General features: G+C 42.7%; 1 protein-coding gene across 2 annotated transcripts; it reads left to right on the top strand.

The window, feature by feature from the left end:
* Nucleotides 1-24107: 24107 nt before the first annotated feature.
* DACT1 (dishevelled binding antagonist of beta catenin 1) lies at nucleotides 24108-34914 on the top strand. Of its 2 annotated transcripts, none has more exons than XM_033187884.1 (4): nucleotides 24108-24780; nucleotides 26972-27104; nucleotides 27832-27987; nucleotides 31958-34914. In XM_033187884.1, the coding sequence occupies exons 1-4, from the start codon at nucleotides 24436-24438 to the stop codon at nucleotides 33724-33726; spliced, it is 2403 nt and encodes an 800-aa protein (XP_033043775.1). In that variant the 5' UTR covers nucleotides 24108-24435; the 3' UTR covers nucleotides 33727-34914. The 2 variants fall into 2 exon arrangements, with proteins under 2 accessions (XP_033043775.1, XP_033043774.1); XM_033187883.1 differs by having other exon boundaries at nucleotides 31847-34914.
* The last annotated feature ends 26455 nt before the right edge of the window (nucleotides 34915-61369 follow it).

Genomic DNA, 61369 nt, shown 5'->3' with positions numbered 1-61369 from the left:
ACAGGAGAGCTTCCACTTCAGCTAGGGCACATCACAAATCTGACAAAAAAGGACTGATAAACCTCCAAATGTGGGGAGAAACCTAGGTCAGAAGTGTTACACTAGACTTAAATGCCAAGATCTCTCTGCATTCTTGGAATAACCTTCAGGCCGCTAACATACCTACATCCATGTAATTGGTAAGCCCAGTTATGGCAGGTAAGAAGGTTGCTTTCTATTATGAAGAGATGACAAGGTCTACAATACGCTGAAGCCCCACTAAGCATAGGTACCATAACTAAAAGGAAAGGCCAAGTTCCTAATGTAAACAAAACAAAAAAAGGAAATTGTATATCCCCCAGAGCAGAGCTGTGCAAGTTTCAAAAGTGATTTGAGGGTGTTTTGGAGTAAATCATTACTCCTACATGTCAGGTACAGCTTATTGCAAGGGGAGAATGGAGACTGGCTTCTTTGCTGGGCTTCGCTAACATGCAATTGTCCAATGAGACACTATTGATTGCCCTGCTACCAATAATAATTTGTACCACTCCTCAGTGTTTTCATGAGTGCCTGGATAAAAGGCTATCACGTGTACCAAGTATGCTGTGTGCTTCTCCATTATTCATGGGTGTCAACTGCATAGGCATATTTCAATAGTAATTGTTATTATGTAAACAATCTAATCTGAAATTACTAATACATGTAATTTCACCTGAACTAACAGTAATGAATCTTGAGTGTGTGGTTGCATTGACGAGCTTCTTTCCTAGGTGAAGGCAGCGCTCATGGGCATCCTCACTCTGTGCCCACGTGGAATCCACAGGTTTAATAGGTTCTCAGAGAGGCAAGGGAGGCTTTCTTTAAAAGAGCTCTTAAATCTTCAGGCCAGTACCCCTTTCCTTCCTGGAATTTTGAGTGACAATTATAAGAAAACATTTAATCAGTTGTAATGGAGAAGCAGCATAGTGTGATTTGAGAAAAGAATTTCAGATTTTCAAATTTTTTTTATGGCTTTTTGGGAAATGTTTATGATTATTTTCTGGGACCATGACTCTGTGAGCCTATTTTTACCAAATTAGCCATCTAGTTTCTTTTTCTTTTCTTCCTTTTTTTTCTTTTCTTTTTGGAGACAGTCTCACTCTTTCACCCAGACTGGAATGCAGTGGTGCAGTCTCAGCTCACTGAAACCTCTGCCTCTAGGGTTCAAATGATTCTCCTGCCTCAGACTCCCGAGTAGCTGAGACTACAGGGGCGCCCGTCTCCATTCCCAGCTAATTTTTTTTTTTCTTAATTTTTTTGTAGAAACGGGGTTTTACCATGTTGGTCAGTCTGGTCTCAAACTCATGACCTCAAGTGATCCGCCTTCCTTGACCTTCCAAAGTGCTGGAATTACAGGTGTGAGCCACTGCACCCGGCCTACCCATATAGTTTCACTTCCAGCCTATGATCAGGAATCTTTTATGGTCAGTCACCTAGCTGAGTTATATACTTGCATCTTCTGCTTCCAACCCTAGAATTTTATTATTTATTTATTTATTTATTTACTTATTTATTTATTTATTTTTTGAGACGGAGTCTTGCTCTGTTGCCTAGGCCGGAGTGAAATGGCACAAGTTCAGCTCACTGCAACCTCCACTTCTCAGGTTCAAGTGATTCTCCTGCCTCAGCCTCCAGAGTATTTGGGATTACAGGTGCCCACCACCACACCTGGCTAATTTTTATATTTTTAGTAGAGACGGGTTTCACCATGTTGGCCAGGCTGGTCTCGAACTCCTGACTTCAGGTGATCCGCCTGTCATAGCCTTCCAAAATCTGGGACTACAGGCGTGAGCCGCTGAGCCCGGCCCAATCCTAGAATTTTATAGTGAGGGGAAACTGAGGCCACAGATAAAGCAGAGACAAGCTCGTCCCAGAACGTGTCTCATCCTTCTCATGCAGAGCCTTTTCTCCCAGGTCACGTTTTTTATTGAAGCATCACTTTTACAGGCTGCAGGACACAGAGGATCAGGGACCAATTGATAGGAGCAGAAGCAAAGGAAGTAATATTATTTCGTGACCTCCAAAGCTACAAGGAATGAGAGTTGCAAAATGTGTTCATTCAGGCCATTCGGCAATGATTTATTGAGTACTTTCTATGTGCCAGAGACTGTTCTAGGTGCTTGGGATACAGAAATGAACAAAACCGAAAAAAAAAAAAAAAAAAATCCTTGCCCTTGTGGAGGACAGGTTCTAGTGATAGTAAAAGTTTCACAGCAACCCACGATCATTAGCCACATTTTTCAATACATAAACTAAGGAACAGGTACTAAAAATGAAGTAACTTGCATAAAGCTATGCAGCAAGTAAATGACCAAACCAGGGTCTAGCCCTGGCTGGCTATTTGGCCTTCAATTCCTCCTCTTATCTACTACACGTGATTGTCTGATTTTTTAATATATATTTTAATTTTATTATTTTATTTTTTATATTTATTTATTTAGAGACAGAGTCTTGCTCTGTTGCCCAGGCTTGAGTGCACTGATGTGATCTCAGCTCATTGCAACTTCCACCTTTTGGGTTCAAGCAATTCTCGTGCCTCAACCTCCTGAGTAGCTGAGACTGCGGTCATACGCCACCACATCTGGCAAATTTTTATATTTGTAGAGATGGGGTTTCACCATGTTGCCCATGCTGGTCTCAAACTCCTGACCTCAAGTGATCCATCTGCCTTGGCCTCCCAAAGTGTTGGGATTATAGGCATGAGCCACGGCGCCTGGCCTGATTGCCTGATTCATGAGTGATGTTAGAGTCATAGTTTTTGTTTTTGTTTTTGTTTTTCTTCCTTCTCTCTTTTTAAACAGAAGAACTCTCCTTTTTAAAAATAAACTTGCCGGGCGCGGTGGCTCAAGCCTGTAATCCCAGCACTTTGGGAGGCCGAGACGGGCGGATCACGAGGTCAGGAGATGGAAACCATCCTGGCTAACACGGTGAAACCCCGTCTCTACTAAAAAAATACAAAAAAAAACTAGCCGGGCGAGGTGGCGGGCGCCTGTAGTCCCAGCTACTCCGGAGGCTGAGCCAAGAGAATGGCGGGAACCCAGGAGGCGGAGCTTACAGTGAGCTGAGATCCGGCCACTGCACTCCAGCCCGGGTAACAGAGCCAGACTCCGTCTCAAAAAAAATAAATAAATAAATAAACTTTTTGTGGAACACCGAAAAATAAAAATAATAAAAGGAGACCTGCTCTGGATGAAGAGTATGAGGACAGGGCAGAAGAATGAGAATTCAGACTGTAGCTGCTGAAGGTGGCAGAAATTGAACCAATAGATGCTTGCTCCCAAACACCCTCTGGCTTCTCCTCCTCAGTCCCCACTGCACTGTGCCTTGCACTCTGTGCAAAGGTTCTAGAAAGAGCTGAGGTAGAAGCTTGGAAAACTAGAGAACAAAGTGGCTAGGTCAGCACTAGGGAGGAGGGCTGAGTCCTAGGAGAATGGCCCAGGACTCTTTCAAGTTATAGCCCCAAAGTGTGTGTTTTGGGACAATCTCCTACCCTTTGATAACTGATAACTGATGCAGTGGCAATCTTCTGTGGCTAATCGGGGAGGGTCTTATGGGCGGGGTGGGGAGGTTGATGGCATATGGAAAGCATGGAGATGCGGCCGGGTGTGGTGGCGTACGCCTGTAATCCCAGCACTTTGGGAGGCTGAGGCAGGCAGATCACCTGAGGTTAGGAGTTTGAGATCAGCCTGGCCATCATGGTGAAACCCTATCTCTATTAATAATACAAAAATTAGCTGGGTGTGGTGGCATGCACTTGTAGTCCCAGCTACTTAGGAGGCTGAGGAATGAGAATCTCTTGAACCCAGGAGGTAGAGGTTGCAGTGAGTGGAGATCACACCATTGCATTCCAGCCTGGGCGACAGAGACAGACTCTGTCTTAAAACAACAACAACAACAACACACAAAAACAGAAACAAACAAACAAAAAGGCAGGGCGAGGTGGCTCACGCCTGTAATCCCAGCACTTTGGGAGGCCGAGGCAGGTGGATCACGAGGTCAGGAGTTCAAGACCAGCCTGGCCAGTGTGGTAAAACCCCATCTCTACTAAAAATACAAAAATTAGCCAGGCGTGGTGGCGCACGCTTGTAATCCCAGCTACTTGGGATGCTGAGGCAGGAGAATAGCTTGAACCCAGGAGGCAGAGGTTGCAGTTAACTGAGATTGCACCACTGCACTCCAGTCTGGGACAGAGCAAGACTCCATCTCAAAAAAAAAAAAAGAAAGAAAACGTGGAGATGCTTTGCATCTCCCCATACTTCTTCCTCTTGCCTCCCGCCTCGACCAAACTATTTGGAGCCACAGACAATACCAGAAAGAAACCTCCCAGCTCTCAGGTTGATGGTATGTATCCATTTGAGCATGCATTGAAGTCAAGGTCCCACAGATTTCTAATGACTACTAAGGCAGCAGTGGGGAAATTGCTTTCTCGTGCAGCCATTATTTCATTGTCTCCTAAACGACCAGAGTAAATTATACACCTCCTTCTCTCCCCAAAAAACCTGTCCAAAGTGGCCAGATTTAACGACTAGGCATCCAGAGGAGTGCCCGGGGATTTTTGTTTCAGAGTCCTGCAGTGGAACGGTTTCTGAAGTCATTTCACTTCATCTTGCAACCACTCTAATTCCTAGCCCTCACCAGTTAGCTAAGTTTTTTAGAAATCACTTGCTCAAGGCCAGTCTAGGAGTTGATTTTACTCAGCTACTCCCCCAGGTCTCTTTTCACTGTCCTCTGCTTTGCATTGTTAATTTCCTCTCTGAAGGTGCATTTTAACTTTGTTAGCAGGTCTGACACTGGCTGCTTGCAAAAAGCAGCAGTTCCTGAGTGCCAACTGGGTGCCAGGCCCTATGCTAGGCATGAGACACAAAGGGAAATGGCCCTCTTTCTAACCTCAGAGTGCTCACTGTTGTCTAGCAGGGAGACAGTCCCGACAAACACATTGTTACGCCAAGGTGTGATAACATCCTGAACTTGGCAAAGGAAGGCTGTAGGGTACTAGTGGAGCAGAAGGATGCCTGAGTCTGGAGAAGCAGGGGAAGGCTTTCTGGGTGAGGCAGCATCAAGCTAGGACTTGGAAGGAAAGAAATTTCTTCTAGGGATATATAGACCGGGTTGGAAGAAACCCTTATCAAGCGTTTTGTGGGCATTGTGCGATATTTAATGCAATGGGCTGTGTTACCAAGAGAGAGGCCTTGGTTTCCTATTTCTACTTTTCTACCTTCAGGGCAATCAAGAGTCTGTAGCTTGGAATTTGATCTTTGCTTCCTTCAAATTCTCCCTCCTTATCCCCCACCACCAAACTCCTTGACAATAAGTGCTTTTTAAAACTTCGCTTGCCCCTTTTTGGCACCTCACCTCACCCACAGGGACAAATATAGTGCCTTGGGAGTGGAAGTGAATAATGAAAGGGTAAAATGGGAAATACAGGTTAGAAAGTAGCTGGGCCAGACTGTGGACAGTCTTCAATGTCAGGCTACGAAGTCTGGGCTTTAGTCAGTAGCAGAAGTGACCATCTTTTGTGGACTAGAATTGAAGAGACAGGTCAGAGCTAGAGATATGGTTTGGGTCATCATCAGCTTGCTGATGAAGAATTAGCTGAAAATAGCTAAATGGTAGACTTCTCAGAGAAGTGAGAACTAGAAAAGAAATGGGAGCTGTAGGTAGTCATGAGGATACCACAATTAGAGAATAGAACCAGAAAAGCTTATCTTTAGAAAACCTATCTAAAACTTCAACTTCCACATCTGTATGTGGATATTAATAGCACCACCTAGCTTAGCGGTTGTGAAGATTCACTGAAATAATGCAAGAAAAGTGCTTACTTAGCACAGCAACTGGTGCAGAGCACTTAATAAATATTACTCTTCGTTATTATTATTAGAAAGAGTGACCCTCTCTTTTTGCACTGAGATAAGGTCAACTCACGTAGAAATACTAATTGTTAATATATGCATCGATGATTTGTTGCCCGGTAACTATGATTTCTGAAGTGCCAAACTCATTTCAGTGTTTGCCTTTTAATTAAAATGGGTATTTCGGCATTTTAAAATTCATTTTTGAAGGAACCCCCTACTGAGCTGCAGCATCTCAGGCACAGCAGGGGTATACTACCATTTTTAAAAAGCTAGCTAACAATTAATGTCATAATTTTATATTTATCCTGCTAATTACGAATAAGACAAACCGCAGTTTGTCCAAGATTGTACAAACAAACAAAGAAGCCTCAGCACAGAGAGACAGGTTACTTGCAAATTTGCATATTAATTACTGTTTACTGCCTTTGCCCCTGCGGCTGATTAAGAGCGTAACTATCAAAGAGCACAACTTATACAGGGGCTCCGATCGTCTGGTAGAAGGAGACAACCTGTAATGCAGCCTGCTACTCTCCGAGCTGGCAATGAGAAGGACGCTGTGCTAATGATGACCTGACCAGAGGAAACAGTCAATGCCCACAGCTCAAAAGATCACTACGTAAATAGCCATGAAGATTTCTGCGACACATCTTAATAAATAAAGTACGCCGGGTGCGGTGGCTCAAGCCTGTAATCCCAGCACTTTGGGAGGCCGAGACGGGCAGATCACGAGGTCAGGAGATCGAGACCATCCTGGCTAACACGGTGAAACCCCGTCTCTACTAAAAAATACAAAAGTCTAGCCGGGTGAGGTGGCGGGCGCCTGTAGTCCCAGCTACTCGGGAGGCTGAGGCAGGAGAATGGCATAAACCCGGGAGGCGGAGCTTGCAGTGAGCTGAGATCCGGCCACTGCACTCCAGTCCGGGCGACAGAGCGAGACTCCGTCTCAAAAAAAAAAATAATAAATAAAATAAAAAAAAAATAAATAAATAAAGTACAACAGACATCAAAGACAGTCCTAGAGATTCTCACTCAAAGAAGACCACCTTTGCTTTAGGGTACTTTGGAGCAATATTATTCTTGATATGTGCAAGACAACAACAACATATATATATATATATATACTTTGAAAGGTTATGTATGTATTCAAATTAAACTGGTCACAGTGCCTTAGAACAGAAGCATTTCCTAAGGGTTATGAACCTGCTTTCTTTCCTGAGACCTGGCACCAATTCCCTGGGAGGACAGGGTATGCTAAAAGGAACTACCTATAACCCAGTCCTCAGTTTCCGCCTAGAGCAGTTGGACTGATTGCGATGCTTGAGAAGTCTAGGGTGTACTGGAGAATTTTAACTTGTCTGTAATTGGAGACAAAAAAAAAAAAAAATCACCTTAATTGATTTAAGGACAGTAACCCTAAAAGAAACTCTTTGTACTCACAATTTGGAGAAGCAAAAGCAGCCTCCTCCTGAGACAAAGTCCTGTCCAACAAAATCCTTGATGGAGGCAGGAAGAAAATCAATGGAAAAAATTTAATCCTGACATAAGCATAATACATTATGCATGATAATCTTCAGAATTTGAAAGCCACTTAAAGGCAATCATCTGAAAAAGCAGTGGCTGGCTTACAAGGTGACTTTTCAGCTTCCTGTGGTTGTATGAAAAATATTTAGGAAGTACAGGAGTGTAAAAACAGAGCAAGTCCTCTCCGTTTTTAATATCTGAAATAACAAAATGAATATTTTCACATATTGTCTCAATAACCACTCCTTGGGAAATTTCATGGTAATATAATACTGATGATAGATAACAGTGATAGAGTGCTTACCTTGTGCCAGGCATTTGATACACACAATCTCATTTAATCCTCTCAGTGAGGAAGCTGATATTTTTTATGCCCATGAAAAACAGTAGAGGAGCTCAGAGAGACTAAGAAGCCCGCCCAAGACCACAGTGGGGGACATGGCCTTTAGCCCCTTAAGGGTTCACTGAAAAATCACTGACATGAGGCAGATTGATTAATTGGAGAAAAGACATACAAATTTATTTAATGTGTTTACATGGGAGCCTTCAGGATGAAGATCCAGCCAGGTACTGTGGCTTATGCCTGCAATTCTAGCATTTTGGGAGGCTGAGGTGGGAGAATCATTTGAGGCCAAGGAGTTTGAGACCAGCCTGGGCAACATGGTAAGACCTTGCCTTCATTAAAAAGAAGAAAAATTAGCCTGGCATGGTGGTATGCACCTGTGGCCCCAGCTACATGGGGGACTGAAGTGGGAGGGTCATTTGAACTCAGGAGTTTGAGGCTATAGTGAGCTATGACCACCACAGCACTCCAGCCTAGGCAACAGAGCAAGACCCTGTCTTAAAAACACTCAAAAAAAAAAAAAAAAAAAAAAACACACAAACAAAACAAACAGAAAGACTGAAGACAAGATACAGAAGAAATTGTCCATTTTTATGCTTAGGCTCAACGAAGTATGGATAGCTGTGTAGAAATATCTAATATGATCGGACAAGCTGTGCATGATGGCACACATCTGTAAGTCTCAACAGTTTGGGAGGCTGAGGCAGGTGGATTGCTTGAGCTTAGGAGTCTGAGACCAGCCTGGGCAACATGGAGAAACCCCATCTCTACAAATACAAAAAAATTAGGTGGGGACGATGGTGCATGCCTGTAGTCCCACCTACTTGGGAGGTGGAGTGGGGAAGATCACCCGAGCCCAGGTGGTCGAGGCTGCAGTGAGCTGAAATTACACCACTGCACTCCAGCCTGGGCCACAGCGTGAGACCCTGTCTCAAAAAATAAACAAACAGATAAAGAAAAAAATTAAGTGTATGATCTTATGCTAATGAAATGCATAGGGAAACCCAGCGAGGCCTGTCTGTCGAGATTCTTCTCGGCCCCTCTGAGCACATATTCCTTCCTTCTGGGTGTGGGTAGGGCCCTCCCTGGAATGGAGGTCTTATGACCTACAATCAAACAAAGTAGGTCAGATAATTTCTTTACGGCCAGTTTTTACATAAAATCTTTTTAGGTTTTATGGCTAGTTTTGGGGAAAAGCTGTTTTGGTTTGTATGACCCACCTTGGGGAGGAGGGATTCTGGTTTCTATGGCTGGCCTAGGGGGAGAATGGGACTAAGAGACAGGAGAACGGGAGAAGGTGGTCAGAAAAAACCTTTTGCTTCTGAAGCTGCTGCTGAGGCCTTCATTTTGGAGCATTGTTTTCTGAACCCCAGTATTACAAAGGTAGAAAGTGGCAGAGCTGGAATTTGAACCCAGGCTCTCTGACTGTGTAGGCCACTTTGCTATGCTATTTCTCATTTTACTCATTAAGATACAGGTTTAGTTTCTTAATGCCACATAGTGTGTTATAAAGTTAGGATTCTATTCCAGCTTTCTGGGCTCCCAAACTGATTCTTTTTATGTCCTACCGAATGCTGCCTCTCTTAATTATAACTGAGCATTCAATTTAAAAATATGGTATCTTAGGGCAGAGGTCAGTGAACTGCCCTCTACCTATTTTTTTTTTTTTTTGAGACGGAGTCTGACTCTGTTGCCCAGGCTGGAGGGCAGTGGCGTGATCTCAGCTCACTGCAACCTCCGCCTTCCGTGGTCAAGTGATTCTCCTGCCTTAGCCTCCTGAGTAGCTGGGATTATAGGCGCACGCCACCACGCCTGGCTAATTTTTGTATTTTTAGTAGAGACAGGGTTTCACCATGTTGGTCAGGCTGGTCTCGAACTCCTGACCTCGTGATCCGCCCACCTCGGCCTCCCAAAGTGCTAGGATTACAGGTGTGAGCCACCGTGCCCAGCCCCTTCTACCTATTTTTATAAATAAACTTTTATTGGAACACACTCATGTTCTCTTGTTACTTGTCTGTAGCTACTTTTGTGCTACAACGACAGAGTTGAGTAGTTGTGACCAAGACTGTAGGATACACAAGCCTAAAATGTTTACTATTTGGCCATTTATAGAAAAAGTTTGTTGACTCTTGACTGAGAGGAAACATTTCCTTCATTTTTCCTAGCTAACCTGTGGTCCGGTTCTTCAAGAGCAACATCTTTGAGCAAGAGAATTGGTATAGTGATGACTAGCCTGGCTAGCAGCTTATTTTAAATCTGAGAGATTGTCTGGGACCAGGAAAAGTAGCAGGCGAGCACAAGCAGAGAGGGCTATGGGTAGCTTCTTCAGTGCTGTCTCTATCTCTTCCCGGACTCCCAAGAAATTACTGTTCCCTGCTGTATCCCCAGGACCTTGAACACTGCCTGAGATATCATGGGCACTCAGTAGGTAACTGTTGAATTAATAATCAAATATCTTTGATTTTTGATGATTCATCTATGATTTCTGCCTCCAGTCAGTCTTCCCTCAAATGGCATCTCTAACCCATTCACCAGATTATGCTTCCTAAATCACCCTTTTCATCCGTTGTTCCCTTGATCTAGACCTCTTCCAACAGTTTGTCCTTCATGTCTCCCAGGACGGAGTTCAAATAATGCTTTTGCCTGGTAGTTACGGTCTTGTCTCTGGCCCCTTTTCTTCACCCTAAACACAGGAACTCATTTGCCTAAGCAACACTTTCTATTTTTTCAAGACTTAACTCCTGACCATTTGACCACGCAGGGAGGTAGGGTTTGCTAGGTGGGCCGGATCACAGACGGCTTTGGAAGAGAACAGCTGTGATCAAAACAATGCTTATGGTATGCAAAAGAACCTGTAGGAGGGAGAGACTAGGAGTCAGGAGGCCAATTAAGAGTCTATTTGAGGTGATAATTGTGTAGACAAGGGCAATGAGAATAGAGAGGAAGGGACAAATTGGAGATATTTGAAAGGAAGCATCTTCAGGAATTTGATAAATTAGTGACCTGGGGGATTAAAAAAGAGGTAAAAGGAACAGAAAGAACAAGAATTTTAGTGTAAGGACTAACACATTGTGTTATCATTGATAAAAATAGGTGCTTTGGGAAGAGAAGCAGGATGGGGGGTGAGAGAAAGTGAAGGATATTTGGAAATAATATTGGGATTATCCTATGACACTGTGAGCTCCTGTGAGACCTAGGGGCCTATATAGAATAGGACGTGTGGCATTCGTGTCAATTTTGAGGTCAGGACTAGAGATCTTGCTCTAATGAGATTGGCTTTTTAATTCATTCATTCAATAAACACTTATTTGAGCAAGCGAAGTGTGCGAGGCACTGTTTTAGGCCCTTGAGGTATATTAGTGAACAAAACAAGATCCCTGCCTTTGGGGAGTTTGCATTCTAGCAGATGAGACAGGCAATTAACAACCAATATAATAAATGAGTAAATTATATAGTGTAATAAGGCACTATGGAAAAAAGACAAGTTGAGATAAGGTGGCTGGAGCTGGGTGAGGCCTTTGCAGACAACACCCAGAGTTTTTTTCTGTAATCAGTGGTTTGTTATTCATCTTCTGACCAAGGTGACAGAAGAAATTATGGAGCCCTGGCTACTGTGTGATATTTTAATAAAGATTCCTCTGTATGCCACATCTGGAGGCAATTTGAAAAAAAGGGAAACTTCTTGTGGTTCCCATTTCCTGAATGAGTAGCACAGTGCTCAGATGAAATTCAGATGAGAGAAATTCAGATGAGTCGAGGCTGATAATTTGCAGCAATTTAAATGTCACTGCCTTTCCTAGAAGGAAGAGCTTTGTTTATAAACAGCTGGGTCAATAGGAAATGTAGCCTCATTACTCACATTCTTCTAACAGGATTCCAGCCTGAATGCAGAGTAGAAGGGATACATAGAAGACTGAAACATCATCACCTAGCTTTGGACTTTTGTTCTTTCTGATAACCTGGGGGAAAGGTAAAATAATTAATTTTAGAGGCTGGGTGCAGTGACTCACGCCTGTAATTCCAGTACTTTGGGAGGCCGAGGCGGGTGGATCACCTGAGGTCAGGAGTTCAACACCAGCCTGATCAACATGGTGAAACCCTGTCTCTACTAAAAATATAAAATATTAGCAGGGCATGGTGGCGGGCGCCTGTAATCCTGGCTACCCAGGAGGCTGAGGCAGGAGAATCGCTTGAACCCAGGAGCGGAGATTGCAGTGAACCGAGATGGTGCCACCGTACTCCAGCCTGGGCAACAAGACCAAAACTCTGTCTCAAAAAAAAAGAGCCAATTTTATGTTCTTTTAGAAAATAAATTGGACAGGATGACGACTTTTGGTAAAGACTGAAACCTGGGGCAATTACCTGGTGATATACAGGAACAAAGACTGTATGTATCTGCATTCTTCCCTGCTTGAGTTATTAACAAATAAAGTCCTTACATGGGTCACATGCTAAACTGCTCTCAGTTTTCTGTGTTTCTTTAACAGGAGCTTGTGTGCTAAGGATCCTCTTTCATTTCTATTGCCTTCCATTGCCAAGACGCTTATTGGGGGTCTTCAAAGGAGGGGGGATACTCCAAAGGGAAGGAGGGAGGAACGGGTTGGGTGATGTGGTTTGGATGTCAGAAGACACAGCTGGTATAGATACAAGAGTGGTATGTGCTGTAATTCTAAATTGGGCTCAGCTCTATTAAAAACAGAAACTGAGGCTGGGCGCGGTGGCTCACTCCTTTAATCTCAGCATTTTGGGAGGCCGAGGCGGGCAGGTCACGAGGTCAGGAGATCGAGACCATTCTAGCCAACATGGTGAAACCCCATCTCTACTAAAATACAAAAAATTAGCCAGGCGTGGTGGCACATGCCTGTAATCCCAGCTACTGGGGAGCCTGAGGCAGGAGAATCGCTTGAACCTGGGAAGCAGAGGTTGTAGTGAGCCAAGATTGAGCCACTGCACTCTAGCCTGGGTGACAGAGTGAGACTCCTTCTGGAAAAAAAAAAAAAAGATCCAAAACCAAACTGAATTCCTTCACGTAGAAATGAGCTAAAAAGGGAAGGAAAAGGTGTGCATGGAAGCTCGGGCCTCCTTTTCTGCGCTGGTTTTTCTAAGCCAGTGAAATCCCCCAGGTGCACGGTACAGCGTGATGCATACAGGGACACCCCCCGTGGCGCAGCAGAACCAAGTTTTCCTCCCTCTGTTCTGACTGAAGCAGCTGCTGGCAGTTGGCAAGGTATGATCCAGCCTTCCTGGAAAAATCCCGGGAAGAGTCCAGTATCAGTTAGAATATATTTGGGTCTGCTGGGTACATGTTCAGCAGGACAGAAGGGCTTGGAGTTTGAACATTTTTTAATGTAAATATTTCTGTGCTCAGACAGGTGGGCTTGCACAGTTAGAAAAGCCCTCGCCCTAGTGGACATGGTATTTATTTCATATTATGCTAGTGATTTCTACCCCTTCCTCCAATTCAACAAGCATTTATTAAACTTCTCAGAGGTGCTTAGGACTCTGTGAGGTGCTTGGAATTATAACAAAGAGGTAAACTTGAATTAATGACAAATCAAAGTGAACCAGTCGTTCAAGAATGTTCTTAGGAATTAATTCCATTACTGGGAGCAATAAGAAAGTCACTCCCCATCCTCACACGCACACGCAACACACAGATATTTTCAGGTAGAAATGCCCTCTAGGTAAAAATAGGCAGGGCTTTTTGCACAGCGCCCGTAGGCCTCGCCTGTGCTACCCATGATGAAATGCTGATTAAGCTGCTTTGTGCTCCACAATGGACTGATGGGTCGTTCTGTTTCTCCTCAACTTCAAACGGGGCTGAGCGGTCTGAGTTTGTTTTAACTCCACTGAGCCCAAATGCCTTTTGTCTTTATCAGACTTTATTCTTATCTTTTCAGAAATGGAACTGTTTCTCTTTTTCCTGTTTCCTCACATTTTCCTATGAGGCACAAACTCACAAGAGACATGCCTGAAAGTGGAACAGACAGGAAAAGCACCCCGGCCGGGCGCGGTGGCTCAAGCCTGTAATCCCAGCACTTTGGGAGGCCGAGACGGGCGGATCACGAGGTCAGGAGATCGAGACCATCCTGGCTAACATGGTGAAACCCCATCTCTACTAAAAATACAAAAAAAAAAAAAAAAAAACTAGCCGGGCGACGTGGCGGGCGCCTGTAGTCCCAGCTACTCGGGAGGCTGAGGCAGGAGAATGGCGTGAACCCGGGAGGCGGAGCTTGCAGTGAGCCGAGATCCGGCCACTGCACTCCAGCCTGGGCGGCAGAGCGAGACTCCGTCTCAAAAAAAAAAAAAAAAAGAAAAGCACCCATTTTGGTTTGTTTCTAAATGTCTATTTCTAGAATTTTCCAAGGTCAGTCCTTCTGGTGTGTCACAGGGGATTCTATCTCAATCTACTTGATTACATTAAATAAGGTTTTGTTGAGTATCTGCTTTGTTTTGGGCTTCATTCTGAGAGAGTTAGAGATGATACAGAATGTATCCCTGCCCTTGAGGAGTTTAATTGAATAAAAGAGGCCACATTAATTAAGCTAAGAATTCACTTCTGAGTTTTTGAAGTCACATTCTTGGCTTCAGTGCTTCTATGCATAATGGCCATAATTTTAATTTATGTAACATAGTGTTAAATTACCTTTAGCCTAAAGCCGACTCCTTGCATTTTTAAATAAACAGAGATGGGTCTCACTATGTTGCCTAGGCTGCAGTGTAGTGGCTACTCACAGGTACAACCTCACTTCTGATCAGCAGCAGAGTTTTAACTTCCTTATATATTTTACGTTCAGCCTAAAGGTTTCTCCTTGGCCGGGCGCGGTGGCTGAAGCCTGTAATCCCAGCACTTTGGGAGGCCGAGATGGGCGGATCACGAGGTCAGGAGATCGAGACCATCCTGGCGAACACGGTGAAACCCTGTCTCTACTAAAAATACAAAAAACTAGCTGGGCGAGGTGGCGGGTGCCTGTAGTCCCAGCTACTCGGGAGGCTGAGGCAGGAGAATGGCGTGAACCCGGGAGGCGGAGCTTGCAGTGAGCTGAGATCCGGCCACTGCACTCCAGCCCCGGCGACAGAGCGAGACTCCATCTCAAAAAAAAAAAAAAAAAAAAAAAGGTTTCTCCTTACATAGTGAATCTTAACCTAACTGGATGTCCAAGCAGACTTGTAAATCACAGCAGATCAGTTTTAGTCAATCACAGGCAGCCAACAGTTTAAATCCTGTTCAGAAAGCCAAAAGCAAAGCTCTAACCAATCCCCCTGTTTCTGTACCTCACTTCTCTTTTCTGTATGGCACTTTCCTTTCCTTTTTCTGTCCATAAATGTTAGCTGACCATGTGGCAGCCCCAGGAGTTCCTCTAAACCTATTCTTGTTGAGGCAGTGTTGATGGAGTGGGGAGGGGTGCTGCCTGATTCAGGATCGTTCTTTGCTCAATAAAACTCTGTTATGCCAGGCTCAGTCGCTCATGCCTGTAATCCTAGCACTTTGGGAGGCCCAGGTGGGTGGATCACCTGAGGTCAGGAGTTTGAGACCAGCCTGGCCAACATGGTGAAACCCCGTCTCTACTTAAAATACAAAAATTGTCCGGGCGCGGTGGCTCAAGCCTGTAATCCCAGCACTTTGGGAGGCCGAGACGGGCGGATCACGAGGTCAGGAGATCGAGACCATCCTGGCTAACACGGTGAAACCCCGTCTCTACTAAAATATACAAAAAATTAGCCGGACGAGATGGCGGGCGCCTGTAGTCCCAGCTACTCGGGAGGCTGAGGCGAGAGAATGGCGTAAACCCGGGAGGCGGAGCTTGCAGTGAGCTGAGATCCGGCCACTGCACTCCAGCCTGGGCGACAGAGCGAGACTCCGTCTCAAAAAAAAAAAAAAAAAAAAAAAAAATACAAAAAATTAGCCGGGCATGATGGCACGTGTCTATAGTTGCAGCTACCCGGAGGCTGAATGAGACTCCATCTCCGTTCCCCCCCAACCAAAACACACACACACACACACACACACACACACACACAAAACAAAACAAACAAACGAAAAAACACACTCTGTTAAATTTAATTTGTCCAAAGTTTTTCTTTTAACAATAGTAAATTTAGTTGTTCATGAAAAATGGCTCTGAAACACCCAAATAAAGGAAACCCGATCTAGACATTAGCGATGCTTTAACTAATTGGCAAGCTAATTTGGCTTAATGAGTTCTTTTCCTCAAAGTACTTTGTTCCACATTCTACGATTTTTTTTATTTTTATTTTTTACTTTTTATTTTATTTTATTTTTTTTGAGACAGAGTTTCCCCCTGTCGCCCAGGCTGGAGTGCAATGGCGCAATCTCAGTGGCTCACTGAAACATCCACCTCCTGGGTTCAAGCGATTCTCCTGCCTCCGCCTCCCAAGTAGCTGGGATTACAGGCATGGGCCATAATGCCAGCTAATTTTTGTATTTTTAGTAGAGATGAGGTTTCACCATGTTGGCCAGGCTGGTCTCGAACTCCTAGCCTCAAGCAATCTGCCCACCTTGGCCTTCCAAAGTGCTGGGGTTACAGGCATGAGTCACCGCGCCCAGCCCAGACTCTGTGATTTTAGACATAAAGCATTCACCCAGTCCTGCCACTCACCTTGGACAGTAAAGCTGCATTAGCAGTGAGTCCAGCTCTCAAGAGGAGCTCATTGTCTACAGAACAATGAAAAGCAGAGGGACAGTAACTGGAGTCTTGTCCTGAGTGGCTGAGAGAATCACTTCAGCTTTATACTTTAGGGTATCTTTGTCTCTCCACACCATGATATATTGCAAGGATTGTGGGAAATCTTCTTGTGCTCTTTGGATGAAAGGTGTGTTATATTAAGTCCATAAAAAGGTTTTGGATAAATTCTAGAAAAAAAATGATAATGATGATAATAATGCCATCTAGCATTCATTGAGTGCTTATTATATGTCTGGCACTAAACTAATGATGAAACTACATTTCTAATCTGTAGCTATCTTGTATCTGGTAGTACCAAAATTGTCAAAATATTCATTTCTAAGTGGGGGCCTGTTTATAATCTGTAATTGTTAATTTGGGTGATGGGTTCATGGTGATTATACCAATTTCCCTACTTTGGTGTTTTGAAATTTTCCATAATAAGAGGCTATGCAAAAAAGGAAGAGGCTAAACTTCATAAACCATATTCCAGGATCTACTCTGTGCCAAACCCTTCACGTTAGCTGTCTGTGAATTAAGAGCAAGCCCATTTTACAAATGAGGCAGCTGAGGTTCAGGTTGAATTACTTGTTCAAAGAGTTGAACCCTGGCCAAAATTTATATTCTTCCCCATATACCCTGCTGATGTTCTACTGGGCCATATGGTTTCAAAGAACAGGACCCCTGTGTTTTATCTCGCCAGCAATGCAGTACCCACATTTCTGTCCTTGAGTGGATGGATCTACTTATAGGTCAAAATAAAGGTTTTTTTTTTTTTTTAAACAATGTAATGTCCATGCCTTATGAAAACTGTCAAGACAATTATGGTGGCTAATGATAATTTTTATCTCATAAGAATGTCCTTGCCGGGCGCAGTGGCTCACGCCTGTAATCCCAACGCTTTGGAAGGCCGAGACGGATCACGAGGTCAGGAGATCGAGACCATCCTGGCTAACACGGTGAAACCCTGTCTCCACTAAAAATACAAAAAATTAGCTGGGCGTGGTGGCGGACGCCTGTAGTCCCAGCTACTCAGGGGCTGAGGCAGGAGAATGGCGTGAACCCGGGAGGCGGAGCTTGCAGTGAGCGGAGATGGCGCCACTGCACTCCAGCCTGGGCGACAGAGCGAGACTCCGTCTTAAAAAAAAAGAAAAAAAAAGAATGTCCTTAATTGTATATAGTCTGTGTGAGTGTGTTTGTGCATATGTGTGTATAACATTTGGAACTTTGGGGTCCACCTCCCTCTTAGGTTGGTGGTGATTTAGGCACCATTTTACTGATGAGAAAAACAAGACTGAGAGAGGTCAAAGTTGGCAAAACCAGTGTATGGTGAACATAATGGAGTGGCAGAATGTGGTGCAGCAGGAGTTAATCCAAACTGGCGAAATTCCAAAATCTCTATCTTTCCACCACCTCAGTAAGTGCCATGTTAGAATCGGATTGTTTCTCCTAAGAAAAAGATTAAAGCCAACAGTGGGTCAACCAAATTCCTCTATAGAACCAAACTGAACAGAAGCGAATTGTCCCATCTGTTGTCAAAACCACCCTCCCGGACTTCAAAGCATCTCGGCTCAGGAGGGAGAAGTCCCTGGGCGGGGGCGGCCAGAGGGAGATGGAAATGGAGCCCATAGGCTTACTATCAGTCCCTTCAGGTCTCTGAGCCGCACGCAGCCACTGACTGTCATCCCAGCCGACTTCTCTTTGAATCTGAGGCTCTTCACGACCCCCATCCTTCCCTTTAGCCCAAACACACACTCTAGGCCCGACTTCTGTTTGAAGTGGATGTGCTGCTCTTCACACTGCGCCCTGCGGAGGTGCCACGGGATTAGAGGAGGCGGCTCCCCGTGGGGTAAGGCGACCCGAGCTGGGCCAGCAGTGTGCGCTTTCAGCCTCTCCCGGGGTGATAATGGCATTCCGGGCTTTTCCACAGGGATCCCTAAGCCCCGGAGGGGTCTTAATTAAAGAGGCTGTGCAGGTCTTGGAGGCAAACACGGGCCAGGAAATCAGTATGGGAGCTTGTTTAGAAGTTCTTGCCTGGCCTCAGAGAGGCTGGTTCACAGGAGCAAAGGAGATGGAAAAGTTGGACCAAATATCTATATCCTAAATCAGAATCCTCCACTTTCATGTTAATAATCTAGGGCTCTTCCACAAAATGTCACCTTGTTGATCATTTCTCTATGCATGTAGAAACGATCAGAAAACCATACTGGAAATTGCTCATAGTACAGTGGGTTGGAGTGATGCTTTCTCTTTCGCCTTTCTGGGATTATTCTGAGGAAAAGGTAGTGCTAGATCAGTGTGGTAGTAAGTTATCTTAAACCTTATTTACATGTACTAGTTACTCCCTTTCAGTGGAAGATATTTAGATGAAATATTGAACCGTTTTGCTATAAGCAAGTATCTTCCTAAAGAAATTTCAAATGTGGCTTTAAGGAGAAGAGGTATTTTTAAAAGTAAGATAATACAAAGTAAAATATAAGCTCTCCTTCCCCGGAAAAAACTTAAGGATTATAAAGGTCAGTAATATATTTTTGTGATTTCATTTGAGTATGACTTTTTGGATATAATCATAGAATATATCTGCTTTTAAAATATTATTTTGCAAATTGTGATAGTTCCACAATTTGTAAATGCACACATACACACTTATGTAAGTGGTTATATAATTAGTGCCAGTTTACTTTCTAGACCATAAGCTCCGTGAACATAGGGACTATATCTGACTTGTTCATCCACTGTATCCCCAGTGCCTAGTATATATATTAGGTACTCAATAAATATCTGTGAGTGAATATTCAAAGAGGTGCAGTGTAATTATGACGGTACATATGTGTTTTTATCCGAGGAAAATGCCTTTTTAAAAAAATTAATATTTCAGTTATTAAGTATTCAGGTTATAAATTTAGACGTTGTTTTAAGAAAGCACTAATGTCTATATACAAAAATGTGATTGAAAAGATTCTATGAATTATGAAATCATATATGCAATTGTTTGCCAGTTTGTGAAATTAAATTTTTTTTTTTTTTTGGAGACAGAGTCTTACTTTGTCACCCAGGCTGGAGTGCAGTGGCACGATTTCGGCTCACTGCAACCTCCACCTCCCGGGTTCAAGCAATTCTCCTGCTTCAGCCTCCTCTGTAGTTGGGATCACAGGCTCCCACCACCACGCCCGGGTAATTTTTGTATGTTTTAGTAGAGTCAGGGTTTTGCCATGTTGGCCAGCCTGGTCCTGAACTTCCGGACTCAAGTCATCTGCCCACCTCAGCCTCCTAAAGTGCTGGGATTACAGACATAAGCCACTGCACCTGGCCTGAAATTAAAATTTTTAAATAATTGGAGAAATAGTCCCAATAAAGCAGAGTAAGAGCAAAATCCACCTAATACAATTGGTTAAAGAAGCCACTTGTGTAATCCTAGCACTCTGGGAAGCCAAGGCAGGTGGACTGCCTGAGCTCGGGAGTTCAAGACCAGCCTGGCCAACATGGCAAAATCCCGTCTCTACAAAAAACATAAAAATTAGCCTGTAGTCCTAGCAACTTGAGAGGCTGAGGAAGGAGGATCACTTGAACCCGGGAAGTCATGGCTGCAGTGACCTGAGATCGTGCCACTGCACTCCAGCCTGCGTGACAGAGTAAAACCGTGTCTGGAAAAAAAAGACACTTGTCTCTGAAACACTTTCAAATTTTGCTTTGAAATGAAATCCTTTCATTGTATTAGTACCACAGTATGTAGCTCTAGGTATTTGCACACATGGAACTCTGCACCTTCCATCTGTAAAGATGACCGGTAGAAATGGCAGAGCTAAGGGACTAAAGTCTGAGGCTGGTGGAGCCTTAATCACCTTAATCAGTGATTACGACGGTGGGGAATGCAACTCACTTCCAGACATTCTAGAATCTTTGGAATTCACAGTGCTCTGCACAAGGAAGCCGGAGCTTCCTGAAGAAATTACCACCAAACTTCATGGAATCACCCTGGTCTTCTTCAACAAAAACCTCTTTAACAGCACTAAAACACAGCTAAAAGGTAACCTTTTCTTCTAGGATGGTTTCTTTGGTAGTGTTTGGTTGTGCACCAGAGAGGATGGAAGGAGCTGTTTCATAGCCTTTCAAACAAGACCAGCATTGTCAAACATTTGCTGCTGCTTCTGCTATTCCCCTATTCCCTTCTGCCCTCAAAAGATGTTTAAAATTTTCAGGGCCATGATGTTGCCCTGTTTTGCTACCAAGCTTCTTTTTTCTTGATCTTTTGTTTCAATGTCTGCTTTCTTTTCCCTGTGTGCTCACTGAAGCCTGATTGTAGGGTCAAGCTATAATTAGTTTATTTATGAAGTTTAATTCACTGTGGCTTTTTTGGCATTAGACCCAAATGGGCTTTGATGTCTGGCTGGGGCTTTGATCCCAGACCCTCGAATGGTGGTCATCACTCCAACTCAAAGGATTGCCCTTTACTTTTTTCTTCCTATTCGGAGACAGCTTTTCCCAATTACATCATTTGTGTTTGTTTGGCCATAAAAGCGGCAAGGCATCATTTTGTTGCTTTGCTTGATGGCTAAATGTGCAACGAATGCTCCTTACTTTGCTTGGCTGCAATAGAATATTCACTGCTGGACAAGGCATTTGTAGAATGATGCTCAGACTTTGGTGGGGGCGCTGTTAGGAGCTGTTCTGCCTCAGGGCAAAGCATCAGACTATGATGTGAGGGACATGTTCTGGCTCTGCCCAGGAAAGATCTTCAAGCATAAGTTACACCACTGTAATATATTCAGCCAAGACTCTTTTCCATGCTGGCAACTTTATCTTACTCTCCAGATCATCCAGGCAGCAGGTCCACCCCATCTTTAGTGCTACACTTTCTGAGTGTCAATTAACAGTTTTTCTGAGAAGATAGGTGTGTCCAGGGAAAGTAAAAGAACCAACTAGGGCTGAACAACATTAGAAAGGAGATAATGAAATAGCACTAGCGGAGGAAAAAGTACCAGCACCTGCTTTAAAAAGAAAGGGAAAGAAAAATCAAAACAGTAGGGGGAAGTGAGATTCTGTTGGCAACAGAAGGGAGCAGTGGGCGATTACTTTCAACTGCTTCCGGAATACCTGCAAGAAAAACAAAGAATCAAAGAGGAAAGAAAATCCAGGGAACTAGACTGGAGGGGAGAAAATTTGGCTGCTAGCTTAAAAAGAGAATAGGGGCAACCCAGCCTGTCTCACTTAATCTGATGACATTGGGAGTTTTCCTGGAAAAACAATTACAGCATTGAGCTCCTTACTTCTAACTTCATTTGACAGCCCGAGTTTGTTTTAATTGGCATGTGAATGAACAGCATTATTTATTAATGTGTAATGGATACTTTGGAAAGCATAACCTTTTTTCCTATTTGTGACCATTTTATTGGCGGAACCATCTGAATACATTAGTTTTAGTATTTAAACTTGCTGAGAACACTTTTTCATGGAGATATACAAGCTGTTATGGCAAATGGCTTGCTTTGGACTAATGAGCCAGCTCAAAGTGCCATTTGGTGAGGAGGGGGGTTGGAAGGGTGGGGAGGTTTGGAGACATAGCGACTTGTCTGCCTGCCTTAACAAGATTTATTAGTAGTGTGTAAAAATGTGTTTCAGCTTTTTTCTCTCCCTCAACTATATATAGTTGTCGATGCGTGACATAACACAGGCCACAATAATAGACTCCACCCAGCCAGAGGAATCTAATTCAGAACTAGAAAGCAAGAAGCATGTTTAGAAATGAGCCGAATGAAACAATGACAGAGGACATGGGTGAGTGGCATTTGGCAAGCAGGATAAGTCATCACTCTTTCATGCCTTACTAAAATTAGGGAGGAAAATTAGTTCCTATATTATAAAGTAGTGTTTGGCAGCAGTAGGCATAAAGAATAGATAATCTGAAGAGAATCGATTTTGCATGCTTGTGAACACCTGACCATAATTCCATTTTTAGAATATACAACCTTGTTAATTATGAATCAAGTTTGTAGTTCCTTTCATGTCTGTGGGAGGTAGCAATGGGGAGGAAAGTGAAAGGTGGCAACGGAGTTCTTTTGTTTTTGTTTTTTGGTAAAAGTCGACTTAATTCTATCTGTAGTAGAGATTAAATGGGTACTATTAAGTTTAAAAGTATGTTAATGAAAAAACAATTTACAACCAATCTACATTCTCCAGTCTCTCTCTAGCAATTGTCAGGTGAATGCTTGCAAGGTAATGTGCTGAATACAGTGATACTAAGAGGGTATTAAAACAGTCCCTACTTTCAGGAAGCTTTCGTAATGTAGATGGAGAGAAGAGATACACATAAACACCTATATAGATAGATAAGTGTGTGCACAGCCAGATAAATAACCATACAGGTAGCATGGGATCAGAATCAGATATTTATATAGTTAACTGGAACTCAAAGGTTGGAAGGGTGGTTAGACCACACAGAGAGGGGAAGAAAGAAGAGGAATGCCTAGCAAGCGTTAGCAGATGGGCAAAAGTGCAAGTGTCTGAAATAATGGTATAGGATGCACTCCTTCACACAACACTTTGCCTGAACTTCAGCAAATGTGACTTGCTGGATTGAATTTCCGAGGTTCTTGGATGCTTTTGAAGATATATGTGGTGCTTTTCCACAGATAAGCCAGCTAGTGGCATTTCCAGACCCCTATCCCACCGGAAATTTCAGTGGGATAGGGGTCTGGAGTAGTGTGTTCCAAGCAGAGATGACCAATACATGATACATCAAGAGGGAAGACTTACAAATCCCTCTGCAGAAAAGCTACAACTCATATCACCCTTACTATCTATGTGCTAGCCACGTTGTAAGTGCACAGCCCCCAAAATATATATCATATGCTGCATATTATTACAATTCTTCAACAGCAGGTTCCCATAGCAGCTACTTCCTTTTACAGTGGGGGGAGCGTACACACAGAAGGGAATAAGTTGCCCGCACAGCTATTTAGGGGTGAAACTGGGATACAAATCCAGACAGTCTGATTTCTGAGTCAGAGCTCTTATTGTAAACGCAGACTAAGTAATAATAAAAGCTCAAACAAAAAACCAAAGCGCGCACGCGCGCGCACTCAAATCGTAGGCTTGTAAAAGAATCGATGCAGCCTCTCGCTATACAGCGACATCCTCCTGCCTAATTTTAAATGCCGTCCATTGTTAAGACTGACGTTAAAAAATTAAAACGATAACAAAACTTAACAGCTTTAGAACAACATTGCATTATGCTCTGCCTTTAAAAAGCGGAGTTAAGGAACCAACCCCACAGTGTCTGTGAATACACTCGCAATACCTTGCGTGGGAAGTGAAAGAAACCTAACTTGGTGTGAGTGGAAATGAGGAGTGGCCATGTGGGGAAAGGGTTAAGACTGTGCTGCAACTTGGTCGAGTTTCAGAAAGTTCTCCGGAGAGCCCAACTGCCGCGTCCCGTCGCGGCCCCTGCCTGCGCGGCCGACTGTAACAGGATGCTGGGGCTCCAGGCGCTCGCCCCGAGCTTTGGACGACGGGAAAGAGCCAATGAGGAGCGAGGGCAAAATCGGGTGCAGTAAACCCGAAAAGGGGGCGAGGAGGCCCGCGAGGAGAGCGGGGGAGGAGGCGGGGAGGGGCGGGGAGGGACGAGCGAGGAGGAGGCGGCTCTGAGGGCCGGGCGGCGCGCCTGACAGAAGAGGGGAAGCCTGGGGGCGCGAGCGTCGCAGCCGAGGGGCCGGCGTGGGGAGGCGGGCGCCAGGCGGGGGTTTGTAGGGCCGCCGCGCGTGACGTAGCGCCGGGCAGGGCGTTATCAGCTGCCGGGCCGCGGCGAGGGACGCGCGGCGACAGCGGACGGCGCCGCCCGGGCCGGGACGGCAGCAGCCGGCTGCCGCGCGCAGGACCCGAGGGCTTCTGGCAGCCGCCCCCGCCAGCGCCGCGCCCCGCCCGGCATGAGCCCACCCGCGGCCGCAGCCCTAGCGCCCTACTTCTCCGCCTGGGCGGCCCGGCTGCGGTGACGGCGCTCGTTGCCGGATTGGGGGCCATGAAGCCGAGTCCGGCCGGGACGGCGAAGGAGCTGGAGCCTCCGGCGCCGGCTCGAGGCGAGCAGCGCACGGCGGAGCCCGAGGGGCGCTGGCGGGAGAAGGGCGAGGCGGACACCGAGCGGCAGCGCACCCGGGAGCGGCAGGAGGCCACGCTGGCCGGGCTGGCGGAGTTGGAGTACCTTCGCCAGCGCCAGGAGCTGCTGGTCAGGGGCGCCCTGCGCGGCGCCGGAGGTGCAGGGGCCGCTGCGCCCCGCGCCGGGGAGCTACTGGGGGAGGCGGCGCAGCGCAGCCGCCTGGAGGAGAAGTTCTTGGAGGAGAACATCTTGCTACTACGAAAGCAATTGGTAGGTCATGCCCAAAGGTGGAGCACGACTGTCCCTGCCCCGGGGCTGGAGGTCGGGCAGGTGGCCTGGGGCGGGCTCGAGGTTAACTCTGGCTGGGGAGATGCTCGCTGTTATGGGACGCCCCCGCCCGCCCCATACCTCCCTGAGCCCCATACCTCCCTGATCTTCTTTCTGAGTGCCCTCGGCGCGTGGGCTGCCGACGCCCACGCGTTTCAGGCGTGTGCCCGCTTTGTGTCTGGCGACCTCGCGCGGATTACGGGAAGGGGGTGGCCGCTCTTCCCTCCTCCTCTGCCTTCGGGCTTCTTGGAGTCGCCTAGTTCTGACCTTCGGTCTCCTTAGTTAGATGAGTATATGCCCCCTCCCCAGAGGTTTGCAAACTCCCACTTAAAATACCGTTTTATTTGGAGGTTTTCTTGGCTTCATCTCCTCCCGCCGAGAGGGGCCAAAAGCCAAGGAGGGGGTTTGTGGCGTGCTTAACTGTCCAAGGCCGAGTTTTACGATTACACTCGAGCGCCTGTAGAGAGCCGTGCCTCTCCGAGAGCTCTCCCCAGCATGCCAGCTTTCACCCAGGCTGGTGCTTAATTTCAAATAGAAGCCCTTTGTATAAGGCAGCTCAAACTAGATGGAAATGATGGAAATTTGGCTGGAGACTGTGTCCCCTCCTCTCATATTTTATACGTTCTGCCAGCTGTGATTGGTGGTGGAGGTGGGAGAAAAGAGAACCTGCTCTCGGGAAGCATTAATCTTACTGGATTTCTGTCAGTGTCTCAGTCATTCTATGCAGTCTTCATTAGTGGGGAAGAAAAAGAACTTTGTAGCTTAATGTATTGATTAACAGCTTTTGACCCCGCCTCAGAATAATGGCGGCAGCTTTGTTTTCTTTGACCTTAAAATGTAGTTTTGGAAACAGCAAACGTCCTCACCTGACCAAGTGATACTATCCAAACTAGACACATGCCGGGTAGTGGCCCTCCCACAATAAAGTGGTGATGCTGTGCGGTTGTCGTGTTTTCGTCTATTATCTCTTTTCAGATCATTTCTTTTCTGTGTGTGTTTTCTTTTAAGCACCCAAATGCTTTTACTTGATAGGTTCATTTTTCCTGAAGAAATTAGTTGTAGCAAACAAACATATGGTTTATGTCTCCAAGCTTTTTAAGTCAAAAGACATGAGGCATAGATATTCATATGCATGTGCGTTGTAAGGATGTACACTGTGGTTTGTGTAATATCTCTGTTTTGATATTTTACTGTGCTTCTTTGGTCACAGACCTGATTCCTGTGTAACACTGATTTGAGCCAGTTCTCACTGGTTATGGCTGGTGACTTTTACCTTTTATTATCTTGTGCAATTGCACCTTTTTGTCTGCACGAATCTCAAGATTGTAATTGTGCATTCCTATTGTCCGCTTGAGGGGAGCAAAGCAGTATGTCAAGAGAATTCCAGTCCAGTCAGTGTTTATGGTACTATTTTCATTTATAGACTTGGCATTCATGATTTGAACCAGATGCTTTTTGAGTTCTCCCGTTTTTCCAGCAATAGGAAGCACTAGGTGGCAGTGTGAGTTAGCACAATCCATCTGTCACCTTTGGAAACCCAGAGGCGTTCAAATCTCGATGGGCCTTCCCATGAGGGTTTTGGATTCTGCCAGCTCACATTATACTTGGCACTGGCTATTAGTATTAGTTTCTCACTTTCAAAGGCCCTAAGACTGATTAAACCCCACACAGCAACTAATAGAAAACAAAACTCTGCAGGCCAAGACATTTGGCCAGAAAATCTCACCTAAGATTATAACGTATTATAGGAAATCTGTTACTCTCACTTCAAATTAAAGAGTCTACTGTGAAGTATTGTTTTTTAAAAGACTGGTTATACACCAGATGATTTAAAGTCTCAGTCCATTTTTCTTGTCCCTACCTATAAAAAGTCAGTTGTATATATTAGTTGAAACTAAAGTCTTGTTTTTATGAAGAAACTTTATATCACCACAAAATGTGAGAAAGTAGAATTAAACATAGGACATATTCTTGAATTCTTGAAGTCTTTCTTTACTTCAGGTCATCCAGTAAAATTTTGGTTTTCTAAGTTTTAGTGAACTCTTCAGATGGGTAATTTGAATCCTTAGAGTAGACTTTCTGGTTCTTATGTCACCCATGTATGTTCATGTTTCCTTTGTTTCTTCCTAATCAGAATTGTTTGAGGCGAAGAGATGCTGGTTTGTTGAATCAGCTGCAAGAGCTTGACAAGCAGATAAGTGACCTGAGACTGGATGTAGAAAAGACATCTGAAGAGCACCTGGAGACAGACAGTCGGCCTAGCTCAGGTGAGTGAGTGAGCACAAGGACAGAATTCTGCACTCTTGAGTTATATCTCAGCCCCTTGTGGTTAACATTCCCAGACCTGCAAATGGCAATGGAGTTTGTTTCCAGTGCACAGAGGATAAAAAATAAAATAAAAAAAGTAGTCTGCCATTCAGTTTCATTGGAATAAGAGGGAAATAAACTCAAACAACAAAATTTTTAGTAATGAGATCGATGTGACTGGAGTCCCCCGAGTTTAAAAATAAAAGCTATTCAAATTTCTGCAAGAGCTGCCCTCCTTTGAAACTTGAGTAAGTCAGAACTGGGCTAGAAAATTAGTCACACTTCAACTTCCTGAGACCACTTCAAAAAAATTTTTTTCTTTTAAACCATTGGCTCCTTAAATAGATTTTTCTCTTATTATTTTTCGGAAACAATCATGATAAAGGTGAGGCTTGACAGATCTAAGTTTCTTTCCTTGGACATCTTCAAAGGCGGGGTCAATGAGTAAGGTCAGTTTGAGGGTGAGAGTAACTGAAATGTACCCCTGGTTATGGACTCTGCCTTTTCCTAAGGATTGTTTGAAATAAGACCATAAGATTAGGACACTAAAGTCCAATGAACCAAAATTGGCCAAAAAAGAAAACAAAAAAATCTCCTTTCCCTAAATGATTATTCATTTTCCTTTTAAGTATGAATATGCATTATTCCTTGACACGATCTTAATTCCAATGGTGTTTTTATTTGTAGGGTTCTATGAGCTGAGTGATGGGGCTTCAGGATCCCTTTCCAATTCCTCTAACTCGGTGTTCAGTGAGTGTTTATCCAGTTGTCATTCCAGCACCTGCTTTTGCAGCCCCTTGGAGGCGACCTTGACTCTCTCAGATGGTTGCCCCAAATCTGCAGGTAAGAATTTTTAGCACTGATAGACATTTTTAATTGGAAGGCATCAAGGGCCCTTGAAAGGTTATTTGGCTCCAGCACCTTTCACTGGTGGAAAAATGAAGGTTCATCAATTTGCAGCATTTAGTGCCATACTTACATCTAGAACTCATAGTTTCATTTAGGTGAGTATCTAGAACTATTCCAGTACCCTTTGGGTGCTACTTGGTTATATATTCTGATAGCAGCAAGACAGTTTATCTCTAGAAATCCTGTCCCAATACTGTAGGTCTTGAGCTCTGTTTCCGAGCTTTTGCTGTTAGGTTAACTTGTCTGTATTTTTCTTTCATTCTGGAACTGTTTTCTTCTTTTAATTATTTAAAGCTAAAACTCAGCCGGGTACAGTGGCTCACACCTGTAATCCCAGCACTTTGGGAGGCTAAGGCAGTTGGATCACCTGAGGTCAAGAGTTCAAGACCAGCCTGGGTTGGCCTGGCACAGTGGCTCACCCCTATAATCCTAGCATTTTGGGAGGCCGAGGTGGGTGGATCACTTGAGGTCAGGAGTTCAAGACCAGCCTGGCCAACATGGTAAAACCCCATCTCCACTAAAAATACAAAAATTAGCCGGGCATGGCGGCACATGCCTATAGTCCCAGCTACTTGGGAGGCTGAGGGAGGAGAATTGCTTGAACCCAGGAGGTGGAGGTTGCAGTGAGCCAAGATCGTGCCGCTGCACTCCAGCCTGGGTGACTGAGAGAGACTCAGGCTCAAGGAAAAAAAAAAAAAAAAAAAAACCCCAGCCTGTGCAACATGGTGAAACACCTTCTCTACTAAAAATACAAAAATCAGCTGGGTGTAGTAGCATGTGCCTGTAATCCCAGCTACTCGAGAGGCTGAGGCAGTAGAATCACTTGAACTCTGGAGGCAGAGGTTGCAGTGAGCCGAGATCTTGCCACTGCACTCCAACCTGGGCAACAGAGTGAGGCACCATCTCAATCAATCAATCTAACACATTAAGTTAAATATGTCCATCAGCCTGGCCAAAAACTGGTTGGCACTTCAGGGTGCAGTGGCCCCTTCATGTTCTCCAGAATGTTCTGCATGATGGCAGCTTGTTTTTTCTTTTAGTTAAGTGGGTGCCCACATGCCATTATTCCTTATTTTGGGACATCTTTGCAATGACCCCCAGAAGGAATCATGCTATTGTACTAGAAGGGTTTCTGCATTTCCAGTATGTGTCGCACACTGTGCTGGACGCTCTGTATACATTTATCTCCACTGAATCCTCCTAGTAGTTCTGCACAGTACAGGTCTTGTTAGTTCCATTTTATGTATTAAAAAAATGAGGCCTAGTAAGGTTAGATATGTTATTTAAGGCTCTATAGATAGTGAGTGGCAGAGGCAGAAGTTAAGCTCAGGCCTAACTGCCAGGTCCATGTTTTTCCATCATCCCAAGGGAATTCAGAAATTGTTTTCAAACTTCTCATCTAACAGAAGAGGAATTTTGGCTTATAAGCCATTTGTCAGAGGTTCTCCATCTGCTGAATGGCAGGTTGCTGCTGGAACTCAAGACTCCTTCCTTAGTCCTGTTATATTGTGAATTCTTATAAGAGAAAATATGAAGATTAGAATTGCTCTGGGTGCTGGCACAAGTCATCACTCTCCTGGTTTGTCTGTGTTCTCCACTTGGGTATAAGCCTGAATTTTTGAGTCCAGGCAAGGCAGACAACACTGAGCAGCTGAGGGAGCTAACTGGCTGGTGTCTTCGTATCTGTGTATTGTCAGCAGCAATCATTTGGGGAAGCACAGAACTGTGTTATCTAGAGGGTCTGGGCCTCAAGTTCATTGGTAATTACTCCCCTTCATTCCACAGATCTGGTTTCAGAGGGAAACTTTATAAACCCATTAAAGGCACTTTGGTTTAGGTTTTCCTTCAAGACAGACCCGTGCTCTTCCAAATGCCACATCCTCACATAATTGAGACAGTTGCACCAGGCCTTGGGGGCTGGGATATCTGTTTTGTTCAACTCTAAAGAGGGAAAATGGATGAATAGTGAAGTGTTTGTCAGTGTGGCTTTAAGTAAGGCAGAGATAGGGCTTAGGTTGCTGGGGGAGGAAGGATGGGGAAGGATGTTATTAGCTAGATGTTTCCTTTTCGAACAAGCTCTTTATTGAGGGGAGGGTCATGTGGGTGGGGACATGGCACTTTTGTTTTATTATATTTTCTTTACATATCATCTCTGGGTCTAGACTATTTTTTCCCTGAGACTGCTAATTATCATTGAAGTTCATGGAGCTTTCTCAACATAGAATCAGGCACATGTAGATTCTCAGTATTTGAATGAATAAATATAATGGAGGACAAATTATTACTGATAAACTCAATTTTAATTTTCTCTGATAACTGAAGGTCATTAAAAGGATTTGTTATTTATAATATTCACCAATTTAAGAGATCAAAATCATTTAAGACAGCAAGCTTGATTTTGTTGTACTTTGGCATCTACATTTTCAAGATATGGGAAATTTATCCATTAATATTACCACTCAATCTTTTAAAATCTTATCAAGAATTCTTTATCCTATTAAAAAAACAACATTTTTGACAAGTGGGAACTTTATCCATTAATACTACCCACTCAATCTTTTAAAATCTTAAATCAAGAATTCTTTATCATATTTAAAAAATAGGTTTTAAATTGAAATTTTTTTTTAGAGAGATGGGGTCTCCCTATGTTGTCCAGGCTGGTCTCGGACTCCTGGGCCTAAGCGATCCTCTGGCCTCAGCCTTCCAGGGTTAGGATTGCAGGCATAAGCCATCATACCTGGCCCCTGTTTTATTTTTTTAGCGTCACTATTGAAAATATAAGGCAATTATTATTTAAATCTGATACGTTTTTACTGAAGTTTGATTGGTTTCCATCTCCTTTCAATTGACAGTTATATTTGAATGAATGTCATTAAGAATTAGGTTTAAAAAAACACAAAATGAGGAGAAAGCCTACTGAACGTACAGTTTATCCTAAAGAAAGCCAGGAATAGAACACAGAGGGGAGAGCAGCCTAGAGAAACCGTGATTCAAAACATTTTATTTTCCCCAGTTGTAAATGCAGTACAGTTATGATTGAAAATTCAGAAAACAGAAAATAAAGTAAATATCACTTGTTTCTCATCATACTGAAATACTACTACTAGAATCTTGGTGTGCTTCATCTCAGATTTTTTTCTTTGCATACATATGATCATAATAAAATAATCATATTCTAGTATTATATCATTATTTTCACTAAACTTTAAAGTGTTTTCCCTCTATGATGTAGCAGTTTGAAAACATTCTTTTTTTTTTTTTTTTTGAGACGGAGTCTCGCTCTGTCGCCCAGGCTGGAGTGCAGTGGCCGGATCTCAGTTCACTGCAAGCTCCGCCTCCCGGGTTTACGCCATTCTCCTGCCTCAGCCTCCGGAGTAACTGGGACTACAGGCGCCCGCCACATCGCCCGGCTAGTTTTTTTGAATTTTTTTAGTAGAGACGGGGTTTCACCGTGTTAGCCAGGATGCTCTCGATCTCCTGACCTCGTGATCCACCCGTCTCAGCCTCCCAAAGTGCTGGGATTACAGGCTTGAGCCACCGCGCCCGGCCGACTGAAAACATTCTTAATGGCTGAGTATTTTTCCTTCAGAGGATATATCATGTGCTGTCAAAACATTTGTTAAATATTTCACCCTCATCCAGTAGCAGTAATTACATGTCAAATGGTAGGGCAGCATTTTTTAATCCTTGGCATGCTCTCTCTACCCATGGATTTTTCATAAAAATTGGCCGAAGAGTCAAGCTGGTGCTGACCAATTCATTTCTTCAGAGTGTACCTTTAAATGTTTTTCAGATCTCATAGGATTGTTGGAATATAAAGAAGGCCACTGTGAAGACCAGGCCTCAGGGGCAGTTTGCCATTCCCTCTCCACACCACAATTTAATTCCCTTGATGTCATTGCAGATGTGAATCCCAAGTACCAGTGTGATCTGGTGTCTAAAAACGGGAATGATGTATATCGGTATCCCAGTCCACTTCATGCTGTGGCTGTGCAGAGTCCAATGTTTCTCCTTTGTCTGACGGGCAACCCTCTGAGGGAAGAGGACAGGCTTGGAAGCCATCCCAGTGACATTTGCGGTGGATCTGAGCTAAATGCCGTCAAAACGGACAGTTCCTTACCGTCCCCAAGCAGTCTATGGTCTGCTTCCCATCCTTCATCCAGCAAGAAAATGGATGGCTACATTCTGAGCCTCGTCCAGAAAAAAACACACCCTGTAAGGACCAACAAACCAAGAACCAGCGTGAACGCTGACCCCACGAAAGGGCTTCTGAGGAACGGGAGCGTTTGTATCAGAGCCCCAGGCGGTGTCTCACAGGGCAACAGTGTGAACCTTAAGAATTCGAAACAGGCATGTCTGCCCTCTGGCGGGATACCTTCTCTGGACAATGGGACATTCTCCCCACCGAAGCAGTGGTCAAAAGAATCAAAGGCCGAACAAGCCGAAAGCAAGAGGTTGCCCCTGCCAGAGGGCTGCCCCTCAGGCGCTGCCTCCGACCTTCAGAGTAAGCACCTGCCGAAAACGGCCAAGCCAGCCTCCCAAGAACATGCTCGGTGTCCCGCCATCGGGACAGGGGAGTCCCCTAAAGAAAACGCTCAGCTCTCAGGGGCCTCTCCAAAAGAGAGTCCTGGCATAGGCCCCGCCCCGCCGCAGGAGAACAAAGTTGTCCAGCCCCTGAAAAAGATGTCACAGAAAAACAGCCTGCAGGGCGTCCCCCCGGCCGCTCCTTCCCTGCTGTCTCCAGCTTTCCCGGTGGAAGAGAGGCCTGCCTTGGATTTCAAGAGCGAGGGCTCTTCTTCCCAAAGCCTGGAGGAAACGCACCTGGTCAAGGCCCAGTTCATCCCGGGGCAGCAGCCCAGTGTCAGGCTCCACCGGGGCCACAGGAACGTGGGCGTCGCGAAGAGCTCCAACCTGAAGCACCGCGGCCCAGCCCTCCAGGGGCTGGAGAACGGCTTGCCCACCGTAAGGGAGAAAACGCGGGCCGGGAGCAAAAAGTGTCGCTTCCCGGATGACTTGGATACAAATAAGAAACTCAAGAAAGCCTCCTCCAAGGGGAGGAAGAGCGGGGGCGGGCCCGAGGCTGGTCTTCCTGGCAGGCCCGCGGGCGGGGGCCACAGGGCGGGGAGCAGGGCGCACGGCCACGGACGGGAGGCGGTGGTGGCCAAACCTAAGCACAAGCGAACTGACTACCGGAGGTGGAAGTCCTCGGCTGAGATTTCGTATGAAGAGGCTCTGAGGAGGGCCCGGCGGGGTCGCCGGGAGAATGTGGGGCTGTACCCCGCGCCCGTGCAGCTGCCCTACGCCAGCCCCTACGCCTATGTGGCTAGCGACTCCGAATACTCGGCAGAGTGCGAGTCCCTGTTCCACTCCACCGTGGTGGACACCAGTGAGGACGAGCAGAGCAATTACACCACCAACTGCTTCGGGGACAGCGAGTCGAGTGTGAGCGAGGGCGAGTTCGTGGGGGAGAGCACAACCACCAGCGACTCTGAAGAAAGCGGTGGCTTGATTTGGTCCCAGTTTGTCCAGACTCTCCCCATTCAAACGGTAACGGCGCCAGACCTTCACAACCACCACGCAAAAACCTTTGTCAAAATTAAGGCCTCACATAACCTCAAGAAGAAGATCCTCCGCTTTCGGTCTGGCTCTTTGAAACTGATGACGACGGTTTGAGTGACATCATTGGTGTAGAAAGTGTCTTTTTTTTTTTTTTTCTAGTTGCCAAAATAAAAAAGGTGGTGTTTTCATTTTTGTATAATACTTTAATGGAATGCTTTTTTAAAAAGATAAAACCAAGGTAAATTATTGTTTCATCTTCATGTATGGACGCTAGTGCCTTTAATGGAAGGTTAAGAATGTTTTGCTAGTTAGAAGTAAATATTGAGGTTTTAATGGTGGTGATAGTGAGTTTTGTGGTACCAGCTATTTTTTATTTTAATCTTTCTGAGCATCTGGCAAGGTACAGGTTTTGATGTTCAAGTTTTATTGGGATAAGACCGTTTGATCCCAAGGTCAGGTGGATGGAATTTTTGGATTTATATTTGCTCCTTGAGTTTTCAGGGCAGTGTCTCCATGAGGGTTTTCCTGTTGAGGGGCACCACATACAATAGTGTGAAGTAGGTACTAAGGGCAGTCATTGTATTCTATAGTTTTTTATGTAGTCTACGTTTCTCAGATATATGCCCATTCGGCTTTATTCTCAGAACGGTTTTTTTTACTAGACTCATGACTTGGAGGCCAGACCTTAAATCCAGAGATGGTAGCCTGGATAGGGACCTTAAAAGGATTCACAAAAACTTTTGCCACACTTGGTGCCTAGGCCCTGTTCCTAATAACCCCTTCTAGGGCCGTTTATCCAACATTTTGATGCCTTCTTTTCCCTCCCTAATTTGTAGCCAGTCTAACCCTTCATTCCTTGGAGGATTTACTTTTGGGATAAAATTTTGGTCCTTGGGCACAGAGACATTCACTATTAATGAAGTAACCCTTGGGCATGACTCCAATCCCAGAATTGCTCACTGAGTGCTATGCCACCTAAGCATTGACCTGAACATATTAGTGCAATCCAGTCCAGATTGGACCGCTGATCCTATGTGGAAGGGCTGTTTTTTAAGAAAAAATTTTTGGTAAACAGTATTGTGTAAAATTGCTTTTTGTATACCAATATATGCATGTTTTGTGCATGAGTAGTACTTGTGTTGATATTCCTGTTGATGTTAAATTACTATATAATATAAACAGTATGTGTTTTTATATATCATTGTGTAAATTTAATATAACACATATGCAGTAATAAACGATTTGTTTTACTGCTGTTAAGTTTGTTATTTCGGTATAAAACCAGATGTTTACACCTGTAAATCTTGTGCTGATTATTGGTGTTATTTGTGAGATTTATATTAGACCTATTCTAGCATTAGAATATCATGCGCAATATAGATAGGTTTTAGTATTAGAATGGACGATGAGCAAGCAAATGAAGGAAAGCAGACAACTTCTAGTTAAGGTACTTTAAAATTTAAGATACATTTTATAGGTGTCATCTAAGGAAAATATTTCTGAAAATAATCCCCTCTCCCAACTTTTTATTACAAAAAATCTCAAACATGGAAAAGTTGACAATATAATAAACAACTCTATGCCACCTAGATTCAACAGTTGCCAACATTTTGCCATGCTTGCTGTAACTGTATTTATGTATTAGGTTTAACTATATTACTGATTTTTCAGGTCAAAGACAGATACTATAATAGCAATCCTCCCCTCTCCCTACCCCGCACTGATAAAATATTTTAAAGTAAATTTCAGGTATCATGGTATTTTATCTCTAAAAAGCATACATTACTCACATTACCCAAGAACAAGGAAATTCTCCTGTATACCCACAATATCATGATCGCACTTAAGGAAAATCAGTAGTAATTCATAATATCAAATGTTTATATGGAAAATTTCCCAATGTGTTTCAAGAACTTTTAATAGCGGCTTTCTGCCCTCCTACCTCCCTTACAAAGCAGGATTCAGTCAATGTCATGCATTGCATTTGGTTGTGGGTTGTAGGTTTCTTTTTAGTCTAGAACAGTCTCCCCACATTAGACAAAATATACTAGGTTTTTATTTATTTTTTGAGACAGAATCTCACTCTGTCACCCAGGCTGGAATGCAGTGGCTTGATATTGTCTCACTGCAACCTCCACCTCCCAGGTTCAAGCGATTCTCCTGCCTCAGCCTCCTGAGTAGCTGGGATTATAGGTGTGCACCACCATGCCTGGCTAATTTTTTTGTATTTTTAGTAGAGATGGAGTTTCTCCATGTTGGTCAGGCTGGTCTCGAACTCCTGACCTACCTTGTGATCCACCCGCCTTGGCCTCCCAAAGTGCTGGGATTACAGGCATGAGACACCGCGCCCGACCTATTTATTTATTTTTGAGATAGACTCTGAATCTGTCCCTCAGGCTGGAGGGCAGTGGCACAATATTGGCTCACCGCAACGTCCGCCTCACAAGTTCAAGTGATCCTTCCACCTCTGCCTCACAAATACCCGGGAATACAGGCCTGCGCCAGTATGACCGGCTAGTTTGTACTTTTTGTAGAAATGAGTTTTCACCATGTTGGTCAGGCTGGTCTTGAACTCCTGATCTCAAGTGATCTGCCTGCCTCCGTCTCCCAAAGTGCTGGGATTACAGGCGTGAGCCACCACGCCCGGCTAGATAATTGACTTTTTAAAGAGTAAGGACAGTTTTCTTGTAGAAAGGCCAACATGTTGGATTTGGTTGTTTCCTTATGTTGTCTTAGAATCCAGGCCCTTTATTTCCTATAAACTAGGTGAGACTTGATCGAATTCAGGTTAAACATTCTTGGCAAGAATATTTCTCTAATGATGTTGTATACTCTTTCACGTCAAGAAACAATAGCAGGTTGCCCCACTATTTGATACCTTGATTAAGTTGGTGAACATAGATTTCTTCATGATAAAAGTAAGTCTTCTTATGCAAATAGTATTTGGGGATGGATTCTTTGGTACTGTGGCTCTCCTATCCCTCAACAAATTCCACTTAATGGCTTTAGCTTACATGGCTGATTCTTTTTTTTTTTTTTTTTGAGACAGAGTCTTGTTCAGCCACCCAGGCTGGAGTCGCAGTGGCGCGATCTCGGCTCACTGCAACCACCATCTCCCGGGTTCAAGCGATTCTGATGCCTCAGCCTCCTGAGTAGCTGGGATTACAGGCACCCGCCACCATACCCGGCTAATTTTTGTATTTTAGTAAAGATGGGGTTTCACCATGTTGGCCAGGCTGGTCTTGAACTCTTGACCTCAGGTGATCCACCCGTCTTGGCCTCCCAAAGTGCTAGGATTACAGGCGGGAGCTACTGTGCCTGGCCATGGCTGATCTTTGCTTGAATCAGTGATTGCTTTGGGGATGCAAAGTGATAGTTTTCTAAATATCTTTCCTTCTACTTTTATTAGTTGACATTCTTAAAAAAGAGCCTTCTTTATTTTTTCTTTTTCTCTTTGAATATCACTACGGACAAATGGAGTTTTATTTATCTGATGTTTTGCAATCATTTTACAGTCTCTTTTCTTTTCGATGTTCAACATGTCCCAAATTTGGCCAATGGGAGGATAAATTTTGTTAAAAGGAAACTATAGAATCAGTTCAGTCTCTCATAATTCAGATACTTATTATGAAATATATCCAATTAAAATTAACTCTTCAATGCTAAATTTCAGATGCTAAGTTTTAAGGCAACAAAAATCCCTTACTATTCGTTTTTTAAATTTTGTCTTGGAAATGTTCCTTTTTTTTCCTATACTTTATATATTTCTTACCTCTAGCAAGGCTTTTATCCTTGGAACATAGCAAATTATTTCTCCATACTTATAATGGGCACATCTTTTAGCAAGACATCTTTTTTTTTTTTTTAAAGGCATCTCAACTCAATTCTTCAAAATGTAGAGTTACTTGTCTTTTAGTATTCAGAATTTCTTTGATTACTTGACTAGATCTAAGCCAACCACAAGTGAGGGGATGATCTCACCATCTTTCCTAATGCTGTGATCTGATCTCTTTGGGGCATAGCTATAAAGTTTATTGTGTAAGTCAATTGTGACCTGCAGTCAGTTCTTGGATCATTTCCAAGTTGTTCTCAATAAGCATTATTCTCAGAAGGGGACACTTTCTAAGAACCACCTTCTGAGTAATTACATTGTAGGTGACAGAATGCCAAATTAAGAGAAATGTGAAAAACAGGATTTTCAAAGAATCTTGGGTTTGTCCTTCTCCTAGTCCATTGCTTACTTTCCTGTAGCTAGCAGTTGTATTGCACTCAGAAAACTGGGTTTTGTCCATTATTTTCAATGACAAAATAGTTGCTATTGTTGTTACAAGCAAAAGAGATCCTAAAAATGTTTTCCTTTATTAAAAAAATTACAAATGCTCATTGTCAAAAGAAAAAAACTGTATCTGAACAATATGTAAATTTAAAAAATTCTCCCTCAATCCTCCCCAAATCCTACTTTCTGATAAGTTTGGTGTATACATTTCTATACTCTGTTATATGCACATACAAATACATAACCTCTGTAGTTTTTCTTCAAAATGAAGTTTCAAGCTATGTTTATTATTTTATAACTTGCATCCTCCATTTCTTGGACCTGTATGGCAGAATATCATTCCCAATTCTTTTTAATGGGGTTCCAACTATTTCCTCACTGAGGAAAAGATACCAGATTTTGTAGGTTACTTGAAATTGCCCTGCTTAGAAACATTCTAATATTTAGCAACAAAGTGCTACCCAAATGTTATACATTTGTTATACACACATTATTGCCTTTCTGGTTTTCTTATATATTTGGTTATTTTGTATTTTGAGCTCGCTTTTAGTGAGGTATTATTGAAGGAATCTGGTGAGGCTTGGTTAAAGATTTTGTCATACGGAGAAATTTTGTGTTTTTTCTGCCAGGTGCCTCAGGGATATTTCCAAGCCGGACCACTTTTAAGTTAATTTATCAGTGGTGGGTTTCCCTGACTACAGAGGTAGTATAAATTCAAATCCTAAGTGTATATGAGGGATAGGTTGTGGTTACATGTTCTGAGAGGCAAACAAGGCCCATAAGCTTCCTTCTTTTGTTTTTTTATTTTTTTGAGACAGAGTCTCACTCTGTTGCCCAGCCTGGAGTGCAGTGGCGAGATCTCGGCTCACTGCAACCTTCACCTCCTGAGTTCAAGCGATCCTCCCACCTCAGCCTCCCCAGTAGCTGGAACTACAGGCACATGCCACCACGCTCGACAAATTTTTTGTCTTTTTAGTAGGGACAGGGTTTCGCTATAGTAGGGACAGGGTTTCACTATGTTGCTCAGGCTGGACTCCAACTCCTGGTCTCAAGTGATCACCCACCTGGGCCTTCCAAAGTGTTGGGATTACAGGCGTTAGCCACCATGCTCAGCCTAGCTTCCTTATTTTCATCCTGGACCGGCGAGTGAATTTTTTTTCTAGTCCAGTATTTCACTAAGGGTGTAGCCCTTCAGTGATCTCAGGAATATAGGAGAGTCTCATTCCTGAATCCTACCCTGTAAGGGCCAAGTTTTTGTCCCTGAGTGACTATCAAAACCAAGGCTCCTTGCTTAAGGGACCAGCAACCTCTCTCCAAACTCTTCAAGAGGAGTCCAAAGTATACACTTAAGAGGTGTTTGTAATAGTTTATTAATCATTTCTAAATGTTTAGTGGTGAAAATATCAGGTTTTCTATTCCACTGTATGACTGATAACAGACACCATAGAGCCACCCATTGCTTTTGTCAATAAATTGGGTCCTCCTCCCTTCTCTCACACTTTTTCTTTCTTTCTTTCTTTCCTTCCTTCCTTCCTTCCTTCCCTCCCTCCCTCCCTCCTTCCTTCCTTCTCTCCTTCCCTCCCTCCCTCCCTCCCTCCTTCCTTCCTTCCTTCCTTCTTTCCTTTGTTTTTTTTTCTTTCTCTTTCTTTCTTTTATTTGACCGAGTCTCGCTCTGTCACCCAGGCTGGAGTGCAGTGGTGCAATCTCGGCTCACTGCAACCTCTGCCTCCTGGATTCAAGCGATTCTCCTGCCTCAGCCTCCCGAGTAGCTGGGACTACAGGCGCCCACCACCATGGCCAGCTAATTTTTGTATTTTTAGTAGAGATGGGGTTTCACCATGTTGGCCAGGATGGTCTTGATCTCTTGACCTCGTGATCCGCCTGCCTTGGCCTCCCAAAGTATTGAGATTACAGGCATGAGCCACCATGCCCAGCCTCCCTCCACTTTTTTGGTACAACTTTATTGATGTAAAATTGAAGTACAATAAAATGCACATATTTGAAGTGTACAATTTGATCAGTTTTCACATATGTACACACCTATGTAACTATCACAATCCATATAGCAAGCATTTCCATCATTCTCAATAGTTTCCTTGAGAACTTTGTAATCCATCTCTTCTTTTACTCCATTCCCTAGGGAACGACTGCTGTGCTTTCTGTCATTATAGCTTACTTTGTCTCTTCTAGAATTCTATATAAATTGGAATAAACAGGCCGGGCGCAGTGGCTCAACCCTGTAATCCCAGCACTTTGGGAGGCCGAGAGGGGTGGATCACGAGGTCAGGAGATCGAGACCATCCTGGCTAACACAGTGAAACCCCGTCTCTACTAAAAAATACGAAAAACCTAGCCGGGCAAGGTGGCGGGTGCCTGTAGTCCCAGCTACTCGGGAGGCTGAGGCAGGAAAATGGCGTAAACCCGGGAGGCGGAGCTTGCAGTGAGCCGAGATCCGGCCACTGCACTCCCGCCTGGGCGACAGAGCGAGACCCCGTCTCAGAAAAAAAAAAAAAAAAAAAAGGGAATAAACAGTGTATACTTTTTCCCTGAATTGTCATTCAGCATAATATTTTAGATCTACTCATGTTGTTTCACGTATCAGTGGTTTATTCCTTTTAATTGCTGGGTTATGTTCTTTTCTGTGGATATACAACAATTCGTTTATCCATTCTTGTCGGATGTTTGGGTTATTTCCAGTTTGGGATTGTTACAAATAAAGCTGTGATGAACATTCATGCAAGGTCTTTGTGTGGTCGGGCATCTTTGTTTCTCTTGCGTAAATACTTTGGAGTGGAATGCCTAGGTATTATCATAGGTGTGTGTTTAACTTTTTGAGAAACTACAAAATACCTTCCAAACTGGTTCTATCATTTTATGTTTCAACTAGCAGTTTGTGAGAGTTTCAGTTGCTCTATATCCCTGTCAGCACTTGGCATGCTCATTCTTTTTACTTTTAGCTAATCTAATGGATGATCAGTGGTATATAATTATGGCTTTCACTTGAATTCCCTGACGCCTAACGATGAGCATCTTTTCACATGCTTGTTGGCTGTCTGTGTATCTTCTTTGTTGAAGTGTCCGTTTAATATTTTGTTCATTTTAAAAATTGGATCATTTGGTTTCTTATTATTGAGCTATAAGAGTCCTTTATAAGTTCTCTGGAAAAAGTCCTTGCATATATGTTGCAAATATTTTCTCCCAGTCTGTGGCTTGCATTTTACTTTCTTAATGGTGCCTCATGAAGAACAAAAGTTAATTTTGATCAAGTCCAATTTTCTATTTCTTTTTACATGGTTTATTATTTTGGTGTCCTATCTAGGAAACCTTTGCCTAATCCAAGTTAGCAAAGATTTTCTGCTATGCTTTCTTTCAGCAGTTCTATGATTTTTGGTTTATATATCACCAATAGCAAATTGTCTTGATTTCTGTAGCTTTATAGTAGTAAGTATTGAAATCAGTTAGAGTAAGTCTTATAATTTTGCTCTTCTCTTTCTCCTTCTTTTCCTCCTACTCCTCCTTTTACTTACTTCCTCTGATTATTCTAGATCCTTTGCATTATCATATACATTTTAGAATTAGGTTGTCAGTTTCTATAAAAAATAAAGGCCTGCTAAAATTGGTATTGGTATCCCATAGAGTATGCATTACTATGAGGATATTGCCAGCCTGGGCAACATAGTAAGACCTCGACTCTATTATAAAGAAAAAGAAAAATTAGCTGGGTGTGGTGGTGGGCATCTGTAGTCCCAGCTACTCTGGAGGCTGAGGTGGGAGGATCACTTGATCCCAGGAGTTCAAGGTTGCAGTGAACTGTGATTGTGTCACTGCATTCCAGCCTGGGTAACAGAGTGAGACCTTGTCTCTAAAACAAAAAACAAAAAAAAAGTATTACTACCTTAACGATGAGTCTTTCATTTTAAGTATGTGATACCTTTCCATGTATTTGGTTCTTTTTCTAGATCTCCTGGGCTGAAGTGATCCTCCTGCCTCAGCCTCCCAAGTAGCTGGGACTACAGGCATGTCACTATGCCTGGCTACTATTTTTGATTTTTAGTAGAGATGAGGTCTAAGTTGCTCAGGCTTGTCTTGAACCCTTGGGCTTAAGCGATCCTCCTGATTTGGCCTCCCAAAGTGCTGGCTTTACAGGTATGAGCCAACATGCCTGGCTGGTCTCTAGTTTTCTTCAGCAATATTTTGTAGTTTTTAATGTGGAGGTCTTGATCATCTTTTTTTTTTTTTTTTTTGAGACAGTGTCCCACTCAGGCTGATTGTAGTGACATGATCATGGTTCATTGTAGCCTCAACCTCCTGGGCTTAAGTGATGCTCCTACCTCAGCCTCCCAAGTAGCTGGTACAGGATGGTCTTGAACTCCTGAGCTCAAGTGATCTGCCAGCCTTGGCTTCCCAAAGTGCTAGGATTACAGGTGTGAGCCACCATGCTTGGTCTTATAATTTGAATAATTTCTATTGATCTATCTTCACCTTCATTTATTCTTTCCTTTGTTATCTCCATTCTGCTTTCTGCTATTGAGTGCCTCCAATGAGTTTTTGTTTTTTTTTTGTTTTTTTTTTTTTTTTTTGAGGCGGAGTCTCGCTCTGTCTCCCGGACTGGAGTGCAGTGGCCGGATCTCAGCTCACTGCAAGCTCCGCCTCCCGGGTTTACGCCATTCTCCTGCCTCAGCCTCCCGAGTAGCTGGGACTACAGGCGCCCGCCACCTCGCCCAGCTAGTTTTTGTATTTTTAGTAGAGACGGGGTTTCACCGTGTTAGCCAGGATGGTCTCGATCTCCTGACCTCGTGATCCACCCGTCTCGGCCTCCCAAAGTGCTGGGATTACAGGCTTGAGCCACCGCGCCCGGCCATGAGTTTTTTAAAATTTCAGATATTGTATTTTTTAGTTCTAAAGTTTCCAAACAGTTCCTTTTGTTTTTATAGTTTCTATTTCTGTACCAAGAATTTTTGTCTTTTTATTCACTTCAAATGTATTTTCCCTTACCTCATGGAACATAGTTATAACAGCTCCTATAAAGTCTTTGATAGTTTCAACATTGAGGTTATTTTGGGGTTGGCATGTATTGATTGTTTCTACCTTAAGAATTGGTCACATTTGGCTGGGTGTGGTCGCTCATGCCTGTGATCCCAGCACTTTGGGAGGCCAAGGCAGGTGGATCACGAGGTTAGGAGATCGAGACCAGCCTGGATAACATGGTGAAACCCCATCTCTACTAAAAATACAAAAACAAAATTAGCTGGGTGTGGTGGCGGGCACCTGTAGTCCCAGCTACTCAGGAGGCTGAGGCGGGAGAATGGCGTGAACCTGGGAGGTGGAACTTGCAGTGAGCCAAGATCGTGCCATTGCACTCTAGCCTAGGCGACAGAGCAAGACTCTGTCTCAAAAAAAAAAAAAAATTGGTCACATTTTCCTCTTTCTTTGGTTGTCAAGTAGTTTTGGATTGCATCCTGAACGCTGTCAATGTCATAGTGCATAGGTTCTAAGTCCTTTTATAATCCCTAGAAGATTGTTGATGTTTTTGCTTTAGGAGGCAATCAGCGCAGTTAGGCTGTGACTAAGTTCTGATGATATTCTGTGGGCATTGGTTTAAATTTTAATTAAATTATATGTCTGTGCTGTGCTGCTTTGGGTCTATCCTGTGCATGCATAGTTCAGGGGTTAGTCTGAGACTTATGCAGGTTACTCATATCTCAGTTAAATTTTCAAGGTCTTTGCTATACTAGTTTCTGTCTGTTCTGTGCATTCTTGTCTCAGATGCTAGAATGAGCCTAGGGTTCATACACAGATTTAGGGGACCACTTTCTCTAGTTCTTTCCCCTTTGGAATTTCTCTCACTCACTCTGCCCCATCTGGTTAACGTTTCCCAGTTCTTCTGGCCAGAAAGACATGTTTCTATTGGAATCTTAGCTATGAATAGGCCACTGGGGCCTGCCCTCAGGATAAAGCTGCATCAGAAAAGAAAAAAAAAAAAAAAATGGGAGAAACTCACCAATCCTTCCCAATACACCTGCTTTTGTTTACTTTTACAGTCCTCAGGTAATTTTTTCCTCCCACGTTTTTCTCCAAGTCTTTAGTTGTAATCAGCAGGAGGAATAGGATATTTTGGGCTCACACAGCCCTGGCAGAACCAGAATTCTACTAACCCATTTATTTTTCATATGGATACAATTCAAAGACCCAGCAGAGTCCTGCAGGAGAGCCAGCCATGTGCTTCACCCAGATTCCATACCCTACTCTGAAAAACATATGTAGGCTTTCTGTACTCTGGTTTTCAAATATGATGTAATAGCAAGTCATTAAAAGCAAGGAAATCCTTTATCAATGACAAAGATTGGAACATTAAGTTTTATTTTACTTTTTTCTAGATGCAAACCTTTAATTTGGAGGGTAGAGGAGAGCTATGTAATCATTTATTCCTATACAATTCTTTCTTTGTGGCTGAGAAAATAACATTCTCTATACATATGTATATTGCCTGAAAGGTAGTGTAAAAGTGCCTTTTGTTTCCTTGTGAGTCTTTTGTTGGGTTTCAGAACTGTCACTTTTAGTTATTCACCTTACCATAATATCTCTGACTATAATATAAATACAATATATAATTATGCTTTTGAAAAGGGTTTTTTACTTCTTGGCCTACAGTGGATTTTTTTGGAGCTATTACAACCTATCTGTTAAACATAAGGACTAACAGCATGGAACCCAAAGCTGATTCAGAGAATTACTTTAATTTGAAGACTGTTGCCCAGGTAAACAACAGCTGCTTTGGAATCATTACAGCTGAAGTGGTCAATGAATAATTTACTTTTATATTTAACTATAACAGATGAATATTTCAGGGTTACCAAAGCAGGAAGTATTTCTTATCACTAGTTTATCTAACTGTTATATTTTAAAGGGAATACTATAAATAGATACTAAGATATAAAGTTGCAGAGTTTCTTTGGGAGACAATGATTAATGGTGGGCAAAATCAAAATGATCAGAGTATGAATTTGGTTTCAGTAAACAGCCCTAAAGTATATTTATTTATCAAAATCTTATGCAAAATGTATTATGCCTTTGAAGTTGGGCAGAGAGTCTTGCAAGAGCAACTTTTTCCCATGAGATTTTCTTTTAAAACTTATATTCCTTACTTAAGAAGAGCTTGCTCCCACATTTTTGGCATTGTAGTAGGTTCTGGCATTTTATTTTGAATATGGTACCTAGACAGAACCAGAAAATGCAAAGATCTAAATTTTTAAGACTAAGGGGAACTTTTATTTTTCAATTGAAAATAACCATTTGTTATTACAAACACAGTATATGTGTATTGTAGAAGGTAAAAATAACATAAATAAGCAACATACATATATATATTATATGTCAAACCCGCATTCGTAAGGGTTAGCCTTTTCTGCGTAGGAATTAAGTAAGGGTAATCAAAATATAATAATTATTAGTAGCAGGGTTAGGAGGGTATTAATTGTTAGGGCTAGTACTAGGTTTATTATTCTTTTTCGAATATTATCGAAACTAGCTAATTGGAAATCAGCTGTACTAGTTATACTAAAAGAATAGTTATACTAATAGAATAGGAACTAAAAGAATATATATATAACATATATATATATATGTAAGCAAGAATATAAACTCCTTTTTATTTTCCAGGGATGATTCCTGCCAACTCTTTACTGTTCTCCCCATATCCCTTTCCAATTATGCATCCATGTATTTTTTCTGAGAATAAGGTCACACTTTACTTGCTATTTTGCCACTTGCCTTTTTTTTTTGAGGCAGAGTCTTGCTGTGTCCCCCAGGCTGGAGTATGTGGTGTGATCTTGGCTCACTGCAACCTCCACCTCCCGGGTTCAAGCGATTCTCCTGCCTCTGCCTCCCGAGTAGCTGGGACTACAGGCGTCCGCCAACACATCTAGCTAATTTTTGTATTTTTAGTGGAGACGGGGTTTCACCATTTTGGCCAGGCTGATCTCAAACTCCTGACCTCAAGTGATCCACCCACCTCGGCTTCCCAAAGTGCTGGGATTACAGGCATGAGTCACTGTGTCCGAATTTTGCCACTTGCATTTTAAAGTTAAGAATATCTACTATTTAAATGCATTTTTGTCTTAACTAATATCCAGTCTATGATCACATTTTTCCCAATTGTTTAGAGGAGCTTTTAGAAACAAATTAAAAATTCTAAATTAAAAAAATTCATCCAAAAATGAAATATCAAGCTTTGATAATTAAGGATGTTATTTTAAATATTCACTTGATTTGATTTGGGGATTTATTTCATGGGAGGTCTTTGGCAGGCCTAAAAGTTGGTATTGATAATCACATGGTCAATCTGTCATGTAGATTGATTCTGATCATGGCTATAGAGTTACCAAAATCACAAATGAATTGCTTGGGTTCTGGTGAATCCAGGGACTGAAAGGAGACATTCTGTCAGTAAGTTTCAAATAGAAATGAAAAAAATATATAATGAGAGGAAGGTAATAATACTTGTATTTGTGGTATTTTATTTTCTTTCGAATACCTCATGCAACATGTGAATAGGGTTCACCTTGGGAGCAGGTTAGGACCTTTGGAAAGGGCCTAGGTAATTGCTGGCCATTAGAGTGGACCCCATAAATGAGTTTTGAGTTTTGTCCTCCAAATAATGTCCCATGTTAGTCAAGAGTTACAATTCTTCTAAAAGAGCCACAACTAGTTCAAGAGAGAAAGATTCTTTTTCCAGTAACTCATCAATTGACATTTAGAGGAAAGGATTTAGGAGGCTAAAAATACGACTCATTGCCTAAGACACACAAATTTCACTCTTAAGAAACAAATTTCTGGAAGAGCGGTACTATTAGATCCAGGTAAATGTACCTAATTTTCCTTTTGCCTCCCTACTTAAGTTTTTAAATATTTTTAAATATAAAAGTAATCTAAACCTATATGTTACATAAAATTTAACAAATACACAGAAAAGGCAAATCACCATTTACTTTCCTAATCAAACAATCATTAGCATTTTGCTAGGGTTCCTCTAAGTATTTTTTTCTATGCATATGCCATAGTTACTATCTCATATATATACACATATGAGATTTATATGTTTATACATATATGCTTACACATAAGTACATACCATATGTCCATATGTATGTACCTATATGTAAGCATATATGTATACTTACTTATACATACACACATATAATTCCTTATATATGCCACATGTACTATATGTATATAAATGCATATGATTGCATTAGTCAAGGATTTTCTCAGATTGCTATAGTCTTTCCAATCAGTATTTTGTAGTTGTTACATCCTATTTTATTACAGTATTCAATTATCCATTCCTCTCTCAGTGGAAATTTTTCTCATTTCTATTTAGGACCCAGTGTCTACTGGCCCACCCACTGACTGGGACTGAGAAGCTCCTCGGAGGCTCTTTCCTTCTCTTCCCCACCCATTCTCAGGGCATATCTCCAGGATCCACATTCTGGAACATTCCTTTGGGGGGCCTGATCGCAGGGGTCAAGCTTTGTTTTGGCTCTCTTGCTCGGCCCTGCCCCAATGTACTTGACATCTTGAACTTTTTCTTCTTGTAAGTCTGCCTTGCCAGGAATTTGGACTTAAAAATCTCCTTTCCTCTCTGCTTCTTTCCAATCCTGTCTGCCTCTTCCTGGCTAGTCCTGGGTTTATAGATCTGTGCTTGGGCCAGAGTGCTAGGCCTTAGCTCACCATTGGATGGAAGGAAAGGGTCACTAAATCTCTAGTTTCTGCCTATAAATAACACTGGGATGAACTGTTTTGGAGAAGATTTCCTTAATAATAATATTAAGGATTATTTTCTTAGAATAGACTCCTAGAAATGGAACTACTGAATGTGATTATTTTTAAGACTGTTAATATTTATTGTTGAATGAATGTAGCTAGTATTTATTAACCTTTTCTGAGACATTATCTCATTTAATTTTCACAACAGTCCTATACATGTTCCTATTATGGATAAGGAAATAGAGGGCTGGACATGGTAGCTAATATCTGTAATCCCAGCACTTTGGGAGGTAAAGGTGGGATGATTGCTTGAGTCCAGGAGTTCAAGACACCGGTCTGGGCAGCACAGGGAGACATAAATAAAAAAAATATTAGCCAGGTGTGGTGGTGCAAACCTGTGGTCCTGGCAACCTAGGAGGCTGAGGTGGGAGGATTGCTTGGGCCCAGAAGGTCAAGGCTATAGTGAGCCATGATCATGTCATTGCACTTCAACCTGGATGACAGAGTGCGACCCTGTCTCAAAAAAAAAAAAAAAAGAAAGAAAGAAATAGAAAAACGGGGGTTTGTGTAACGCTACAAATCATTATTTTGGGCTGTCATCATTGTTCATTATATTTTAAAAGGTCTGAATAGAACTTTGTTAATGTGTTTATTTTTGGGGGGCAGAGAGTATGGTAACAGGGAAGGCTGGCTAAATAGTTTTCTTTCTTTTAAAAACACAGTTGTGATTCTTTTTATGAACAGTAGTCATACAAAGATTTTCAGATTTTTTTGTTTTTTGAGACGGACTCTCACTCTGCTGCCCAGGCTGGAGTGCAGTGGTGTGATCTTGGCTCACCACAACTTCCACCTCCTAGGGTCAAGCAATTCTCCTGCCTCAGCCTCCCGAGTAGCTGGTACTACAGGCGTGCGCCAACACATCTAGCTAATTTTTGTATTTTTCGTGGAGACGGGATTTCACCATATTGGCCAGGCTGGTCTCGAACTCCTGACCTTGTGATCCTCCCGCCTTGGCCTCCCAAAGTGTTGGGATTACAGGCGTGAGCCACTGTGCCTGGCTGATTTTTGTATTTTTAATAGAGATGGGATTTCACTATGTTGGTTAGGCTGGTCTCAACTTCCTAACCTTGTGATCCTCCTGCCTTGGTCTCCCAAAGTGCTGAGATTATAGGTGTGAACCACTACATCTGGCCGAATTTCAGATTTATAAACAAAATCAGTTTAATACTAAAGAATAAACAGTAGGGCTCACTGTGGACTCATTCATCCAATATTTCAGCATCTACCTGTTGTGTAGCACTGTGTTAGGAGCTGTATGGATACTGCACTAGAACAAAGCTTTACAAGGGAAGGGGCTCTGCTTTGTTCAGTGCTGTGTTTCCAGAGCCAGGACAGTGCTTGGCATGCAGTGAATATTCAGGAAATCATTTTAGAATGAATGAAAATATAGTCATGCACTGTTTTTACCAGTTAGGGTGAGTTCAGCTGTGGGTGACAGAAACCCCCCAAATCACAATGGCTTAAACTGGATGTAAGTTTGTTTTTCACATGAAATAAATCTAGAAAAAAGCAGCCCTGACTGCCAGGGAAGGTTCCTAATGCCACCAGGACCCAGTTTCCTCCTGTCTTACTGCCCTGGATTTCTTGGCATATGATTTTTACTTCAGGGTCTCAGCTGACTACGTGAGCTCCAGCCAGCATGTCAACATTTCCAAGGAAAAGAAGAAAAGAAGAGCTTGCTTCCTGTTTTTCACAGCACTTCCTGGAGGTTGCACACAACTCTTTTACTCACGTCTCATTGGCCAGAACTTAGTTACATTGTCACATCTAGCTGCAGCAACGTTAAGAAACGTGAACTTTATTGTGGGTGGCCATGTGCCCCAAGTAAAATCTGGAGTTCTATTTATCTGGACGAAAGAAAGAATGTATTTTGGGAACAACTCCCGGTATCTCTTAATAATGAGCTTCAATCTTAGGAGGTGAAATTATAAACACATTAAATTTTAAGTAATCACATAAAACTGTATATTATTGAAATCAAACAAGTAGTACAGGTGATAGGAAGCACAGAGAGAGAAGATCCTTACAAACTATTGGTTGATTAACTGCAGGAATATAGTGAAGGGCAGCATCATAGTTGAGGGGGTGAACCAGATACATGGAGAGTAGTGGGGAGAATTGGAGTCCAGTCCAAGGGCTACAGATGTTTTATATTAGATAGAGGTGGTAAAAATACAAAAAAAAAAAAAATGCACAGTGATTAAGAATAAAATTCAATCTGCTTTTGATCATCAAGAAAAGGTCATAGTAATAGTTTTAAAATCAATATATTTTATTTAAAAAGACTTTTACCACCTTTAAAGAAATCTTTAAAGCCGTGTTACTTAGGTTTCCCCCTGCAAACCTCCTGTGGTTCTGCTGTGTTTAATCGGTGGTTGACCAAGGCTGTAGTTTTCTCTATAAGGCTCTTCTATTCTCTTGCAGGGCACAGAGCACTCAAGGGACTCTTGTGGCCAGTGGAGATTTCCCTTAGAGTTGGGAAACTATAGTGCCCTTGTTCTGTAACTGCTGTCTCAAAAACACATAACGTAAAAAAGGGAGGAGTGAAAGTTTGGTCCATTTAGAGGCTGAATTTCTTTCTCTTAACTTACTAGTTTAAAAATTATACCTAGAGTACATATACATTAAATAATTAGAAAATAAAGGTAAACATAAAGAAAAAATAACCTGTAATCTCCAGAGATGGCCTCTGTTAATATTTTGATGTAAGCTCTTCCAGACCTTTTAGTGCCTTTTTATAAATACATTCACTTAAACATTGATTTAAAAAATACTGTCAAATTACTGTCTTATAATCTGCATTTTAAATTTAATCGTCGAGTGTGAACTTTTTTTGACCAATAAATCTAATCGTGTCATCATTTCAAATGGCTGCATAATATTTTATTGGGAGGATGTCAAGACCGATTTCTAGTAGCAGGAAAGATGTCTGCAGTACTTCTTTTATCAGGAACTTAGGAGAGCTGCTAACTCACAGGAGCCAAGTGGGAGCAGAAGGCTTGAAAGAAGGTCATCAGAAAAGGTTAGTTGCACAGTTGCCCCAGGCTGAGAGACTGAATCTAATACCTGGACAACTGGTTGCTCCCAAAGGAGGCTGTCTGGAGATGTGGCTGGCAGCATGGATGGGCATCTCTCATAGTCTGCGGTTCCCCCAGGCAGCCCAGGTGAGGGCCTCTTTAAAAGCAGGTGGCTCTGGAGAAATCACCTCAGGCCAGCAGCTGGTGTTCTGTAAACAGCCCTCATCTGCCAGATCCTTGCCTTTTCTCCATTTGGTGTTAGAGACTAAGAGCTCTGTCAAAGTGGGTGTAGTTTTAAAACTTCTTTAGCTCTACATCATCCCTCAGTAACCTCACCCCTTCACCCCAGCATTGTTCACATTCTGCTACCGATATTTGATTTACATAGAAAGCAATTACTTCATGAGCTGGGTATGTGCAGTGCTTAAGTCTTCCCACTCAGGAGCCTTTAGAAATAAAACTCAGATTAGGTAACAGCTAGGGCAGGATCATTGAGAACATTTTTTAACAGTGACATAATGACTTTCCTCAGTTATTTTCCCATTGTTTGAAAGGAATCATTATCTCTCTGTGAAACCACATTTGACATTGAGGCTTCAGTGAATTTCTGAAAGGCTGGCCCTTCCATCTGAATGGTAAGAGCCCACCTGCCTTCTGATAATGGGCTCTGCACCATCAGGGTGCAGAATGGATGCTGGGTGCTTGCAGGCTGCCCTGATGTTATCCATTAAGGGTACATATCTTACAATGTGAGAACTATATCTGATACAGATTTTGCTCCACAAGAATAAACTTGTTCTTACTTGAGGATAAATGACCACAGGGATCATTGGCTTTTAAGTGTCATAAATTTTTATGTCATTGTGAAAAAAATGGGGGCTGCAGTAAACCACTTAGTATTATATTTCCATTTTCTGGATAATGGATTAGGTGTAATGTTCCAGCAAATGTGTGTAGACCTACAGACGGGAGACTAGAAATAGAACAGATACAAAATATGTACAACAAAATTTCCTAAGAAAGTCAAGTTAGCTTTCCTCTGATATGACCAAATATTAAAATATAAGGCGAATGCTTAGGAGAAGCGTTCATGATTGATGGGGCACTAAATTAAAATAAAACCTGATTAAGTTCTTAAGGGACCCTAAAATGGGAATTTGGAAAAGGCAAGGGTAGTCAGAATAGCAGAGATTAGGGCTGGGTAGTAAACAGTAACCTGGGGAGGTAAAAAAAAGATAAAAACAGAAAAATTCAACAGGGGAATGTTGAGATGTGAACTTGAGAAAAAAAAGTAAGAAAGGAACATAACTATGCATATAACCTTTATATAGTGTGGACATAAGATATTTTAAAATTCTGACTTGGGTTTTCAACTAGGAAAGCAGGAGTTTTATTAGGATTCATAAATTCTGAATAAGAAAGAAGTGTCAATTTTATGATTTTTTGATAAAGGGGAAATGAAAAGCTGCCTCATGTTCCTAGTGGACAATCTTTTTGAGGTAGGTTTCCTGGAAGCTATTCCTCCTGTATGTGTAGCTCTCTTTCTTTCTCTCTCTCTCTTTTTTTTTTTTAGGTGAACTAAGGTCAGAACCATTGACCATTGGGCTAGGTGTCCAAAGGTGCTGGTGTTCGAAGAAACAAAATACTCTGAGAAGCAAATGGGGAAATAGAGAACCACAAAACACTTTGGGGAAGGTCACACTGGCAAATATTGGCATAGCAAATCGCTTCGTAATGGAGATATTGCCGAAGAATTCAGCGACCCCAGGGTAAGTTGTGGATCGATTGGCAGGAGTCAAGTGAATAGCTTGTTTTAGGGTTATACATTTGATGTTGTCACTTTATATTTTTCTCAGCCTCCATTTCTCTACCTGTAAAATAATGGCTTTGGAACAGATGATCATGATTTTTGCAAAGACTGAGGAGTGGCTAGAGCCGTGCTGTTGGGGGTGTTGAGTGTTATTATCTAAGATAATAATGGGCCAATCATCTAGTTAGAGCTAGCTAGAAGTACAAAATCTGCAGGAGTCATGAAGTTTAAGTGGTGGTAGGTCAGTGATGGAAGAGGGAACTTCTAGGACATGGTCTTGGACATAGTCAAATGGCCAATGCTTTGACATTTTGCTTTTAAGGCCTTCTTTCTGCCTGGCTCTGTACCTGAGCCTTGTCAGTCTTATAGCGGCCACGTCTGGGAGCAACTGTTAAACACAGATGTATTTGTGAGAAGTTTGCAAGTATCAAAAAAATAGTGGTGACAACTTAAGCAAAATCGGAGAACTTATTATTAGGAGACAGGAGAGGCCTGGGACCTTGGGAACCAACTAGAACCAAAGGCTGGAAGCCTGTTGGAACTTTCCATCTCTAGTCTTGGTTCCTGTCTGTGTCTCTGCCAGATCTGTTAGGCATAACCTTATTCTAGTCAGCACTATCAGAACACTGTTGAAATGCAGTATCCAGGCCTAGTCTTCACATCCTGAGGGGAAACATGAAGATTGTTTAAAGGAGAGCCACAGGATGGCTAAAGACCTAAAAAAGAAAAAAATAAATAAAATTACGTCAGAGAGGAGATGCTAGAAGGTTGGAGATAATTCATTGAGAAAAGTCTGCTATTGGTGCATAAAGCGGTCTTAATTAGATGGTGGATTATTAGTGTAAGAAAATGATGACCAACCGTTCTTTGTTTTCACTAAGGATAAACCAAGAGGGAAGAGGTACTTGTGCACAGCAAAACGGAGTCAGGCTAGATGAAAGTAAAGAGGTGATGGCAGTGGTGACTGTGGCATTACGATGGCGTTCAGGAGATAGCTGAGGCCTCTCCTGCAACCACTTGACAACAAATAGGTGACTTGTGCCTCTCTGGAATGATGTCCGCGCTGTCTTCAGGCAGGAGGATGACCTGGAAGGGCCTGTCAAACCTTCTTAATTTTGGGGGCAGGTATTTGGTTGGAACATAGCAGCTCTTAATTTTTTCTGGTGAAGCAGTGTTTGAAGGGGCTTCTTAGGCTCTTTGGTGTTTTCTCAGGCTTATAGTGTACTATAGTATACCATTAAGTAACTTTCTGCCTTTCTGGCCACTCATCTCAAGTTTCAGTGTCTAGTTGACAAAGTACATTCATTTTTTTTCTTTTCTTTTTTTTTTTGAGACGGAGTCTCGCTCTGCCACCCAGGCTGGATGGAGTGCGGTGGCCGGATCTCAGCTCACTGCAAGCTCCGCCTCCTGGGTTTACGCCATTCTCCTGCCTCAGCCTCCCGAGTAGCTGGGACTACAGGCGTCCGCCACGTCGCCCGGCTAGTTTTTTGTATTTTTTAGTAGAGACGGGGTTTCACCGTGTTAGCCAGGATGGTCTCAATCTCCTGACCTCGTGATCCTCCCATCTCGGCCTCCCAAAGTGCTGGGATTACAGGCTTGAGCCACCGTGCCTGGCCACATTCATGTTTTATTTGCAGGTTTGGAACATATTTGTTGTTGGTTATTTAGAAAATTATTAAATATGATGTTCATGTTGTTTTTTGCTTTCAAGGCATCCAGTGGCTATTTGAGATAATTATTTTGCTTTAAATTGCATGATTTGTCTTTTCAAATAAAAATAATTAACATATACCCTCCAATTACAAAATAAAAATAATTAATCCCTCCTCCTCCTCCTTAATTGCCTTAAACTCAACATTTACCTCATCAAGGTACATGTGACTCAAGCATTGAAAGCTGCTCAGCTCGTAGTGTGAGGGGGGAGGGAAGAGTAACATTTTGTAATGAAATCCTCAAAAGTAGCTCTAAATGTTGGCTGCCTTACGTCTTAAATGACATTCTTCATATGATAGAAAAAAGCAATGAAAAGTTTGATCTACTATTTATCAAGTAAAAATGGCTTCAGATGTTTCCCAGCTAAATATACCACGGCAGAAAAATTATAATGAAAGAGCAGAAGAGTCGCTATGGGTGTTTATTCCCTAGAAAGCCATTAGAATAAAAGTCACCCTCACTTTTTGCTGGCCTCTCTCTGGTGCACTCTCAAGTCTCTCTCTGAGATGGTGTTTCTGACCAGCCAGAAGTAGTTTTAGTGATGAACAGATTATTTTCTGAAAAAAATGAAGTTGTCACTAAAAATGAGGCCTCTGAATAAAAGAAACTATTTGTATCTGATAATGACACACACATTTTGACACCTATACACTGTTTTGCTTCCAGATAGATGTCTGTTTAAGTCACCCTATAATGCCTTCCCCCACATACTACTGACTTTCCCATTATATTTCCTAATGATGGACATTTCATATCTCAAGTTATTACGGCCCCAATTGTTATACTTGGTATGGTTTTGTTTTGTTTTTATGTATTAGGTTTGGGTGAAATTATAAAGAATTTGGGTTCAGAAGTGTGCTAGCCTTCTGCAGTACCTATCACTCAGGTGAGAGGTACCTTTGGAGAGGGTGTGCTGCCTGAAGCCACATGCTGCTGAGTAAGATGACAGTGGACAGGTGAGGCTCGAGGGGCTTGGGTTGCTGGGAAGGGCTTGTGCATCCAGGAGCCAGGTGGATGTGGTGGGAATGGGAAGAGGGAGTAGAGGTGTCTCCTCTGTGAGGGCGAGCAGGCAGTAAAAAGCCAAAAAAACACCCAGAGAGCACAAGTCAGAACTTCTTTTTTGGAGGAACCACTGAGATGATTGTTGGGGACCTGACTGCATCCAGAGCTGTGTCTACCCTATGAACCTTCACTTCGATTGACCCTAAAGTCCTTTAGAAATGTTGGTACTCTCATTAGACGGGCTGTTTCATCCTGATTTCACATTTTCCCCAAGTGTTCGTCTTGAAACCATTAGGTTTCTCCTGTTTTTCTTATGATAACGTTCCTTAACTGGACAATGTTGTTTTAGCCCAAGGCAAAAGCTGAGTGCCAGGCTTTCTGTTTATCCAGCCCTGCAACCCTTGGGTGCAGGCAATGCTCTCCCTCTCCCTTACTATGTTAGTCTGCTTTCAGTTAGATGCCTTCCCAAATCTAAGAGTAAAGGTCTTTGGATAGCAACATCCATTGTATGTGAAGCAACTGGATAGGATTATGAATCCTCATGTGGCTCTTCCACGTTCAGTAAGAGAAAAGCATGCAGATTCACTTGGACAAAGCTGGCTCACCGCTTTACAGTTTAGATGGCATTTATTCCCTGAATTGGTTAAAAGTAGAAGACTCTAAGATTAATCTACTCTGCAGAGATTTTTACACCAAATAGAAATGCACCCTTTTTTGGTCTTTCTCTTAACAGAGAAAATGAGAGAGCTGTCACCTGGCCATTGAAAATACATAACTTTTCATTAAATTTGTCTGAATATATATGTTGCCCAAGTTCTCCCAAGTCCTACCACTGAACCATGTCTGCAATGTTCATGTTCCTTGTCAGCTCTGGGGGCTTTGGGCCTTGAGGATACAGAGTAGAGTAGGAATGGGAGTGGGTGTGTGGGTGAAGATGACTGGAACTTTAATCTCTTCCTGAGGTCTGTTTTAGAATTTGCCAAAGATAGAGGACAAAACTTTAAGAGTGAGAATAGTGGTGGAGAGAAAGAACGTCTTTTTAAAGAGCTGTTGAGATGATGGGGTCAGATGGCTTCAGGAAGGCCAAGGATTTGTTGCTAAAGGTAGGGACAGTGTCCTCGGGGCCACTTGTGGGTGGATGAGGAGTGAGCCAGCCAGCCCAGGGATAAAAGCAACATGAATTAATGAGGCTTCTGAGAATCCTTGGCAATTGGAATGACCCCTGCTGCCTGGCTCCCCAGGGTGGATTCTGAGCACAGTGTGGCCTCACATTCTAAGTAGCTGACAGCAGGAGGTCCTGATATGGAGCAGTGGAGGAAGGGTTTGCCAGAAGAGGAGCCTGGGAAAGTCTCAATCCCCAGGCTTTGGAATAAGCGGAAGAAAGCCATGCTACCCTAAATAGTGACAGCTGGAAATCACGAGGGAGCATTCTGTTTGGGAGTCATGACCTTTCCCGTCACATTTCTGCATTCTGGCAGGCTGTCTGAGAGATCTGTGTGACAGCCTCACCTTTCAGCACGCCTCAGTCACACCAGGGAGACAGCAGGAGTGAGGAGGAAGGAGAGAGAAGAGAGCTTGCGCCTGCTTCCTAAACAGCTCCTTCTCTCTGGGTCAGGACCAGTTACAGAGGTCACCAGTCATGTGGTAACATCCTGATGATAAGGTGGAAAGTCTCTCCTGTACTCCCTTGAGTGTGGCATTTGCATGGGCCATTAAAGAAGGGATGTTGATCTCGCCTGGGCCGCCATCCACACATGCGTCTCAGCTCCCTGCCAACCTCCTCAGCAAAGGCACCCGGGCTTAGAATCTAGACATTCACAGTGGGGAACTCTTGATTTTTAATTATGCAGGAAACCACTTTATCTTTTTAAAATGATAAATGACTTAGGAGAAGCAGACACAGTCGTGTCTTTTCAGGATTGTTTAGGAGATTTGGAGGTAGAAATATGATGGATTGGATTTGAATTCACTTAGCGCTGACTAAGATAAATTGTCACTAAAATCATAAGGCTGCATATTTTCACAGTCAAGCCCATTTCACTTTTAAAACTAGCTACTCTCTATAGGCTTCTTGTCAGCAACAGGGAAGGAATGGGATAATAATTATCAGATTAGAAGAACACCATTAAAATCACTAAGGTGGTCTGTTTGCCTGGTTGAAATATTTGGTTAGGCGGCTCAGCTCATTGCTTCCTGCAGTTGCAGCAAGAAGGGTGAGGAAATATCCCTGCGGCCACCTTTAGAATGAAACGTATGCATTCCTGTCGTAGCAAGCACCATGATGTTCCACAATAAATTGAAAGCAATTGTCTGTTCACATCATTAAAAATAAAAAACATTTCTGATTCATCTTAATAATACCCAGATAAAAACAATGAACTTGCTCTGAGCAAAATTTTCCTGAAGATTATATATTCATAATTACTTATATATATGGGCAATCTTTGAAATAATACACACGAAACTGTAACTTTGAGTGTCTCTGAAGGGAATCTGGATGATTAGGGGAGTGGGCTATTACTATTTAGATTATAAGTAAAAGCTACTCATTAAAATATTACCTGTTAATATTAAAAACATTCCTTTAAAATATCTTTTGTCTTTATTGAAAAGGGGACACCATGCTGGCTGATTTGCTTTTTCTGTTAAGTATGTGATGGACTCATAGTATACATTCACCTGCCCTGGGTTGTAATAAAGACAGATACAAATACATAGGCACAGACATTACTGCAAAGTCGTAACAGAAAGCAAAATTCATCACAGTAATGGTCCCACCACATCACTGGCTGGAGGCTGATAGTGGTTGTTAATTTAAATGTAAATTTAAGATAAACTGTCTTTTAATTTTTTTTTTTTTTTTTGAGACAGAGTCTCCCTCTGTCGCCCAGGCTGGAGTGCAGTGGCCGGATCTCAGCTCACTGCAAGCTCCACCTCCCGGGTTTCAGCCATTCTCCTGCCTCAGCCTCCCGAGTAGCTGGGACTACAGGCGCCTGCCACCTCGCCCGGCTAGTTTTTTGTATTTTTTAGTAGAGACGGGGTTTCACCGTGTTAGCCAGGATGGTCTCGATCTCCTGACCTCGTGATCCGCCCGTCTCGGCCTCCCAAAGTGCTGGGATTACAGGCTTGAGCCACCGCGCCCGGCGATAAACTGTCTTTTATAATTTATCTTATAAATATAGCGTCTGTTTAGAGTAGAACATTTAGAAATGCTGATAAACAGAAGAAAAATCACCCATAATCTAACTACTCTGAGATCATTGTGACTAACCTTTCAAAATATATCCATATATATCTGTATAGGCCCCTTTTCTATGTTAATCTGTTCTATATTTGGCTGTGTCCATGCATGTGCATATGGTATGCTGCCAACTAATTTTCCTCCAAGAGCCAGGCCGATAACATAAACGTGTCAAATCAGCTGGATATAAGGTGAATTGGAGAATGATGAGTGTTATGCTAACCTGGAGAGTTTATACTTTGCCTAAAGATATCTCAAAGTTTCAGTAATATGTGGCCAGTTACAACAATGTAGGCAGGATTTAGCTTGTGGGCCACCAGCTGATTTCACAGTAGGTAACCAAGGTTATTATTTTCTTCTGTATCCTTTCAGAGATATTCTATGTGTGAGTGTATGTGTATATTTTAGATGTGCACACTCACACAAATTCATTCTCACCTCACCTTCTGGCCCTTTTTGTTAAGCAAATGATAGCATGTCATTTGCAATTTTACCTCTGAGACTGAGACTGAGTCAAATATTTTGGCTGATAGTTTACTGTACTGTCTGCATTATCACTTGTTACCTCCCTCCTGATCATCTTCTAGGTTCTCCTTGGGTTCAATTCAGAGAATGTAGGGATTCTTTCCCACTACAGTATGTTTGCATTTCCTTTTAGTGAAAAATCTCTTCCTACTTTAAACCTTATGCAATTCCCTACCCTCTTCTCTTTAAACCATTTTCCTTTTACTTTATTTCCCTGACTTGTTAGTATTTTAATCACCTAACAGTTATGATTATCTTCAGATTCCACTAGCATTTTATTATGCATGCTGCAAGAATCATAATAGATGTTAAGTAACATTAACCCTGAGTGTGACCTGTGGGTCATCCTATTAGAGTCAACCACCTTCTCCAAATTGAATGCCCATGTCATCTATCATCGTACTTTCGAAAGTCTCTTGCCAACGGTTTTAGCTGTGATGAGCTGCTTTCAATATCAGCCATCTGCTACTAACTCCTATCTAGCAATATAACACATTTAATGAAGAATCTCATTCAACTAATAAGATTATTAGGTAAGATTCTGTTGACAGTGCACACATTGGCAGCTTTTCTTGAGTGCTTTTTAAAAAAATTGCTTTGGCTGCAGATAAACTCTACGCACTTTTCCCCAAGGTGCGTAGAGTTAACAAAGTATAGTGAAAATAGCAGAGTTTAAATCTTGACTTTACTGATGGATGATTTTGGTAGGCATCTAACTATGGAGCCTTGATTTCCTCATTATAAAACAGGGCTAATAATATCCATTCCAGTTATGTCACAGAGTTATTGGAGTAATGTTACAAAACGAATGCGAAATAACCTTATCAAATGCTATCTGAAAAGATTCTTTTCTACTCCAGGGCTACTCAACAGTCAGCTGAGAAAATAGGAGAGCAGTGGATTTATATTTATGCTATTTAAAACCACAATTCCCCTCCAAACCTCCCTACTCTTCTTCAACCTTTCCTTTAGTACTCTTTATTCAGCACCTGAATTTGATTCTGACTTCTTGGAGGTTCTGATCCAAGGTTCTCTGCTTCCAAAATCTTCACTTTTAGCCTTTCACACACGCACTGAAGATATTAGTTTCACTTCTTCATCCTGGTGTACATTTCCACCTACGCCCTGCTTCTTTTTTTAAATCTCCTCCCTGAAGTTGCTCCATTACTCCTTGTTTTTGAGATAGGGTCTGACTTTTTCACCCAGGCTGGAGTGCAATGGCATGATCTCAGCTCAGTGTAACCTCTGCCTCCCGAGTTTAAGCCATCCTCCCACCTCAGCCTCCCAAGTAGCTGGGACTACAGTGAACATTACCACACCTGGCTAATTTTTGTATTTTTTGTAAAGATGGGGGTTTCACCATGTTGCACAGGAAGGTCTTGAACTCCTGAGCTCAAGCAATCTGCCTGCCTAGGCCTCACAAAATGCTGGGATTACAGGTTGAGCCCCAGCACCCGGCTGCTGGTCCATCTTTTTAGGGTATATTTTTTCTTCTTGGTTGGCTCCTTCTCTTCTACACGTGTGCCCATGTTTCTTTTTCTAAAATCCTTCCCTTAGTGCAGCTATTTCTTTAAGGCTACCACTCATCCCATCTCTCTCCTCCATACCACCAGATATCTGCTCCTTCCATTCCCTTCTCACTCACTTTGCCCTTAGCTTCCTACAGTCCCATCCCTTCTCCTCATACTACCCTGAAACGGGTAGGTGAATCTGATGCATTGAAGGTCACTTTCTGATAACCAAATCTACTAATGTTTACTCAGCTCTCATCTTTCTTCAATTTCTTACAACTTTTAACACGATTAGTAATACAACATAATTCTGTTTTTATTCCCACCTTCCCAGTCAAGGCTGGTTTCTCTTTTTCTTGCTCCTCCAATTCAGGTGTCTTTCAAGGTTCTGTCCCCAAATCTTGATGACCTCATCAAGTATCACATCTTTTGTGGATAATCACCAAATACCCAGGTCATATCCCAACTGTAGTCCCAATTTTGAGGCCTGCCTTACCAATAGCTGGCAGGGTACCTCTACATGAAGGTTATAATGAAGCCATTCAAACTTAATATTTCAGTTAACTTACCGTCTTCTCCTCAAAGCTGGTCTGTACACTTGATATCCCTATTTCTGTTCAGACAACTTTTCCTGTAAATTGACAATTACTTCTAAATTGCAAAATAAACTGAAACCCAGGTCTCTAGGCTGTCAAAGAACTGGGTGAAAAGCAAATCAGGAAAACTATTAGAGTAATAGCAATCAGAGTGAAATTAACATGAACCACAAGAGAAAGCCAGGCAGGGGAACAGGAAATCAACATAAGCATTTTGCTTAGAAAGGAATCAGATGACCAG

The sequence above is a fragment of the Trachypithecus francoisi genome, unplaced genomic scaffold, assembly GCF_009764315.1.
Source record: "Trachypithecus francoisi isolate TF-2019V2 unplaced genomic scaffold, Tfra_2.0 Lachesis_group3, whole genome shotgun sequence".
Taxonomy (NCBI): Eukaryota; Metazoa; Chordata; class Mammalia; order Primates; family Cercopithecidae; genus Trachypithecus; species Trachypithecus francoisi.
This window is presented reverse-complemented; position numbering and strand designations above follow the sequence as displayed.

What these genes read in the sequence shown, in the direction of transcription:
- DACT1 (XM_033187883.1), top strand. Translation starts at nt 24,436, where the DNA reads ATGAAGCCGAGTCCGGCCGGGACGGCGAAGGAGCTGGAGCCTCCGGCG. An exon ending in AGACAGTCGGCCTAGCTCAG is followed by an intron (nt 27,105 to 27,831) that starts GTGAGTGAGTGA and finishes TTTTATTTGTAG; the next exon opens with GGTTCTATGAGCTGAGTGAT. An exon ending in TGGTTGCCCCAAATCTGCAG is followed by an intron (nt 27,988 to 31,846) that starts GTAAGAATTTTT and finishes AATGTTTTTCAG; the next exon opens with ATCTCATAGGATTGTTGGAA.